We start from the raw sequence: 72,089 nt of genomic DNA on the forward strand, positions 1-72,089 counted from the left end.
GTGTGCGTGTGTGTGTGCGAGTGTGTGTGTGTGCGAGTGTGTGTGTGTGCGAGTGTGTGTGTGCGTGTGTGTGTGTGCGTGTGTGTGCGAGTGTGTAGGTGGCTGTGTGTGCGCGAGTGTGTGTGTGTGCGTGTGTGTGTGCGAGTGTGTGTGTGTGCGAGTGTGTGTGTGTGCGAGTGTGTGTGTGCGTGTGTGTGTGTGCGTGTGTGTGCGAGTGTGTAGGTGGCTGTGTGTGTGCGAGTTTGTGTGTAAGTGTGTGTGAGTGTGTGTGTGCGTGCGAGCGGTGGCGCAGCGGTTAGCGCGCTGTGCTATGAACCCAGCAACCCGGGTTCCATTCCCGCTCGGGGCCAACACCAGTGACGATTATCTGAACCGGTCCGCGGCTTCCCCTAGGTCGACTGAGCCTTAAACGAGTACCTGTTGCGGTGTGAAAACATCGCCACTGGGGAGACAAAGGCGGCCGGGTTTAGTGCTGGCCACCCACCCCATCGTGTGCCGTGCCGGCCTTCATTAAGTGTGCTACTCGCTAACAGCACTTGCCCCGACATCTTGTTAAGGCTATACGGGGGATCTTTGTCTTTGTGGCGTCTGGGTTCGTGTCCCGAGCACGCTGCTGCCTCAGCATCCGGTGCCAGAGTGAGAGGAGAGATCACAGAAGAGGAATATGTAGCCACGTTCCTTACGGGGAAGCGAATTCGGTTGAACGGAAGAGAGTCATCATCGTCGTCGTCATTGTCATCATCATTGTTTACGATCAATATCTCATTCAATAAGAGCGGGGGGTGGGCTCAAAGATCAGAACATTGTCGTCTGTGCTTTTCTATGTAAGTCTATGGGTCTCTATGCAAGTCTATGGGTGCCAATGTAAGTCTATGGGTCTCTATGCAAGTCTATAGGTCTCTATGTAAGTCTATGGGTCCCTATGTAAGACTGTGGATTCTCTATGCAAGTTTATGGGTATCTTTGTGAGTCTATGGGTCTCCGTGTGAAATCCATGGGTGTCTTTGTCAGTCTATGGGTCTCTGTGTGAGTCCATGGGTCTCCGTGTGAAATCCATGGGTGTATTTGTCAGTCTATGGGTCTCTGTGTGAGTCCATGGGTCTCCGTGTGAAATCCATGGGTGTCTGTGTCAGTCTATGGGTCTCTGTGTGAGTCCATGGGTCCAGTCATAGACAGAGGTCTGGAGCCTGGATTTGAATTGGGGGACGGGGTTTTCCAGACTGTGGGAGCAGCAGAGAAGAATGAGCGACCCCTTTCTTTGAAGAGCATGACAAAAACTCATCATCATCATCAGCAGCAGCCACGATCAATCCACTGCTGGATGAAGGACTTACACAAGACAATATCGCCATCTCTCACCATGCTGCTGATGTTGTCATTTTAACTTTTTTTAAATAATAAAAAAAAATCAATCGACGAACATTGTGAGCGTGCACACTCACTACTCCGCCTTTGTACGCATGCTTGTCGAACTTCTTTCGCGCCGTACGCAGCCGACCGTGCTTTATCGGCGGCTCGCTAACCTTTGACGTGTCCGCCCGCCGCTGCAGGTCGCTTCCAATCTCCTCGCTCAAGTGACCGCTGCTGTGACCGGCGACTGCCGGACCGACGAGGGCGGTGGTGGTGGTGGTGGTGGTCGTGGTGGTGGTGGTCGTGGTGGTGGTCGTGGTGGTGGTGGTCGTGGTGGTGGTGTTGGCAGAGACGACGACGACGACGACGAGCGAAGGACGAGCCGATGCCGCCAACGGCCCGAGCATCGGCAACGCTCGGAGCATGAACGAGGACGTCTCCAACTTATCGGCGCGCCTCTCCCCCTCGGCCGCGATGATCATGGAGGGCTCCATCGACGGCAGCAACTCCTCCTCGTCCCTGGCCGCCGCCTCCGTGGTGCCCAGCTTCTCGTCGGTGAACCCCTGGGACGTGGCGCTGTGCGTCACGGGCTCGCTCATCGCGTGCGAGAACGCCGTGGTCGTGGCCGTGATCGTCCACTCGCCCGCGCTGCGTGAGCCGATGTTCCTGCTCATCGGCAGCCTCGCCACGGCCGATCTCCTCGCGGGCCTGGGTCTCATCTTCTACTTCGTGTTCCAGTACGTGTACCAGTCGGACGCGTCGAGCCTGGTGAGCGTCGGCCTCCTGGTCGCCTCCTTCTCCGCGTCCGTGTCCAGCCTGCTGTCCATCACCATCGACAGGTACCTGTCGCTCTACTACGCGCTCACCTACCACTCGGAGAGAACAATGTCGTGCACCTACATCATGCTCGCCACCACGTGGGGCGCGTCGATCGTGCTCGGCGCGTTGCCCTCGCTCGGCTGGAACTGCCTGCGCGACTTCGCCTCGTGCAGCATCATCCGGCCGCTCACCAAGAACCACGTGGTCTTCCTCTCCGTCACCTTCCTCTTCGTGTTCGCCATCATGCTGCAGCTGTACGCGCAGATCTGCAAGATCGTGTGCAGGCACGCGCAGCAGATCGCTGTGCAGCACCACTTCCTCGCCACGTCGCACTACGTGACCACCAAGAAGGGCGTTTCGACGCTTGCCATCATCCTGGGCACCTTCGCCGCGTGCTGGATGCCCTTCTCCATCTACAGCCTCATCGGCGATCTCAGCTTCCCCAGCGTCTACACGTACGCCACGCTGCTGCCCGCCACCTACAACTCGGTCATCAACCCCATCATCTACGCGTTCCGCAACCAGGACATCCAGAAGGCGCTGTGGATCTTGTGCTGCGGGTGCCTCTCCACCAACGTGCCTTTCCGCGCTAGGACACCCAGCGACGTTTGACCGCTGCCTGCCCTGCCCTGAGCCCGCGCGCGCCCCACCACCCGCCCCGTTGTGCGGGGTGGTGGTTGTGTTGGTAGTGGTGGTGGTGGCCACTTTGGTTGTCAAAGTGAGGAGTGGAGGTGGTGGTGGTGGTTGTGAGTCTGTCTGCCTCTCAACGTGTGATGGCTGCTGCTACTGCTGCTACTGGTGGTGGTGTAGTTGTGGGTGGTGGCCAGTTTGTTTCTCAACGTGAGAACGACTGCGTGGCTGTCAACGTGAGGACCCGTGGTGGTGGTGGCACTGCTGATACTGCCCCCGGTGACTCACATTCTCAGCGTGAGAGCTGCATGGTGGTGAGTCAAGTCGTCTCCCCCCCACGGGAACGCTGTGTGACACGTGTGCCCCACGGACGGACGGAAGGACACACGAGCGAGGAGAGAGAGAGAGAAGTGGAGTGATGGGCGGAGAGAGAGACGCGCGCACACACACACGACGCCACGGTCACTCTCTCAAACTCCTCGGTGGCGTCACGCTGCCAATGACTCACCCAGCGGATGATGGCGCAACAGATGCCCAGGCTGCTCCTTCACGACACTGAGGGGGGCGGTCGGAGGGGAGGGGGGGGGCCTCGGAGGTGCAACCTTGAGCGTGGCGTCGTCGTGGTCGATGTTTTTATTTTTTAAAGAGTCGTCCTGCTCCAAAAACAAAACACAAAACGAGCGCGCCCATCGGATGGACACAAACATATCAAGAAATGTAACGAAACGAAACGCGCCGATTTCAAGAGCAGTGCGAGCGAAACAATCTCGGAGTGCAGCTGCGCTCACCTCTCGCCGTGGAATATTTATTTATATAATGTCATTGCATATTTATTTATTTATTTGCTTACCCAATTGGGTAGACCGCGGACTCCCTCTCTTGAAGTGGCGGTGAACACGCGGATTCACCCACGTGCACTCCACGGGCTCCACGTACTGTCACGTGCACTGCGCGCTCCACGTGTGTTCCACGTGCGTCCCACGTGTACCACGTGCTCCACGTGTACCACGTGCTCCACATGGTCCGTGCGCTCTATGTGCACTGGATGGGTGAGGGGGGGGGGACGTGGCTTTGTTGTTGAGTGGTCGCTGCTGTCTCTCCCAGTCCCGCGTCTCGAGTGAAAATCCGCAGACACGATTTCGCATGTTTGTTGTTGTTGTTGTGGTGGTGGTGGTGGCGTTGTTAGCAAACAAACAAAAAAAAAGCAGGGCATGATTGTGATACTGCAGCCTGTGTCTGTGAAGTTGTGGATCTTGGGGAGGGGGGGGGGTGAAACTAGTATCGGACAAAAACAAGTCCGGACGTTTCTATATTTTTTATTTTTCTGGACGATGAACGGTGCTGGTTGCGAGGCGGGTTTTCCATACATCGCGCGGAGTCAGTGCCGATAATTTATTTTTATTTCAATCATCTCGAGCCTCCTGTAAATCACGTGACTGATGTGTGGCCACCCCCCACTCCTAACCCCTCCCCTAGGAGTGGAGGGTGCGGGGGGGGGGTTGACCATACTTCACCACGCTGCTGATTAGTGGGGGGTAGATGCATGCCGAGGTGGAACACATACGATGTGCAGAGCATAGCAGAGCAGTACAACAAACGTGGCGTTCGGCCGCAAGGACTGCTCTCCGCTGATTCCACAGAACTTAGCCCCTCCCCCCTCGGCAGCCTATAACACCTGGTATTGCCACGCGGTGTTGGGTGTTAATGGGGACCACGAGAGCAATTAAAATGTAACAGGAACACTCGCGGAGCCACTGAAACCTTTCTTTTTTGCGTGACCACGCAGGGGAGAGACCACAGCACGAAACCGGCCACCACCCAGACCTCCTGCCTCGTGATGCGTGTCTCAAGGTCAAGGGGTCACAGTTGACTTACACGAAAACTATGTGGTCCATACTCTTTGGTTGTTTCGGTAAAGTCACGTAGGTAAAAAAATAAAATAAATGAAAATAACTGATGACGGACGCTTGTGTTGCGCCCGAAACCGTCGTGATGTAATTTAGTTGTTTTCATTTATTTTATTACATTTTTTACCTACGTGACTTTACCGAAAAAAGCAAAGAGTATGAATCGTTGCAGTCACGAAAGCTTCAAATCTGGAAACGATACGGTCTAGTTTGTATGGTACCAGGTTAAGGCCACATTTGAGCTACGTGGCGATTTTTTTGGGGGGGTATTTTCTTTTCATTCAGAAGCCGTCGCAAATGATCGCCCAGCGAAAGTGGATTATCGCCACCGACACTTTGATTCGTGGTCGCGATTCGAGCTCAGGAGGTCCCCGTGGTGGAGACGCGGTCTCTACGCGTCCCGGTAGATTTTCGCCTGTTTTTTTTTAAGTGTCTCTCATGTTAGTCATGTAGTTCACATTACGGGAGTGTGGAGTGGTGGCGCAATGGTTAGCGCACTGTACAGGGTGCTTCAAAAAATGTGAACACTTCTGAGAATTTGCAACAACGCCGAAATAAATGTACCGCCTCCGGGCTCTGGAGAGAACCTGGAGAGGATCCCAGGCACGCGTTGACAACGGTGGCGAACAAGTGGAGACTCTCTTTGACTTTCTAAAGCTGTGAACATTACATGTGTTATCATGTTACAGTGCATTATCCGTTCTTTTCCAATAACGATAGTCCCATGTAAGTGTTTACATTTTGATTTAAATCTTTCGTGACTGCAGGGATCCATATTCTTGGTTCTTTCGGTAAAGTCACGTAGAAGGGAAATAAAATATAAAAAAAATAAAAATTCTCACGACGTTTCGACTGCAACACAATCAATCATCGTCAGGTGTGAAATCCACAGCAAGAACATTTTATTATTTCCCTTGTACGTGACTTTACCGAAAGAACCAAGAATATGTTTACATTTTGTTGAAGCACTCTGTGCTATTAACCTTACGGGTCTGAGTTCGATTGCCTGCCACGGCTAACATCATTGGCGAGCAATACCTGAACTAGTACTGGATGTCAACCCGCACTTGACCAGCGTGGTGAAGTATGGTCAAACAAACATCACCCGGAGCCATCAGCGGATTGACAGAAGTGGCCGTGTGCATTCAAAACAACAGACCAATGAGACGTCAACACGGCAGGGCTCTCTCGCTCTCTCTCTGCAATTGCGTGCAAGAGTTAGGCCACATAACCCTCTAACGGAGACCCTTCTTGTAGCGGTGCCGTGCGCAAGCAATTGCAGGGCTGCGCCTTGACCTTTTACATAGGCGATTAGGTCGGGCACCACGGTGGCTAGGAGATGTTAACTACCTCGCCTGGTATGCAGGAGGTCGTAGGTTCGATCCCGACCCTGACGCCTGCTGCTGTATGTTTGGAGTCTGCGGTGTCTCTCTCTCGCTCCCCGTGGTCACGTGGATTTTTTTCTCCGGGTCCTCCGGGTTTTCCCCTACGCATTTAAAAAATCAACAGCACTGCTGTAGGTGTCCACGTGACGATAAGACAATTTGGTTGTGATCGCCAAGGATCGCTACTGAAAAAAATGCTTATAGAGCTCAAGTCGGCCTTACCTGGTAAATTATTATAATAATAAATATCTTGATTTGAAGTTTTCGTGACTGCAGGAATCCATACTCGTTGGTTCTTTCGGTAAAGCCACGTAGGTAGAAAAATAATGAAATAAAACAAAAAATTATATTTCACGACGTTTCGATCGCAACACAAGCGGTAAAAAAATAATATGGCAGTGGAACTGCTGAACCAGCGAGTAAATAAATAAATAGTTAAAGTATTCAGTTGCTTTAAAGTGTTGCGAGCAACATTTAATCGACTGTGGAACGCCATCGCCGCTGCTCTCGTTTGGGGCAAAAAAAAAAATACGAAAAAAAAGCCTCGTGGCGAACCCGCCCACGCATCTGGCGACGTCACCCGAGTGACGTCACAACAGCGAATCTATGAATAAATTAAAGTCGATTCCACGTGGTCGCTAGGCAGAGCACGACGCGCCTCTGCCCGGTCAATTGTGTATACGCGCGCGCGCGTGTACGTGTGAGTGCGTGCGCGTGTACGTGTGAGTGCGTGCGCGTGTACGTGTGAGTGCGTGCGCGTGTACGTGTGAGTGCGTGCGCGTGTACGTGTGAGTGCGTGCGCGTGTGGGAGCGGTGGTGCAGCGGTTAGCGCGCTGCCCTAGGAACCCGGCGATCCGAGTTCGATTCCCGCTCACGGCCAACACCAGTCACGTTTATTTGAACCGGTCCTGGGCCTCCCCTAGGTGGACTCAGCCTCAAATAAGTACTTTGTGCGATGTGTAAGCATCGCTGCTGGGGAGACAAAGGCGGCCGGGCGTGGTGCTGCCCGCCCACCCCCTTCGTGTGCCGTTCCGGCCTTCATAGGTGCTCGCTAACAGCACTTGCCCCAACAGTCTGTTAAGGCTATACTGGGGAGGGGATCTTTGTCTTTGTACAGAGCGTGTATAAAATGTATATCTCAGATCTATTCATATCACGAGGCGAGACATTTCAGGTTCACGGCGGTCTAAGTAGTGTTTTTCACGGTCGGGCTTTTTGCAGTTTTATTTTGTCGTGGCTGGGAGCGGAGTGGCTCTCTCCTCGTCATCGCGTGGGGCGCAACCGCAACGCGTCATCGACATCCCCCCCCCCACTACCCCCCCCCACCACCAGAATATATACATTCTTGTTCGTGACAATACGGGCTTAATTCAATTGTCATCCTTCCCTTGGACCTCCAATTAGCACGGTTGGCTACGTACGATGCGAAAGAAGTTCAACATACACACACGTACGGTCCCGGGACCCTTCCCCGTTATTTCCATGAGCAGGATCACATTTCTATTTACAGCGTCCTGAAGAGATCGATAATAATGCTTCTTTGTAAGTTATACAACAACAACAACATCAACAATCACAGGAATGTAGAATGCCAATTGATGGAACGCACAATCGATAGCAGCTGGTGTGCTTCGTGCAGGACTCAGCTGAGATGGCGCGCCCCGGTAGCTTTCCTGCGGAAGCGGCAGCAGTAGCAGCAGCTACAGCAGTAGCAGCAGCTGCAGTAGTAGCAGCAGCTGCAGCAGTAGCAGCAGCTACAGCAGTAGCAGCTTCAGCAGTTTCAGCAGCAGCGTCAGCAGCAGTAACAGCAGCTACAGCAGCAATAGCAGCAGCTGCAGCACCTACATAAGCAGAAGCAGCAGCAGCAGTAGCAGCAATAGCAGCAGCTGCATCAGCTTCCGCAGCAACTGCAGCAGTCGCAGCAGCAGCAGTAGCAGCAGCAGCAGACCACAAGGGGAAGTCAACATTTGCTTTAGCACGGCTGTTTGGATTCCACGTGCTGAGCTCGTGACAGTCTCGCGTTAAAAACACGCGTATATTGACTTACAATGTCGTCACAGGTCGACACATTGTCAAAATCACCGCCCGTTGCATGGGGTGGTAGCAATCTGCGTAGGCACAATTCTGGGTTCTCCCCTCCGACTCCTGCTTGTCCTACCGTCAGCTGGGGACGTGCAGGCCACACTCCAACTGCTCCCACGCAATCTCGAGGAGACCAATTCTCGCGTTCTTGAAACCGCTTCTCCGTCTTGTCAGTGAACCATATTTCATTATATTTGTTTGTTTGTTAATACCGTCATCATCATCAAACAGCATCAACAACAACAACAACAACCGACAGGCGACGACAACAACTAACGACACAACAAAAAGTGACCTTAAGAAAACCTCAACAACAACGACAACGATCCCGTCACGAACGACCCTTGAATTATTTTGTTCCCTTTGTAAAAACGTCGCCGCTTTGAGATCGTGAACGCTGTAAGCCCCCCACCCCCCCCCCCCATGTGCTTGCGTGGGGTAGTAATCAGATTTCACTCATTGGCCGCTATTCATGAGACGCGCTGGGGACACGCGTTTAGTGGTGCGAGCTTAATTGAGTCTCGGTCCTTCGCGGGGAAGAGATCGCATTACTGCCTCGCGTGATGTGATTTTACTTCGCTCCCGTTCCTCTCTCTGTCTCTTTCTCTGTGTGTGTCTCTCTCTCTGTGTGTCACTCTTTCTGTGTGTATTCTCTCTCTATGTGTGTGTGTCTCTGTGTGCGTGTCTCTGTGTGTGTGTCTCTCTCTCTCTCTCTGTGTCTCTCTCTTTGTGTGTGTCTGTCTCTCTCTCTGTCTCTTCCTCTGTGTGTGTGTCTCTCTCTGTGTGTGTCTCTGTGTGTGTGTGTCTCTCTCTGTGTGTCTCTCTCTATGTGTGTGTGTCTATCTCTCTGTGTGTGTCTCTCTCTCTCTCTATGTATGTGTCTCTCTCTGTCCCTCTCTCTCTGTGCGTCTGTCTCTCTGTGTGTCTCTCTGTCTCTCTCTCTCTATGTCTCTCTTTCTCTCTCTGTGTCTCTCTCTCTGTGTGTCTCTCTCTCTCTCTGTGTCTCTCTCTCTCTGTGTGTGTGTCTCTCTTTCTGCGTGCAAAGACACGCACCGGCGAACGATGCACAGACAAAGATACACACACACACCTCCCCGCGCCTCCGAATAGCGCGGTTGGCCACGTACGGTGCGAACGAGGTTCAACACGCATGGCACAGAAACAGATGCACTGCAGAGACACACAGACAGAGAATGCAAGGACTAAGATCCCCCCTACAGACTTTGACAGACGTGTTGGCGCTGTTAGACAGCACGCGGATACACACGCACACACACGTATACACTTACAGACACACAGGCACGCATAGACACAGGACATATACGGTACACAAATACCAGAGACACACGGACACAGCACATACAGCAACAGAGGCCAACGCATGCATACAAACACCCACAAAGACAAAGGTCCCTCGTGTAATCTGCACAGACTGTTGGGGCAAGTGCTGTTAGCGAGCACCCACAGACAGCCACCGAATGCGCACACAGACGCGCGCACTGACCATCGTGGTGAAGTATGGTTCAGCAATCATCCCCCCGACCACCACCACCACCATCACCCATGGCTATAAACTGCGTGGGTTGACCTTCATCCAGCAGTGGATTGACAAAGGGCTGTAAACGTCTCATGGTGATTGTGTTTGTGTATATATATAATGGTTGTCGCGTGACCTCTATAGCAGCCAACCAGATGTGACCGCTGCTTTATCCACAGCTGTTTTAATCGTTGTGGTTGTGTGGGTGGGGGGCCGTGACTGGCAGGGGGGGGGGTAAATGGAACGTCTAATCCATGCTACAGGTTGTTGTTTATTTGGGGGTTAGATCACGTGAATATGTAACTGTGTCGTTAAACCCGCCACCACCCGACACAGCCAACTAGTACGGCTTGTAACGTCAACAGAACGTGCCCAAATCGTGTGTTGGAGAGCCAAGCCACGACATCTACGATCTGAGCACGACGTTTCGCCAGTAATCCACAACCAGCTTCATCAGTCGACAACCAGATTTGCGCCTAATATCAAATTTCGATTTAAAGCTTTCGTGACTGCAGGGATTCATCTTCTTGGTTCTTTCGGTAAAGTCACGTAGAATGGAAATAATAAAATGAAAAAATAAAACACAAAATAAAGGAATATATAATTATTTAAATATGTTTTCATTTTAATACTTTATTATTAATATATAATAATATATAATTATTGTATTATGCTTTTATTTTTTAATTTTTTTATTTCTATTCTACGTGACTTTACCGAAAGAACCAAGAAGATAATATCAAATTGTTAGGGTGTCCACTCGTACCACTGCGTCATCACCAATCAACCCCCCACCACCTCCCCCATAACCGCTCGCTGCTGCATTGCCAACGAGCTGCTGGCATTTTGACGTCGTGTAGAGACGTTGAGGGTGATATTCGCGGGTTAGTTCGGGGGAGCGTGTGGTGGGTGGGCTGGAGCCTAATTGCCACGTGGAGTGTGCGTCTGGCTGCGAGGAGCGGTGGCGGAGCGGTTAGGGGAGGCCCAGACGACCCCGCTCACGGCCAACACCGGTGACGATTTTCTGATTTTCTGAACCGGTCCTGGGCCTCCCCTAGGTCGACTCGGACTCAAATGAGTGCGTCGTACGATGTGTCAACATCGCCACTGGGGAGACAAAGGCGGCCGGGCGTGGTGCTCGCCACCAACCCCCTCGTGTGCCGTGCCCGGCCTTCTTAGGTGCTCGCTAACAGCACTTGCCCCAACCGCCTGTTCATGCTATACGGGGGATCTTTGTCTTTGTGCGTGTGTTGGGGGAATGGTGACGCAGCAATTAGTGCACTGCGCATGCGAACCCCAGCCGCTCGAGTTCGATTCCAGGCCCCGGCTAACTCGAACTAACGAACCAATATCAGCCGACGGGAAGCAATCATCTCAATCGGTCCTTGTCACCCGCCACCACCACCCCTAGATCGACTCAGCCTTTAAATGAATGAGGTGTGTAGGAAGGAAAAGCCCATCATCATCACCATCATCACCATCATCAGCACCGGAGAAATCCACCGCCACTCACGAGCCGTGCCGGTCTTCACAGGTGCTCGCTGACAGCACTTGCCCCAACAGCCTGTGCAGGCTACACGGGGGATCTTTGGCTCTGCTGCCGGCTGGGTCTCATTGGTATTCAGCTCGCTGCCTGCGACTCGTTAACATTCAGGGCACACGGCAAGGCTCTGCGTCTTTCACGGAGACCGAGTCGTACACGAAGACAAAGATCCCCCGTACAGCCTCAACGGACATCTTGGGGCAAGTGCTGTTAGCCGGCACGATATCCACACGATGGAGTGGGTGGTCAGCATCACGCCCGGCCGCCTTTGTCTCTCCAGTGGCGATGCTTACACATCGCACCGGATGCTAATTTTAGACTCACTCGACCTAGGGGAGACCCAGAATGGCTTCAGATAATCGTCACCGGGGTTGGCCGCGAGCGGGAATCGAACTCGGGTCGTCCCCAGGTTCGTGGCCGCAGTGCGCTAACCGCTGCACCACCGCTCTCCACAGTCGGACACGGACACACAGTGAGACGCAATCGCATCTCGTGCACATATTGATAGGCACACACACAATCACACACACGTACACGCTGACATACACAATCATACGCTCACGGAGTCATCACCCATTGACACACACACAATCACACGTGACGTCGTTTGTAAGAATTGGCCATTGTGTACCGGCATCACGGTTCCAAAATGTATTAATTGTGACGGATTTTGCCTCCTGTATCCCAGGCGAGGTAGTTAACATCTCATAGCCACCGTGGTGAGGATGAGAGAGATACGCAAACTCCAAATACACAGCAGCAGGCGTCAGAGTCTGAATCGAACCCACGACCTCCTGTATACCAGGCGAGGTAGTTAACATCTCTCAAGCACCGTGGCGCACTTCGGCTCAGAAGCTCCATTGAAAACGGTGATGTCCATTATGAACCAAGGCCTGGCTTCAGCCTGGTCCTCAGCCTGGTCCTTAGCCTGGTCCTTAGCCCAGTTACTCGCTCCCCTGGTTGGCAGAGGGGGGTGGTGGGAGGGGGAGATGTGGTGGTGGTGGTGATGATGGTGGTGATGGTGATGATGGTGGTGGTGATGGTGATGATGGTGTTTGTGCTATCGAGTATGGCGGTGTCTCGAGAATGGATTCGGTTAGCGGTTTTTGTGAACGCTCTGCCGAGTTGATGTTGTTGTTGGTTGTTGGTGTTCACCACAACGGGAAGTGGTGGTGGTGGTGGTGACGTGAGGCGCTCACCAAAACCCACAACCTTTATACCAGGGCCGGGCGAGCCTGCTCCTTGCTGAGGGTCCAATTTGACCTTCATGTCACTTTAGCGGGCACCCATCCACCCACCCCACACCCGATTATAAGACGCACTTCTCTCACTCGCCGCTGGAGGCGTCTTTCGATGGCAGCTGCCGCTGAGAGCGGCCCTGACATTTGAATTCACGCGTCGAAGTTTCCACGGGGGGGGGAGGGCGGGGACATTCCACCCCATCCCCTCCAGTGCCCGATTAGTGCGGCTAAGATGCTCGCAGTGACGGGTAAATAGCGATTGCGGGCCGTTTCGAAGCGGCGAGCCTCACGTGACAAAGTCACGTGATTCGCGGGGCCCTGCGATACGAAGTCTCGGGCCGTGTGTAGCCCACGTGGCGTAGATTCCTCCCACACTTCCCCGGCCCAGACCTCTGTGCTCGAGGTCCCATCATCGGGTTTCAATAACCAACGTGATTGTTTGGTCATAAAGCACTTGCTCGGCGTGTTTTTATTTTACATTAACCATCATCATTCCTCGTGATGAAAATAATGCTGATGATGATTGTGGTGGTGATGATGATGATGATTTTTTGGGGGTGGGTTTGGAATCGTTTCTCTCCGCCAATGGCTGTCCATTCCATTTTTGAACAAAAAAAAAATTCTCAGCGATGAAGATTTAATTTTGGTTCTTTTTTTCGCCTTTGTTTTTTCAAAGAAAATATATTTAGTGATTGCGACTTGAAGCACTGTACAGAGCGGGTTTTGATAGACGCACTTTAGTTCTGCCTTTTATGAAGCGATACCCCGTGCGTGCGAGAGTGCGCGTGTGTGTCTGGGGAGCGGTGGCGCAGTGGTTAGCGCGCAGCGCTACGAACCCGGCGACCCAACATTCGAGACCCGCACCCGACCAATAACAGTGGCGGTTATCTGAACCGGTCCTGGGCCTCCCCCTCGCTTCCCCTTAGACGACTCGGTCGTAAACATTACTAACTGGTGCGGTGTGTTAACATCAGCACTGGGGAGACAAAGGCGGCCGGGTGTGGTATTGGCCACCCACCGCCTTCCTGTGATGTTCCGGCATTCATAGCTGCTCGCTAACAGCACTTGCCCCAAATAGTCTGTTAAAGGCTTTACGGGGGATCTTTGTCTTTGTGTGCGTGTACGCGTCTGCGTGAGTGCGCGCGCGGGTGTATATCCATTGCATATCTTTACTGTACAGAAATCTATTGAAAGACAAAAACAAAACGACAATCTGAATTTTAAAGGCAAAGGTGCACAATCGTCTGAAACAAAAAAAAAACTAAAGCAAAAAAAATATGATGTTCAAGTTGACAATAAAAATGCATAACATTTCCATTCGCTAAAAAAAAACCCCGCGCTGTGTCGAGACTCTTATTTCCCCGCGTGGCTGCACCGCTCTTTCTCCCGTGATGCGCACCCTCCCCCACCCCAGCCCCCCTTCACAAGCGAGGTTGTTCGACGGCTGCCACCAAAAACCCGGATCGGAGCGACGGATTTGCAACGGAGATCCTGGATCAGGATTGTAACGAGCGGATAAAGATCCACGCGGTTACGGGAGGCGCGCGGGCGATCTCCAATCAACTGCCGTGACAGTGTCCTGCCATCTGCTCTTAAACTCACACAGAGACCAATAGACTCAAACAGAGATCCATAGACTCACACCGAGACCCATAGACTCAAACAAAGACCAATAGACTCACACAAAAACCCATAGACGCAAACAGAGATCCTTAGACTCACACAGAGACACATAGACTCAAACAGAGACACATAGACTCACACAGAGACCCATAGACTCACACAGAGACCCATAGACTCACACCGAGACCCATAGACTCAAATAGAGATTCATAGACTCACACAGAGACACATAGACTCACACAGAGACCCATAGACTCACACAGATATCCATAGACTCAAACAGAGACCCATAGACTCACACAGAGACCCATCGACTCAAACAGAGATCCATAGACTCACACAGAGACCCATAGACGCAAACAGAGACCCATCGACTCACACAGAGACCCATAGACTCAAACAGAGACCCATAGACTCACACAGAGACCCATCGACTCAAACAGAGATCCATAGACTCACACAGAGACCCATAGACGCAAACAGAGACACATAGACTCACACAGAGACCCATAGACTCAAACAGAGACCCATCGACTCACACAGAGACCCATAGACTCACGCAGAAAAGCATAGGCTCAAACAGGGACCCATAGACTCACACAGAGACCCATAGACTCACACAGAAAAGCATATACTCAAACAGGGACCCATAGACTCGTACGAAGACCATTCGGCTCACATTGAGACCCGTAGAATCACAGATACCTATTCAGAAGCACAGAAACTCACAGAGATTCATAGGATCATAGGAAGACGCATATACACCCATAGACTCACACAGAAACCCAAAAACTCACATAGAGACCCGTAGTATCACACAGAGACCCATAGACTCACACAGAAACCCAAAGACTCACATAGAGACCCACATCAAATTTAAACTTGTACAGTAATACAGAGACACGCAGCAATCCGTAGACTCACACGGAGAGACCCATAGACTCCACAGACCCAGATAGTCACCCATAGACCCTTAGACTCATGTAGACACCCATAGATCTGCCCTAACAGCCTGCCACTCTTTGGCCTTAGGCCTTTTCTTCCCCCGTCGTCGTCGTATTTGTGGAGGCCAATGCCGCACACGCGCGTTCCGCTTTGCGGAACCGTTTTATTTTATCTCGTTCCGAATGATGATTACAGGTGGACATTGAACCCAGCAGACAAGAGGAGAGGTATGAGTGTAAGCAGGGCACAACTAATGGGGGTTTCCCCTTATTTCTGGCAACAAAACTGACACATTTTGCAATGAATCATGTTTACATTAACCACAATACTTGCAGTCAAATGCAAACAAGCTTTTCTTAGAGCCTAGTCTCATACGATGTTCGACCAGATGACGCCAACAGGCGCACAGTTCAAAGACAACGCACTATCAGAGTAATGAGAGCTCGGGGTAAGCATCTACATCATGAGGCCTAGGGGAAAAAACAAACATATGAGTATATTTTGGTACCGGCAAAGTAGGCCTCATGATGCAGGGCACAACTATTGAAGGGCCATGCGACGTCTAGGAAGAGAGTTTTCGATCGGTGCGTTCAACCTGCTGTGCCACGCGGTGCAGAAGATGACGAGAACGCGAATAACAAACAGCGTGGAGCCAAACGTGAAAAGTGAACGGAGGGGCGCACGCGCTGACAACTACACGGCAGAGGTCGCAAACGGGTTTTGATTCCTTACCCGTACCCGTACCCGGCCGCACCAGGGTCGCAAATGGGTACCCGTACCCCGCCGGGTACGGGTTCCCGTTCCCTACCCGTACCCTACCCGAAATGAGTGACAAACGGTTACTCATCAGTGACTCACGGCCTACCCGTACCCGTACCCGGCCGCACCAGGGTCGCAAACGGGTACTCGTACCCGTACCCAGCCAGGTACGGGTAGCCAGGTATCGGGTAGGGTACGGGTATCGGGTACCCGGTTGGGACCTCTGCTACACGGAGAGACAGAACGAGGAGCACGTGGGTTAGGGAGCTCACCCAGGGCAGGTTAACAACATCGTACTAACTCTTAGTACGGGGCTCGGCAAGCAACATAACAGGAAGTTCTAGATTTGAAGCTTTCGTGACTGCAAGGATTCATACTGTTAGGTTTTTTCGGTAAAGTCACGTAGGTAGGTTTTTTTTAATTAATAGAAGTAATAAGATAAATTATTTTATTTGTATTATTACCTCTATTAATTTCAATTTAAATTTTTTACCTACGTGACTTTACCGAAAAAACCTAACAGTATAATAGAAAGTGCTTTTGTAAAAAAGAAAATCGAATTCGGTAAAAAAAATGCATACAAACGCCCAACTTTTTCTGTGATGAATATGATGAACTCTTAGGTTTTTTTCCGGTAAAGTCACGTAGGTAAAAAATAAAATTAATAGAAACAAAATAAAATAATAAATCACGACGTTTCGGAGGCAACACAAGTCTCCGTCATCAGGTGGGACCGTCACAGCTAGATACAGTAAATAGATACGGTAAATCTGGCTGTGACGGTCCCACCTGATGACGGACACTTGTGTTGCCTCCGAAACGTCGTGATTTATTATTTTATTTTGTTTCTATTAATTTTATTTTTTACCTACGTGACTTTACCGAAAAAACCTAAGAGTATGAATCCTTGCAGTCACGAAAGCTTCAAATCTAGAATTAATATGAACGCTGCATTTCTCGTCGTTGTCATGCAGGGGGCGCTGCAAAGCTATGCGCCCCTGCATGGACGACGGAGGCGCAGGGACAGACGTTCGATTACGTTGGGATCGATCGGCAGACGGCCGTCTTCTCGCACGGCCAGCAGCTCTGTGTCGCCTTATCTCGATCCCGCAATCCCAAACAGGTGACAGTGCGCATCGAACCGAACCCCCAGCAAGGACATCTCCTTAACGACGAGAGAAAATTCACACGAAATGACGTTTTCAATGAAGTCCTCCAGATGCTAAATTATATTTATATACAAACAACTTTCTCTATCTCTCTGTGATGAATATGATGAACGCTTGAGAGAGAGAGAGAACTAGAAGGGCTGCGTGCAGAACGAGAGAGAGCGAGCGAGAGAGTGAGCGAGAGGTGGGGGTTTACATAAAGCAAAGTTTAAAAAAAAAAATTACGAAATGATGAACGAAGCAAAGTGCCGACTACACCGAGCATCTTCTTGTTTCCACTGATCGTAGAAAGAAAAAAGGATAGAGCGCGTCGAAACGATCAGAATCGGAACATGCATTGATAGTGGAGCAATCTGATGAGCCACCACTCCTGGCCATCTGTGGACGGAGAGATTTTTCAAGGCAGGAGCGAGTGAAGTTGACGGCGTGGGGAGGAGGTCTTCATCCAGCAGTGGCTAGACAATGCCCGCTGCTGCTGCTGCTGATTATGATGGTTAAAGGTAAAGATGATGAAACGAGGCGATTCGGTGTTGATTCCCAGAATCGACTTGCCCTTCACCGACACGACTTTGCCATTTGTTTTGCAATGACGACGATGACGACAATTTCCCATTCTTCCCGCATACACTATCACAATCAACAAGTCCATAATCAACGTTTTTGGGTTTAGATCGCGTTATTTATAAATGTGTCGTAACCCTCCACCACCCGACACGGCCAATCAGTAAAAAAGTGTCACGTTGACAAAATACACATATTTCGATTTAAAGCTTTCGTGACTGCAGGGATTAATCTTCTTGGTTCTTTCGGTAAAGTCACGTAGAAGGGAAATAATAAAATAATAAAAATTAAACATAATAAAATCATTCTCACGACGTTTCGGCCACAACGCAAGCAGCCGTCCTCAGGCGAAGAACAGGTCTGTCGAGAAGACAGAGTCTGAATGACTGTCTTCTCGACAGACCTGTTATTTTATTATGTTTTATTTTTATTATTTTATTATTTCCATTCTACGTGACTTTACCGAAAGAACCAAGAAGAAGAAAAAAGACAAATAGTTCACTGCTTTAACCCACCGGTGTGTTGAAGCGTGAGACCACAACATTTACTAATTTTTTTCGTGGTTTCACGTTGATTATGACTACTATTGGTCGCCACAGCCTACGTGTTAAACTAATCAACAAGTCGCAAGCGCACAACTTTATCTTTCTATGATGAATACGAGGTTGTTGGGGGGGGGGGGGGCAACGCAGGCGCCCCCCCCCCCCCCCAACAACCTAGTCAATCAATATTTCAAGAGCCGCAATGCTCTGTGTGACGCACGCGAGACGGCGGCTCCTTTATAAACGACGTCACGAAGCAATCCCTTGAAGAGCCATCGGAGTGGAGGCCAAGGAACGGAACGTGGGAGACGGCTGATGATGACGATCAAGGGTCGTGCGAGATTGAGACGGCCTTCAGCAAGCAAAGAGATGTTGGCCGTGGCTGATTATAATGATTATGATGATTGTATTTCGAAAAATATACAACGCGCTCAGATGACCTTGGTTGCTCGGCGTAGATTCATATCCGTCTCATGTAATACAAATCACAAGCGAGCCGGCTGCTTGTAAAACCGGGCTCGGCTAAGTTTTTGCTGGATCTGGATCGCGCCGCATGCTCCAGGCGTATTCCCGCAGTCCAATCCGTTTGATCCACTCCGTGTTTCCACTGCGGGCACCGCGCGTGCGTGCGTGTTGGGGGAGCGGTGGTGTCGCGGTTAGCGCGCTGCGCTATGAACCCAGCGACCCGGGTTCGATTCCCGCTCACGGCCAACACCAGTGGCGATTATCTGAACCGGTCATGGGCTTCCTCTAGGTCGACTCGGCCTCAAATGAGTACCTGGTGCGGTGTGTAAACGTCGCCACTGGGGAGACAAAGGCGGTCGGGCGTGGTGCTGGCCACCCACCCTCTCGTGTGCCGTGCCGGCCTTCAGAGGTGCTCGCTAAAAGCACTTGCCCCTACAGCCTGTTAAGGCTATACGGGGGGTCTTTGTCTTTCCCTCATCCGGCAGCGGTTATTGAGCCGCGCTACGAAGCCGGCGACCCGAGTTCGATTCCCGCTCGCGGCCAACACCAGCGACGATCAACTGAACCGGTTATGGGCATCCCCCTAGGTCGACTCAGCCTCAAATAAACTACCTGCTTCTGTGTGCAAACATCGCCACTGCTGGTCAACGCAACCCTTTCGTGTGCCGTGCTGGCCTTCAAAGGCGCTCGCAAAACAGCACTTGCCCCTCAACAGGACGTAGAGCTACACGCGGGGGGGGGGGGGGGTCGTTGTCTCTCCTCCCACGTTGCCCGCGGTAGTTCCCCGCGTGTCCAGGCCGAGTTGCACGCGCAGTGGAACATTGCACACTGACGGGAACACGCGCGGCGCCCGTTGTGTTCCAAGGCGGCGTAGTAATAACAATGCAATTAATGGTAATTAACTGTGGCTTTGCAACAATTGATTACGTGTTTTAAATTGATTCATCCAGGATTACAGCCACGCTGAGTCGAACGGCATGTGTCTCTTTTTAGGAGGGTCCTGCTGCCGACACAGTTGTTTTTTTTTATTTGAAGATGTTCGGCCAATTAATGACGATGAGTTGCGTTTATAATTATTAATTATGAAAATTATCCAGGTGGGATCGAGGACGCCAGAGCTCGCAGAGTGAATCCCCACGGCTTGCGCGAGAGGTCACGTGGTTGGTAACGCGAGAGGTCACGTGGTTGGTAACGCGAGAGGGCACGTGGTTGGTAACTTGAGAGGTCACGTGGTGGTAACGCGAGAGGCCACGTGGTTGGTAACGCGAGAGGTCACGTGGTGGTAACGCGAGAGGGCACGTGGTTGGTAACGCGAGAGGTCACGTGGTTGGTAACGCGAGAGGTCACGTGGTGGTAACGCGAGAGGTCACGTGGCGGTAGCGCGAGAGGTCACGTGGTTGGTAACGCGAGAGGTCACGTGGTGGTAACGCGAGAGGTCACGTGGCGGTAGCGCGAGAGGTCACGTGGTGGTAACGCGAGAGGTCACGTGGTGGTAACGCGAGAGGTCACGTGGTGGTAACGCGAGAGGTCACGTGGCGGTAGCGCGAGAGGTCACGTGGTGGGGTAACGCGAGAGGTCACGTGGTAGTAGCGCGAGAGGTCACGTGGTTGGTAACGCGAGAGGTCACGTGGTGGTAACGCGAGAGGTCACGTGGTAGTAGCGCGAGAGGTCACGTGGTTGGTAACGCGAGAGGTCACGTGGTGGGGTAACGCGAGAGGTAACTTGGTGGGTAAGGCGAGAGGTCACGTGGTGGTAGCGCGAGAGGGCACGTGGTTGGTAGCGCGAGAGGTAACTTGGTGGGTAAGGCGAGAGGGCACGTGGTTGGTAACGCGAGAGGTCACGTGGTTGGTAACGCGAGAGGTCACGTGGTTGGTAACGCGAGAGGTCACGTGGTTGGTAACGCGAGAGGTCACGTGGTTGGTAACGCGAGAGGTCACGTGGTGGGGTAACGCGAGAGGTAACTTGGTGGGTAAGGCGAGAGGTCACGTGGCGGTAACGCGAGAGGTCACGTGGTGGTAACGCGAGAAGTCTCGTGGTTGGTAGCGCGAGAGGTCACGTGGCGGTAACGCGAGAGGTCACGTGGTGGGGTAACGCATTGCCTCGCGTGGCTGTTACCCAGTCGACGCGGAACGTTGGGGACCAACGTTGGCCCAACGTTGGGCCCTGGGGGCCTGTGCTGAGCAACTGTGTTAACAAAACAACAGCAACAACAGCAACAGCCCTAAGAGACACTGTGTCTATGTGGCGATACGAATTCGATTTCTACTCAGGGCCAACACAAGTGACCATTATTTGAACCGGTACTGGGCCTCCCCTAGGTCGACTCAGCATCAAAGTGAGTAACTGGTGCGGTGTGTAAAACATCCCCCGCACCTCCGATTACGACGGTTGGCAAAGTACGGTGCGGAAGAAGTTTAACATATGATAATTGTTTTTTTACCCTTTTATCTGGCAACAAAACTGGCACCTTTTTAACAAGGTTTCATGTTTACATTGACCACAATACCTGCGGTCGGAATGCAAGCAAAAAACACAACTCTGATAATATATGCACTTTAACACGTAGGCTTTCGCGACCAATATTGTTCATAATCAACGATTTTTGGGTTTAGATCGCGTTATTTATAAATGTGTCGTAACCCTCCACCACCCGACACGGCCAATCAGTAAAAAAGTGTCACGTTGACAAAAGACAAATAGTTCACTGCTTTAGCCCACCGGTGTGTTGAAGCGTGAAACCACAACATTTACAGTTTGAGTTGTACGACGTTTCGCTGGTAATTGCATCCAGCATCATCGGGCAATTCGCCAGAATGGGCAATTCTCGCGAATTGCCCGATGATGCTGGATGCAATTACCAGCGAAACGTCGTGCTACTCAAACTGTAAATGTTGTGGTTTCACGCTTCAACACACCGGTGGGCTAAAGCAGTGAACTATTTGTCTTTTGTCAACGTGACACTTTTTTACTGATTGGCCGTGTCGGGTGGTGGAGGGTTACGACACATTTATAAATAACGCGATCTAAACCCAAAAATCGTTGATTATGAACAATATATGCACTATCCTTGAAATTGATTGCCCACACCCGAGACAGCTTGTAAAAAATTAACCCGTAAAAACAAAGTTTTTCACTATAAATCCTTTATATGCGTGGCGGCTAGAGTCCTTTTGTCCTCTGGCTTGAGATGGCTGCCACCTATGGGTCAGATGATTGTCTGCCACCATTAAGCAATTGGTAAATCAATATTTAAATTTTTTTCCCTAAACAGTGTAAAATTTTGGAAAAAAAATTTCACCAAAATTAATTGTCACGCACAACGAGTCTGTGTGCAAAATATCAGCTCGATTGGATCACGGGAAGTGGGTTAAAAAACGACCGACAGATTTGCACGGTCGTAAGCAAGCAAGCAAGCACGCAAGCACGCAAGCAAGCAAGCGAACTTAATATAAAAGATTTAAAAAGGTGTCAGTTTTGTTGCCAGATAAAAGGGTAAAAACTATTATCATATTTTGCTACTGGCAAAGGAGGTTCCAATGAAGTTTTACATAGATGCATCGCCAGGAAGCAGATAAAGGCGGCTGAGCGTGGTTCGGTCTACCCACCCCAATCGTGTGCCGTGCCGGCCTTCATATGTGCTTCCTAACAGCACTTGCCCCTACAATTTGTTAAGTCCGTACGGGGAATCTTTGTCTTTGCAGAGGGAGCGGCAGTGCAGTGTTTTGAGCGACCCGAGTTCGATTCCCGATCACAATCAATTACGAGGGCGAATATTGGAACCGGCCCTGGGTCTCCTCCGCCGGTCGACTCCACCTTGAATCGGTACCTGGTGCGATGTGCAAACAGTAGCACTGGGGGAGGCAAAGGCGGCCGGGCATGCGTGCTGCTCGCCTAACAGCACTTGCCCCAACAGCGTGTCAGAGGCTACACGGGGGAACTTTGTCTTTGTATTACGTGACGTCACTTTCGGATTGTTGATTCAAACTTGGATAGAAATCTTTACGTCACGTGACAGTGGAGCAGAAACCGTTTTTTTTAGGTTCAAAACGTTCTCAGGCGATTGCTTTTGATGCCGCTGCAGCGTTGGGTCGTGATGCACAAGGGCAATTAACAAGAACACTGGCAGAGCCAGTGGGGGGTAGCACGCGCCACCCCCCCCCCCCCAATGATCCGATCGAAATCCCTAATTTCGATAGGATAATTGGGGTTTTTTGCGACCCCCACTGCCACTGTGTAACATATTATTAGGTGCCAGGGACGCTATGAGATGATAGGACAATAGTCTGAGTGTGGCCGGGTACGGGTAGACGGGTAGGCCGTGAGTCACTGGTGAGTAACCGTTTGTCACTCATTTCCCAACGTCTTGTCTCTTCTCACAATTCAAGTTCCTAGAATCAACCCACCCGCGCCTGCAACATGGCTTCATCCCAGAGGTCGCAATCGGATACCCGATACCCTACCCGTACCCGTACCCGGCCCGGTACGGGTAGGGTACGGGTACGGCCGGGTACGGGTATCCGTTTGCGACCCTGGTGTCAAGGCACCCTTCCCCCCCTTCCAACCCAGCTTAAATATACGCTCCAAGCGTGGTGGTGTTTCATTCAGACGCTGTCTCCCCGACAGACCTGGTCTTCACCTGAGGACGGCTGCTTGCGTTGTGGCCGAAACGTCGCGAGAATTATTTTATTATGTTTTATTTTTATTATTTTATTACTTCCCTTCTCCGTGACTTTACCGAAAGAACCAAGAAGATGAATCAAAACCCGTTTGCGACCTCTGGGGAGCGGTAGGGAGGCGAGGAAGGGGAGGGGGGGACGGGGGATTATGAAGGGGCGGGAGAGAGGGGGGGGGGGGCTGACCGGCTCGTGACGGTCAGCTGCTCACCAGGGGGTGAGAGCGATGTTGTGAGATGGAGCTTGGAGTGGGGGTGGGGGTGTTACTGTGTTGGGTGTGCGCGTGATTGACCCCCTCCAGCACTGCCGATAGTCGAGAGGGGGCGGGGCGGGGTGGGGGGAGGTCAAGCAATGGGGGGGGGGGGGGGGGGCTGCGTCCTTCTACGAGGATGTCCGGGTTGAAGGCCGTGAGTGGAAGGCCGTGCTTGCATGGGGCACTCTTGATACAGTAAATCTGGCTGTGACGGTCCCACCTGATGACGGAGGCTTGTGTTGCCTCCGAAACGTCGTGATTTATTATTTTATTTTATTTATATTACTGTATTACTTTTATTGATTTCAATTGTATTTTTTACCTACGTGACTTTACCGAAAAAAACCTAAGAGTATGAATCCTTGCAGTCACGAACGCTTCAAATCTAGAATCTAAACTCAAACTTTTTATCTTCTTGGTTCTTTCGGTAAAGTAACGTAGAAGGGAAATAATAAAAAAAATAAAACATGATAAAATAATTCTCACGACGTTTCGGCCACAACGCAAGCAGCCGTCCTCAGGTGAAGAACAGGTCATTCAGACTCTGTCTCCCCGACAGACCTGGTCTTCACCTGAGGACGGCTGCTTGCGTTGTGGCCGAAACGTCGTGAGAATTATTTTATTATGTTTTATTTTTATTTTTTTACTATTTCCCTTCTACGTGACTTTACCGAAAGAACCAAGAAGATGAATCCCTGCAGTCACGAAAGCTTTCAATCGAAATCAAACTTTTTATTTTAGTTTACCAGCTCAGGCCCATTGAACAGTTCCGTATCTCTTTCTTCAGAAGCGACCTGGCTCTCACGAATGATCGCTCAACGAAGTGGGCTCATCACACGGACATTTATAGCAGCCAAATACTCTAAACCGGTAATTCTTAACCTTTACTGGAGCCTTGCACCCCTTTGGGGCCGTCCGGAAATGACGTCACGCACCTGGGGGGGGGGGGGGGGCAGACATTTGTGACGATGTGTGACGAGGGGGGTGGGGGGGGGGTTTGAGAAATGTGACGTCACAACAAAATGCGCAACTTTAAATAAATATAGAATTGTTATAACAACACTAATTGTTATAACAGCACTCCTACAACATCAGAGTGCAGCGCCAGATTAAACACGCACCACAATGACAATAGTTTAAAGCGATTTGAAGCATGTTTTATTTTCACAATGGAAATATGGTTTTGGGGGATAGGGGGGCACAGCTTTGTGACGTCATATTTGAGGGGGGGGGGTCTGACTTTTTGTGACGCCGTGTGACGAGGCGGGGCGGGGGGGGGTGGGTCAAAAATCTTCCAAAATCGCGTGACGTCATTTATGGACGGCCCCTTTGATTCTCAATTCTAAAAAAAATAGAAAACATGTATGATGTTAATAAACACGTAGGTTTGATGAAACAAAGTAGTTGTGTCTTGAGTTGAAGCTTTCGTGACTGCAGGAATCCATAATCTTTGGTTCTTTCGGTAAAGTCACGTGGGTAGAAAATAAAATAAATCACGACGTTTCGGGCGCAGACTGTTTTGAAAAGGTGACGGACGCTTGTGTTGCGCCCGAAACGTCGTGATTTGTTTTATTTCATACCTACGTGACCTTTTCAAACAGTCTGCGCCCGAAACGTGATTTATTTTATTTTCTACCCACGTGACTTTACCGAAAGAATGAAAGATTATGGATTCCTGCAGTCACGAAAGCGGCCGTCCATAAATGACGTCACGCGATTTTTGACGATTTTTGACCCCCCCCCCCCCTTGGTCACGCGGCGTCACAAAAAGTCAGACCCCCCATCAAATATGACGTCACAAAGCTCTGCCCCTCCCCCCCCAAAACCATATTTCCATTTTGAAAATAAAACATGCTTCAAATCGCTTTAAACTATTGTCATTGTAGTGTGTATTTAATGTGGCGCTGCACTCTGATGTTGTAGGAGAAAACATTTATTAAAAAGTCTATTTAATTAAGTAGAACGTGTCGTCTGTATCTATTTAAAGTACTTGTGCTTAATTCGTGTTTACCTTCTAAAACAATCTGGCCAACGTCTGGAACTCCCAGAGGGTGCAGCGTGCACCCCAAGTGAAGAAGAACCACTGCACTCAACGCGTTGGATGTTGATTCGAAATGTGGAGGGAGGACCCGGAGAAAAACCCACGCGGCCACGTTAATGGAGACACGCACGCTCCAAATATCGAGTCGGTATCAGGGTCGGGATTGAACCCGCGACCTCCTGTAAACCAGGCGAGGTAGTTAACATCTCATAGCCACCGTGATGATGATGGTGATGAGAAACACACAAACTCCAAATATACAGCAGCAGGCGTCAGGGTCGTGATCGAACCCGCTACCTCCTGTATACCAGGCGAGGTAGTTAACATCTCCTAGCCACCGTGATGATGATGATGGGAGAGAGACACACACAAACTCCAAATATACAGCAGCAGGCGTCAGGGTCGTGATCGAACCCACGACCTCCTGTATACCAGGCGAGGTAGTTAACATCTCCTAGCCACCGTGATGATGATAGTGATGAGAGAGAGAGACACACACAAACTCCAAATATACAGCAGCAGGCGTCAGGGTCGTGATCGAACCCACGACCTCCTGTATACCAGGCGAGGTAGTTAGCATCTCATAGCCACCGTGATGATGATGGTGATGAGAGAGAGACACACACACAAACTCCAAATATACAGCAGCAGGCGTCAGGGTCGTGATCGAACCCACGACCTCCTGTATACCAGGCGAGGTAGTTAACATCTCCTAGCCACCGTGATGATGATAGTGATGAGAGAGAGAGACACACACAAACTCCAAATATACAGCAGCAGGCGTCAGGGTCGTGATCGAACCCACGACCTCCTGTATACCAGGCGAGGTAGTTAACATATTCTAGCCACCGTGATGATGATGGTGATGAGAGAGAGACACACACACAAACTCCAAATATACAGCAGGCGTCAGGGTCGTGATCGAACCCACGACCTCCTGTATACCAGGCGAGGAAGTTAACATCTCCTAGCCACCGTGATGATGGTGATGAGAGAGAGACACACACACAAACTCCAAATATACAGCAGCAGGCGTCAGGGTCGTGATCGAACCCACGACCTCCTGTATACCAGGCGAGGTAGTTAACATCTCCTAGCCCCCGTGGCGTGCTCATCACAAGTAGACTCATTCGCCAATCACACAGCCATAAAAAGGGACCGACATTAATAGGTGACGTTACGGGCAATGACCCTTTTATAGGATCAGAGTATTAATCTATATTGGATGAGCAATAAAGCTCATTTTCACGCATGCCCAGTCGATATCTGTCATTGAAGGACGGTGTTTGTGAGGATTTAGTCACGTGTTGTTGTTGTTGTTTGTGATAATGCGTCACTGCCGACGCAGCAGGACTCAATCGCACGTTCGATCCACAGCGAAAAATCCTCGGGACACATGACAGACGAGTTCTTGATTATTTATTCACGTCAATAACGATGATGATGCTGATGCTGATGATAGAGAAATCTACCCAGCGACATTTTGACAGAATCTACGATCAGAATCAATTTCTGCTTCGAACCGTCGCATCGGGAAACGAACTCGGGTCACCAGGTTCATAGCGCAGCGCGCTAACCGCTACACTACCGCTTCCCCAAAACACACACACATACCTAAACACACGTACACACACACACACGTATACACACACATACCTAAACACACGTACACACACACGTATACGCACACACCGTATACACATACACACGTACACACACACAAATACATATAATGGTACCCTTGCCCCGCGCGTCCGTACAATTCCTACGGCACCACCGAACACAAAGATCCCCCGTATAGCCACCACCATCACCACCACCACCACCATCACCACCACCATCACCACCATCACCACCACCACCACCGTTACCACCACCACCACCATCACCACCACCACCATCACCACCATCACCATCACCACCACCATCACCACCACCATCACCACCACCAGAAGCAGCAACATCCTGCTGATGGCCCGTGCCCCCTGCCCATGTCTGCCCTACAACTCTTACACCCCCACGATGATCATCATCACCACCACCATCACCACCATCACCACCACCATCACTACCATCACCACCATCACCACCACCATCACCACCAGAAGCAGCAGCAGCAGCAACATCCTGCTCATGGCCCCGTGCCCCCTGCCCATGTCTGCCCTACAACTCTTACACCACCACCATGATCATCATCACCATCACCAACACGACCACCACCACTCCCACCAGCAACATCCTACTCATGACCCCGTGCCCCCTGTCCATGTCTGCCCTAAAACTCTTACACCCCCACCACCATGACCACCATAACCACCACCACCACCACCACCACCAGGAGCACCACCGCTAGAACGTCGTCTGGAACGAGCCGGGCACCCCGTTGGGCTCGACGTCATCCAGCAACCTACGGGTCTCCTCCCCCTCCTTGCCCTGGGCGCCCTCCCAGGCGAGAAAGCCGCGGCGCTGTCGCCTCTGGCGGGACTCCACCCCGAGGCGGCACGCGCGCCACGCGCCCAGCCCCAGCAGGGAGGCGAGCAGGGCGCCCAGCAGCAGGGCGCCCACCACCCACGGCCACAGCTCCTGCAGCTGCGCTTGGAAGCGCGTAAACCAGGAGCCCTCGCCGCCTGCGGTGGGGCAAGTGTGTGGTGGGGGGGGGGGGGCAAGTGGGTGGGGTAGGGGGGGCAAGTGGGGGGGGGCAAGTGGGGATGGGGCAAGTGTGAGGGGGGGGGGGCAAGTGGGTGGGGTAGGGGGGGAAAGTGGGGGGGGGGCAAGTGGGGATGGGGCAAGTGTGAGGGGGGGGGGGGCAAGTGGGTGGGGTAGGGGGGGAAAGTGGGGGGGGGGGGGCAAGTGGGGATGGGGCAAGTGTGGGGGGGGGGGAAGTGTGTGGGGGGGGGGGAGTGTGGGCGGGGGGGGGACAAGAATGGGGATGTGGAGGGATGGGGCAAGTGTGGGGGGGGTTGGGGCAAAAATGGGGGAGGGGGGTGGGGGGATGGGGCAAGTGTGGGGGGGGGGGCAAGAATTGGGGGGGGTGTGGGATGGGGCAAGTGTGGGGGGGGGGTGGGGGGATGGGGCAAGTGTGGGGGGGGGGCAAGAATGGGGGGGGGGTGGGGGGTTGGGGCAAGAATGGGGGGGGGGAAGAGGATGATGAATGTGTGAGTTGTTGTTGTTGTTGATGAAGGTGTGAGTTGTTGTTGTTTACGAGAAGAGATTGTGCACCACCACCACCACTGCCACCACGTGCTCGTCTTACCACGTGGGTTATCGCTCGCTGCAGACAAGTCACGCTGACTCTTTCTTGTCACGTGGGTTACTGTTGCTGCTGATACATTTTGGTTGCTACTCCCACTTCATGACGAGTCGTGGTTTTTGCACATCATTGTTATTCCGCGTGGGAGGAGGAATCCCACGCCTTGCGCTAGGGGACAACAACGACAACAACGACAACAACAACAACGCTCCATCCCCGTACGGAGATTCGTCCACACACTTCGCTGCACCGCCTTCTCGTGGCGAGCCAGGGGGCTACGGTACCTCCTCGACTCCCACGGGTAGAAGAAGCGAGTTCCACAACATTCGTGTGGTGGTCCACCAACCCCTCGCTGCTGCTGCTGCTTCGGCAGTGCTGGGGGGTCACGGGCAGTCACGTGCAGCGTAGCCACCACCACCACCACCACGGCCAGGCCAGACGTGTGCAGGTGGTGTCATTAATGCACAGTGGGCGATTTAAAATAGATTACGTGGGGAGCGGTGGTGCAGTGGTTAGCGCACGCTGCGCTTCGAACCCGGCGACTCCAGTTCACGACCGCCACCAGTGACGATAACCTGAACCGGTAATGGGCCTCCCCAAGGTCGACTCAGCCTCAAATGAGTGCAGCGTGCAAACATCGCCACGAGGTAGACAGAGGAGTGGTGAAGGCTCACGCGCCCCCTCGTGTGCCGTGCCGGCTTCGCTCGCAGCACTTGCCCGAAACAGTCTGCCGAGGCTATACGGGGGAACTTTGTCTTTGTACTACATCGCCGCGAGGGCGGCGTGGCAGGCCGCGGTGTTGGCCCACAAAATCGACCGCTCCGTCGTGCCGTGCAGCGCACTGCCCTCGACGCTCGCTAACAGAACACGATGACGCTCACTAACAGAACACGAAGAGGCTCACTAACAGAACACGAGGGAGCTCGCTAACAGAACACGATGACGCTCACTAACAGAACACGATGACGCTCACTAACAGAACACGATGACGCTCACTAACAGAACACGAGGACGCTCACTAACAGAACACGATGACGCTCGCTAACAGAACACGATGACGCTCACTAACAGAACATGATGACGCTCGCTAACAGAACAGGATGACGCTCACTAACAGAACACGATGACGCTCACTAACAGAACACGATGACGCTCACTAACGGAACACGATGACACTAGCTAACAGAACACGATGACGCTCACTAACAGAACACGATGACACTCACTAACAGAACACGATGACGCTCACTAACGGAACACGATGACACTCACTAACAGAACATGATGAAGCTCGCTAACGGAACACGATGACACTCGCTAACAGAACACGATGACGCTCACTAACAGAACACGATGACGCTCACTAACAGAACATGATGACGCTCGCTAACAGAACAGGATGACGCTCTCTAACAGAACACAATGACGCTCACTAACAGAACACGATGACGCTCACTAACAGAACACGATGACGCTCACTAACAGAACACGATGACGCTCACTAACAGAACACGATGACGCTCACTAACAGAACACAATGACGCTCGCTAACAGAACAGGATGACGCTCTCTAACAGAAGACGAAGACGCTCACTAACAGAACACGATGACGCTCACAAACAGAACACAATGACGCTCGCTAACAGAACAGGATGACGCTCTCTAACAGAAGACGAAGACGCTCACTAACAGAACATGATGACGCTCACTAACAGAACACGATGACGCTCACTAACAGAACACGATGACGCTCTCTAACAGAAGACGAAGACGCTCACTAACAGAACATGATGACGCTTTCTAACAGAAGACGAAGACGCTCACTAACAGAACATGATGACGCTCACTAACAGAACAGGATGACGCTCGCTAACAGAACACGATGACGCTCACTAACAGAACACGATGACGCTCACTAACAGAACACGATGACGCTCACTAACAGAACACAATGACGCTCGCTAACAGAACAGGATGACGCTCTCTAACAGAAGACGAAGACGCTCACTAACAGAACATGATGACGCTCACTAACAGAACAGGATGACGCTCGCTAACAGAACACGATGACGATCACTAACAGAACACGATGACGCTCACTAACAGAACACGATGACGCTCACTAACAGAACACGAGGACGCTCGCTAACAGAACACGATGACGCTCACTAACAGAACACGATGACGCTCACTAACAGAACACGAGGACGCTCACTAACAGAACACGATGACGCTCACTAACAGAACACGATGACGCTCAATAACAGAACACGAAGACGCTCGCTAACAGAACACGATGACGCTCACTAACAGAACACGATGACGCTCGCTAACAGAACACGATGACGCTCACTAACAGAACACGACGACGCTCACTAACAGAACACGAAGACGCTCACTAACAGAACACGAAGACGCTCGCTAACAGAACACGAAGACGCTCGCTAACAGAACACGAAGACGCTCGCTAACAGAACACGAGGACGCTCGCTAACAGAACACGATGATGCTCGCTAACAGAACACGATGACGCTCGCTAACAGAACACGATGACGCTCACTAACAGAACACGAAGACGCTCGCTAACAGAACACGATGATGCTCACTAACAGAACACGAAGACGCTCGCTAACAGAACACGATGATGCTCACTAACAGAACACGAAGGCGCTCGCTAACAGAACACGATGATGCTCACTAACAGAACACGAAGACGCTCGCTAACAGAACACGATGACGCTCACTAACAGAACACGATGATGCTCGCTAACAGAACACGATGATGCTCACTAACAGCACACGATGATGCTCGCTAACAGAACACGATGATGCTCGCTAACAGAACACGAAGACGCTCACTAACAGAACACGATGATGCTCGCTAACAGAACACGATGATGCTCACTAACAGAACACGAAGACGCTCGCTAACAGAACACGATGACGCTCACTAAGAGAACACGATGATGCTCGCTAACAGAACACGATGATGCTCACTAACAGAACACGATGATGCTCGCTAACAGAACACGATGATGCTCATAACAGAACACGAAGACGCTCGCTAACAGAACACGATGATGCTCGCTAACAGAACACGATGACGCTCACTAACAGAACACGATGATGCTCGCTAACAGAACACGAAGACGCTCACTAACAGAACACGATGATGCTCACTAACAGAACACGAAGACGCTCACTAACAGAACACGATGATGCTCGCTAACAGAACACGATGACGCTCACTAACAGAACACGATGACGCTCACTAACAGAACACGATGACGCTCACTAACAGAACACAAAGACGCTCACTAACAGAACACGATGACGCTCGCTAACAGAACACGATGACGCTCACTAACAAAACATGATGACGCTCACTAACAGAACACGAGGACGCTCGCTAACAGAACACGAAAACACTCACTAACGGAACACGAGGACGCTCACTAACAGAACACGATGACACTCACTAACGGAACACGAAGACACTCACTAACGGAACACGATGACGCTCACTAACAGAACACGATGACGCTCACTAACAGAACACGAGGACGCTCGCTAACAGAACACGATGACGCTCACTAACAGAACACGATGACGCTCGCTAACAGAACACGAGGACGCTCACTAACAGAACACGATGACGCTCACTAACAGAACACGATGACGCTCAATAACAGAACACGAAGACGCTCGCTAACAGAACACGATGACGCTCACTAACAGAACACGATGACGCTCGCTAACAGAACACGATGACGCTCACTAACAGAACACGACGACGCTCACTAACAGAACACGAAGACGCTCACTAACAGAACACGAAGACGCTCGCTAACAGAACACGAAGACGCTCGCTAACAGAACACGAAGACGCTCGCTAACAGAACACGAGGACGCTCGCTAACAGAACACGATGATGCTCGCTAACAGAACACGATGACGCTCGCTAACAGAACACGATGACGCTCACTAACAGAACACGAAGACGCTCGCTAACAGAACACGATGATGCTCACTAACAGAACACGAAGACGCTCGCTAACAGAACACGATGATGCTCACTAACAGAACACGAAGGCGCTCGCTAACAGAACACGATGATGCTCACTAACAGAACACGAAGACGCTCGCTAACAGAACACGATGACGCTCACTAACAGAACACGATGATGCTCGCTAACAGAACACGATGATGCTCACTAACAGCACACGATGATGCTCGCTAACAGAACACGATGATGCTCGCTAACAGAACACGAAGACGCTCACTAACAGAACACGATGATGCTCGCTAACAGAACACGATGATGCTCACTAACAGAACACGAAGACGCTCGCTAACAGAACACGATGACGCTCACTAAGAGAACACGATGATGCTCGCTAACAGAACACGATGATGCTCACTAACAGAACACGATGATGCTCGCTAACAGAACACGATGATGCTCATAACAGAACACGAAGACGCTCGCTAACAGAACACGATGATGCTCGCTAACAGAACACGATGACGCTCACTAACAGAACACGATGATGCTCGCTAACAGAACACGAAGACGCTCACTAACAGAACACGATGATGCTCACTAACAGAACACGAAGACGCTCACTAACAGAACACGATGATGCTCGCTAACAGAACACGATGACGCTCACTAACAGAACACGATGACGCTCACTAACAGAACACGATGACGCTCACTAACAGAACACAAAGACGCTCACTAACAGAACACGATGACGCTCGCTAACAGAACACGATGACGCTCACTAACAAAACATGATGACGCTCACTAACAGAACACGAGGACGCTCGCTAACAGAACACGAAAACACTCACTAACGGAACACGAGGACGCTCACTAACAGAACACGATGACACTCACTAACGGAACACGAAGACACTCACTAACGGAACACGAGGACGCTCACTAACGGAACACGAAGACACTCACTAACAGAACACGATGACACTCACTAACGGAACACGAGGACGCTCACTAACAGAACACGATGACGCTCACTAACAGAACACGATGACACTCACTAACGGAACACGAAAACACTCACTAACGGAACACGAGGACGCTCACTAACAGAACACGATGACACTCACTAACGGAACACGAAGACACTCACTAACGGAACACGATGACGCTCACTAACGGAACACGAGGACGCTCACTAACAGAACACGAGGACGCTCCCTAACAGAACACGATGACGCTCGCTAACAGAACACGATGACGCTCTCTAACAGAACACGAAGACGCTCGCTAACAGAACACGATGACGCTCTCTAACAGAACACGATGCCGCTCACTAACAGAACACGATGCCGCTCACTAACAGAACACGATGATGCTCACTAACAGAACACGAAGACGCTCACTAACAGAACACGATGATGCTCGCTAACAGAACACGATGACGCTCACTAACAGAACACGAAGACGCTCACTAACAGAACACGATGATGCTCGCTAACAGAACACGATGACGCTCACTAACAGAACATGATGACGCTCACTAACAGAACACGATGACGCTCGCTAACAGAACATGATGACGCTCGCTAACGGAACACGATGACGCTCACTAACAGAACACGATGACGCTCACTAACAGAACACGAGGACGCTCCCTAACAGAACACGATGACGCTCACTAACAGAACACGATGACGCTCACTAACAGAACACGATGACGCTCACTAACAGAACACGATGACGCTCACTAACAGAACACGATGACGCTCACTAACAGAACACGATGACGCTCACTAACAGAACACGATGACGCTCACTAACAGAACACGATGATGCTCACTAACAGAACACGATGACGCTCACTAACAGAACACGATGACGCTCACTAACAGAACACGATGACGCTCACTAACAGAACACGATGACGCTCACTAACAGAACACGATGACGCTCACTAACAGAACACGATGATGCTCGCTAACAGAACACGATGACGCTCTCTAACAGAACACAAAGACGCTCGCTAACAGAACACGATGACGCTCACTAACAGAACACGATGACGCTCACTAACAGAACACGATGACGCTCGCTAACAGAACACGATGACGCTCACTAACAGAACACGAAGACGCTCGCTAACAGAACACGATGACGCTCGCTAACAGAACACGAAGACGCTCGCTAACAGAACACGATGACGCTCGCTAACAGAACACGATGACGCTCACTAACAGAACATGAAGACGCTCGCTAACAGAACACGATGACGCTCGCTAACAGAACACGATGACGCTCGCTAACAGAACACGATGACGCTCGCTAACAGAACACGATGACGCTCACTAACAGAACATGAAGACGCTCGCTAACAGAACACGAAGACGCTCGCTAACAGAACACGATGACGCTCGCTAACAGAACACGATGACGCTCGCTAACAGAACACGAAGACGCTCGCTAACAGAACACGATGACGCTCACTAACAGAACACGAATACGCTCGCTAACAGAACACGATGACGCTCACTAACAGAACACGATGACGTTCACTAACAGAACACGAAGACGCTCACTAACAAAACATGATGACACTCACTAACAGAACACGAGGACGCTCACTAACAGAACACGAAAACACTCACTAACGGAACACGAGGACGCTCACTAACAGAACACGATGACACTCACTAACGGAACACGAAGACACTCACTAACGGAACACGAGGACGCTCACTAACAGAACACGATGACACTCACTAACGGAACACGAGGACGCTCACTAACAGAACACGAAGACACTCACTAACAGAACACGATGACACTCACTAACGGAACACGAGGACGCTCACTAACGGAACACGAAGACACTCACTAACGGAACACGAGGACGCTCACTAACGGAACACGAGGACGCTCACTAACGGAACACGAGGACGCTCACTAACGGAACACGAAGACGCCCGCTAACGAAACACGAGGATGCTCACTAACAGAACACGAAGACACTCACTAACGGAACACGAGGACGCTCACTAACGGAACACGAAGACACTCACTAACAGAACACGAGGACGCTCACTAACAGAACACGATGACGCTCGCTAACAGAACACGATGACGCTCACTAACAGAACACGATGACGCTCTCTAACAGAACACGAAGACGCTCGCTAACAGAACACGATGACGCTCGCTAACAGAACACGATGCCGCTCACTAACAGAACACGAAGACGCTCGCTAACAGAACACGATGACGCTCACTAACAGAACACGATGATGCTCGCTAACAGAACACGATGACGCTCACTAACAGAACACGATGATGCTCGCTAACAGAACACGATGACGCTCACTAACAGAACACGATGACGCTCACTAACAGAACACGATGACGCTCACTAACAGAACACGAAGACGCTCACTAACAGAACACGAAGACGCTCGCTAACAGAACACGAAGACGCTCGCTAACAGAACACGATGACGCTCACTAACAGAACACGATGATGCTCGCTAACAGAACACGATGACGCTCACTAACAGAACATGAAGACACTCGCTAACAGAACACGATGACGCTCACTAACAGAACACGAACACGATGATGCTCGCTAACAGAACACGATGACGCTCACTAACAGAACACGATGACGCTCGCTAACAGAACACGATGACGCTCACTAACAGAACACGAAGACGCTCGCATAACAGAACAAGATGACGCTCACTAACAGAACACGAATACGCTCACTAACAGAACACGATGACGCTCACTAACAGAACACGATGATGCTCGCTAACAGAACACGATGACGCTCACTAACAGAACACGATGACGCTCGCTAACAGAACACGATGACGCTCACTAACAGAACACGAAGACGCTCGCTAACAGAACACGATGACGCTCACTAACAGAACACGAAGACGCTCACTATCAGAACACGAAGATGCTCACTAACAGAACACGATGACGCTCACTAACAGAACACGAGGACGCTCACTAACAGAACACGAAGATGCTCACTAACGGAACACGAAGACACTCACTAACGGAACACGATGACGCTCACTAACGGAACACGAAGACGCCCGCTAACGAAACACGAGGACGCTCACTAACGGAACACGAAAACACTCACTAACGGAACACGAGGACGCTCACTAACAGAACACGATGACGCTCACTAACAGAACACGATGACACTCACTAACGGAACACGAAGACACTCACTAACGGAACACGAGGACGCTCACTAACAGAACACGATGACACTCACTAACGGAACACGAAGACACTCACTAACGGAACACGAGGACGCTCACTAACGGAACACGAAGACACTCACTAACGGAACACGAGGACGCTCACTAACAGAACACGATGACGCTCACTAACGGAACACGAAGACGTTCGCTAACGGAACACGAAGACACTCACTAACGGAACACGAAGACACTCACTAACGGAACACGAAGACACTCACTAACGGAACATGAGGACGCTCACTAACGGAACACGAGGACGCTCACTAACAGAACACGATCACGCTCACTAACGGAACACGAAGACGCTCACTAACAGAACACGATGACGCTCACTAACGGAACACGAAGACGTTCGCTAACGGAACACGAAGACACTCACTAACGGAACACGAAGACACTCACTAACGGAACATGAGGACGCTCACTAACGGAACACGAGGACGCTCACTAACAGAACACGAAGACGCTCGCTAACGGAACACGAAGACGCTCACTAACGGAACACGAAGACGCTCGCTAACGGAACATGAAGACGCCCGCTAACAAAACACGAGGACGCTCACTAACGGAACACGAAAACACTCACTAACGGAACACGAGGACGCTCACTAACAGAACACGATGACACTCACTAACGGAACACGAAGACACTCACAAACGGAACACGAGGACGCTCACTAACGGAACACGAAGACGCTCACTAACGGAACACGAAGACACTCACTAACGGAACACGAAGACACTCACTAACGGAACACGAAGACACTCACTAACGGAACACGAAGACACTCACAAACGGAACACGAGGACGCTCACTAACGGAACACGAAGACACTCACTAACGGAACACGAGGACGCTCACTAACAGAACACGATGACGCTCACTAACGGAACACGAAGACGTTCGCTAACGGAACACGAAGACACTCACTAACGGAACACGAAGACACTCACTAACGGAACACGAAGACACTCACTAACGGAACACGAAGACGTTCGCTAACGGAACACGAAGACACTCACTAACGGAACATGAGGACGCTCACTAACGGAACACGAAGACACTCACTAACGGAACACGAAGACACTCACTAACGGAACATGAGGACGCTCACTAACGGAACACGAGGACGCTCACTAACAGAACACGATCACGCTCACTAACGGAACACGAAGACGCTCGCTAACGGAACATGAAGACACTCACTAATGGAACACGATGACACTCACTAACGGAACACGAAGACACTCACTAACGGAACACGAGGACGCTCACTAACGGAACACGAGGACGCTCATTAACAGAACACGATGACGCTCACTAACGGAACACGAAGACGCTCGCTAACGGAACACGAAGACGCTCACTAACGGAACACGAAGACACTCACTAACGGAACACGAAGACACTCACTAACGGAACATGAAGACGCTCGCTAACGGAACACGAAGACGCTCACTAACGGAACACGAAGACACTCACTAACGGAACACAATGACGCTCACTAACGGAACACGAAGACACTCACTAACGGAACACGATGACACTCACTAACGGAACACGATGACGCTCACTAACGGAACACGAAGACGCTCACTAACGGAACACGAAGACACTCACTAACGGAACACGATGACACTCACTAACGGAACATGAAGACGCTCGCTAACGGAACACGAAGACGCTCACTAACGGAACACGATGACGCTCACTAACGGAACATGAAGACGCTCGCTAACGGAACACGAAGACACTCACTAACGGAACACGAAGACACTCACTAACGGAACACGATGACGCTCACTAACGGAACATGAAGACGCTCGCTAACGGAACACGAAGACACTCACTAACGGAACACGAAGACACTCACTAACGGAACACGAAGACACTCACTAGCGGAACACGAGGACGCTTACTAACGGAACACGAAGACGCTCGCTAATGGAACACGAGGGCGCTCGCCAACGCATGGGTAGGGCGTGCGCCGCCGCTCACGCGGAGCGTACCTGGCTGCAAGTACTCATACTCGTATCCCAGCTCCCTCGAGGGCACGAAGGCGGCCACGTTGGTGACGAGCGGCAGGAAGGGCACCATGAAGTCCCCGCCGTTCTGGCCGATGGGCGAGCCGCGTGCCGGGTAGGCGGAGGCGTTCGCGCCGTGAGCCCGCAGCCACCGCTCGTACAAACTGCGCGCGGGGTGAGAGATTATATCAATTTGCCCCATGATGATGTCACATTGCCCCATGATGAAATCACCTTGCCCCATGATGATATCACATTTCCCCGTTATGATATCACATTGCCCCATGATGACATCACATTGCCCCATGATGACATCACATTGCCCCATGATGATATCACATTGACCCGTTATGATATCACTTTGCCCCATGATGACATCACATTGCCCCATGATGACATCACATTGCCCCATGATGACATTACATTGCCCCGTGATGACTTCACATTGCCCCATGATGACATCACATTTCCCCATGATTAAATCACCTAGCACCATGATGACATCACATTGCCCCATGATGACATCACATTTTCCCATGATGACATCACATTGCCCCATGATGACATCACATTGCCCATGATGACATCACCACCTCGCCCCAGCTACCGTCCGTCCCATCCTTCACCTGTCCACGAAGGTGTGGTGCACCGTGAAGATGGGGTCGTTGGCGGAGCCCTGCACCGAGGACATGGAGCCGTTCATGAAGATGTGCAGGGAGTTGTGCATGCTGCGGCGCGAGGGGGTCACCATGCCGGTCAGCGGGTCAGCGAAGCCTGGGGGAAGGGGGGGGGGGAGTCGTGCGGGTGCCGGACATTGTCAACGAGAGAGAGAGTGTGCGTGTGTGCATGTGTGTGTGTGTGCGTGTGTGTGCGTGTGCGTGTGTGCGTGTGTGCGTGTGTGCGTGTGTGCGTGTGTGCGTGTGGTGTAGCGGTTAGCGCGCTGCGCTATGAACCAGGCGACCCGGGTTCGATTCCTGCTCACGGCCAACACCAGGGACGATTATCTGAACCGGTACTTGGCCTCCCCTAGGTCGACTCAGCCTCAAATGAGTACCTGGTGCGGTGTGTAGTAAACATCTCCCGCACCTCGGATTCGCACGGTCGGCTACGCACGGTGCGAAAGAAGTTCAACCTGTACATACAAACATCGCCACTCAGGAGACGGGTGTGGTGCTGGCCACCTCGAGTGCCGTGCCGGCCTTCATAGCTGCTGCTACTCGCTCACAGCACTTGCCCCTACAGTCCGTTAAGGCTACACGGTGCATCTTTGTCTTTGTGGACACAACGTCCTGTGCTCGTGTGCGCTCCGAACCTGGCGAATCCCGGGTTCGATTCCCGCTCACTGCCCACCAACACCGGTGACGATTGATCTGAACCGGTCCTGGGCCTCCCCACGGTTGACCATAGCCGTGTTTATTTTATACCTACGTGACTTTACTGAAAGAACCAAAGAGCAAGTCCGTTAAAGGCTCCCACGAGGAGTGGCAGCCGGCCGGGCGGGCTGCGAATCTTCGCCGTGGGCGCGGCAAAAGAAGCGACCGTGGCAAGCTCGACGCGGACCTTCCAGCGTGTTCCTGAAGCTCCGGTTCGCGTCGCGGTCGAGGGGAGCGGTGTCGAAGTCGACGAGGCCGAGGCACGACTCCACGTGGACGCTCGTGGGCAGCGAGGCGATGCGCGCCGGGTCGTGGCGCCCCGGGTTTCGCAGCACGGGGCCCTCGGGCGAGCCGTCACAGAGCACGCCCCGGCGGTTGTAGTCGTCCGGCCGGGTGCAGATCACCTGTAAGGGGGTGGGGAGACGTGTGTTGTATGTCTGCTGAGCTTTTTTTCGCACCGTACGTGGCCAATGTTGATAATTAAATAATCGGAGCAATGTATGTACGTTCGAGTTTTTTCGCACCGTACGTGGCCAATGTTGATCATCGGAGGAATGTATGTAAGTTCGACTTTTTTCGCACCGTACCTGGCCAACCATTTCGATTCAGAGGCATGTATATTGAACTTCTTTCGCACCGTACGTGGCCAATGTTGATAACACTGGTCAACACACTTTTTCTGGCATAAGGTATTCCAACGGTTTCAAGGTAATCTTGGGGTGCTGATTCCAAATCTGGTATCAGTTTTTGTCTATCACATCAGGTTTTTGAGATATCAAATATTGCATTTTCAATAAAAACTGCAGAAGAAAAATATTAAATAAATGTGGATATCTTCATAAAATGATATTATAAACACACTTTCCTAAACATACAGCACCATATTTTAACACTAAAGCAGTCACTGACTCGCAACAACTTGCAATCGTAAGTGACGGAGTTAATTTCGGGTAAAATCAATGAAAATGGGGTATGCCGATAGCATAAAAATGAGATGTGATAGAGCAAATCTGAGATCAGATTTGGAATCGGCACCCTGAAATTAGTCTAGAACAGCTGCAAAAGTCCAGGCCAGAAAAAAATGTGTTTTTGTTGTTGACCAGTGTAATCGGAGGAATGTATGTAAGTTCGACTTTTTTCGCACCGTACGTAGCCAACTGTGCCCATCGGAGGTACGCACATTGAAATTCTTTCACACCGTACGTGGTATTTGGCTGCTAAACATCTCTACATGATAAGCCACTTCGTTAAGCTTTCATTTGGGGCCGATGTCGCCTCTGAAACAAGAGCTACATTGCTCAGTAGGCCTTTCCTGGTAAAAACTAACTTAATATTTTTTTCGTTTAGTTTCGTGTAGTCTAAGGTCAAGGCATAGGCGCAGCTCCTGCAATGGCTTGCGTCACTGCTGGTGGGAGAAGCCCCGCTAAAGGGCAGCTCTGGAGAGCCCCCCTCTCTCTCTCGAGGTCCCTGCGCTCTCTCTCTCTGTGTTTCCAGTGTTCAGAGGCCTGCTTAAGGCACGGCTCCGGCAGGTGCACTCGTACCACACACATGCCGGTGATGTGCGGAGCGTCGTCTTCGAACGCCGGGGAGCCGGAAAAGCCCCTCTCTGTACCAGCGTGGACGGCACCCTCGTGGTGTTCACCTTCTGAAGCGCTCGCTCGTCACCGTGGCGTGCGCGATGACCACCACAACCACCATCACAACCACGTGACTTTTCATTTGTGTTGTGCGCGGTGCTTTTAGCGCCACAGCGCGTGGATTTGTAGCGTTTATTTTAATTTGTGTTGCTGGTGACTTTGTGTATATCATATCGAAATCGCCTCTAGTGCTTTTGCTGCTGGCGGCAATAAAAGTTGTTTAAAAGTCAAAAAGTCTCTCTCTCTCTCTCTCGGATCGGCAACCTTTCAAAGAAGAAGACGAAGACTAAGAATAAGAACACGAGCCACCTCGTGCACACACAACGCAGACGCCAGCCGTTCGGCATGTCGCGTGGCCCGAGGGTTAAACCGTGGCCACTTACCGCCTCGTTCCAAGACACCCGCACCGGAGTAGGAGAGCAGATTTAGACTTGAAACTTTCGTGACTGCAGGAATTCACATTCTATGGTTTTTTCGGTAAAGTCACGTAGATAGAAAATAAAAATAATAAAAATAATAAAAGTAATCAAAACATAAAAAAATACAAAATAATAAACGAAAATACTCACCACGTTTCGATCGCGACACAAGCGACGCGATTGGAACTTCGTGAGTTTTTAAAAATATTTTTAATATTTTTATTATTTTTATTATTTTCATTATTTTTATTTTCTATCTACGTGACTTTACCGAAATAACCACAGAATGGAAGATCGGATGACAGCGCACATTCCGACTTAAATAAACAACAAAGAGGTGATGGAATAAACTGCGCCTGTTAAGTTTTTTTCCTCCCTCTTAGTTATTCTTTACCAATGCAGTTTGACTGTTGTACATTTTCTCGTTTCGTAGTTACACATATCCCCCTGCCATGTTCAGTATATAATTTTTTTGTACTTGAAATTATGTTTAAGATTTTTTTTTTATTCATTTTCAAACGGCTGCCCGTAAGGGGGCAGCCAAAGAGTCGTGAAGGGAGCAGCCACATTGTTCCACCCGTGCTGCCGATTCCACCCGTGTCACCCGTGGCACCCGTGTCACCCGTGGCACCCGTTCCTTTTATTCCACACCTTCCACCCGTGCCACTCGTGCCATGAGTGTCACAAGTACCACCAGCACCGTCTATTCCACCCGTGCCATGAATGCCACCCGGCCCACCCGTGCCGTATTTCATATCCGTGCCACCCGCGGCACCCATGCCACATTATGCCACCCGTGCCACCCATGGGCACCCGTGCCTTTAATTCCACACCTCCCACCCATTCAACCCGTGCCACCCGTGCCATGTATTCCCCTCCCGCTCCCGCGCCGTGCCACGACGCGTTCCTTCGTTTTTTTTAGTTTTTCCCCACGTTGCCGAACCGATCGGCCCACTCGCCTGCCACGCGGAGAAGACGGACGCGGGGCTGAGCCGGTCCGCGACGCTCGGATGCCGCCCCCCGAAGAAGTCGTCCGTGCAGACCTCGCAGTCCTGCGCGTCCCTCCAGTCCCAGTAGGGGATCGTGAAGTCCTCGTCTCCCGTCAGCTTGCGGATCTCCCTCTCCCACATGAGCAGGAAGACGCGGTGCCACGGCGCGAACCCCGGCCCCTCGTGTGCAAAGTCCACGCCGGGCCACGCCACGGGGCCCACGGGACCCACGAGGAGCGCGTCACGCGACGCGTAGTAGTGCATCCACACGAAGAGATCGAAGACGCTGACGTCCCTGAACGCCGGCCGCGTCCCGTTGCCCATCTGCTCGAGGGTGGCGGCGGCGATCTGGAACTCCGGGTGGACGCTCACCTTGGCCAGGTTGATGTACGAGAAGAATTTGCGTCGCTCGCCGGCGCTCAGCAGCATCAGGTTGCGTCTCAGGCTCGGCTCGCTCGGCCGCTCGGTGCACGCGGGGCCGCGCCAGCCGAAGCTGCACTCGCCGCAATCGTGGCCCCAGTAGTTGGCCCGGCAGCGACACATCCGCGAGTAGAAGGCCGTGGGCCACAGCTCGCGGTCGTCAACGCCCGCGAAGGGGAAGCCCGGCCCGTGCGGCTCCGTGGACGGCACCACGAGCTCGCAGGAGCCGCGCGCCGTCGCCTCCCCGCACGGAGAGCCGTCGCCGGGCCACGGAGGGCAGCAGATCTTGGCCACCAAGTTCGCCGACGAGGTGCACGCTCTGGGGAACTGCGCCGAGCACGGCGGCGGCGTGGCCAGCGTGACCAGGCAGACGGCCAACGCGAGGAGGAGATGGTGACGGTGCCGCTGATGGTGATGGTGGTGATGGGCTGGTGAAGGTGACATCTTGCGGATGGGGTCGGTCACGGTGGCTGGAGACGCGCTCGAGGAATCGCAAGGGGTTCCGAAGGGAAACTTCTCACGCGCGCGCTCGCGAATTGCGCTGCCGCCGAGGCTGGCTCGGGCTTGTGTTAAAGCGGAGGATTGTGGGGGTCTTTTTTGTTGTTGCTGTTGAGATCTGGCCGTCACGTGTTACGGGATTAGCCCCCCCCCCACCCCCTAGACGCGACGTGCCCACTGCCAGGGACGAAGAGATGCGTGTGTGTGTGAATGTGTGTGACCTCCTGCCAGCGGGCGTTCGACACTTCACGTGACCTCAAGGTGCACATAGCCTGGCACAAGCGTCGTGGTGACGTCACCGATACTTCGTGGCGAATAGCGGTTGTTGTTGTTGTGTGGGGAGCGGTGGTGTAGCGGTTAGCACGCTGCGCTATGAACCCGGCGACCTGGGTACGATTCCCGTTCACGGCCAACACCGGTGACGATTATCTGAACCGGTCCTGGGCCTCAGCCTCAAATGAGTACCTGGTGCGGTGTGTAAACATCGCCACTGGGGAGACAAAGGCGGTCGGGCGTGGTGCTGGCCACCCACCCCCTCGTGTGCCGTGCCGGCCTTCATAGTTACTCGCTCGCTCGCTAACAGCACTTGCCCCAACAGTATGTTAAGGCTATACGGGGGACCTTTGCCTTTGTATGTTTTTTGAGTGCGTTGTGTGTGCTAACGCGCAGAACGAGGAACCTTCATACTTAGCTGTATTTGTGTTCACGTAAAATATCGTGGATGAGTCCCTGGTGTCAATGTTTGTAAACATGAGCAAAACACGTCGGCTAGGTACGGCACGAAAGAAGTTCAACGTATATTTTCACCCACAGGTGCTACTCGCTAACAGCACTTGGGGCGCCGCTGTGGTGGTGAAGAGACGCCATCTCCCTCGCCTGCTAAGCGGGACGCGTGGGTTCGATCCCCGACCCTGGCGATGCCTGTTGTTGTTTATGTGGAGTCCGCGTGTTCTCTCTCTCTCTCTCCCCGTGGTGGTCCCAGCGTGGGTTCCTCTCCGGGTTCCTCCTGCGGTGTTGCAATCCTCCCCCTCCTCCTCCTCCTCCCCTCCACCTCCTCCCCCTCCTCCTCATCACCCTCCCCCTCCTCCTCTTCTCTGTCCACTTCCTCCCCCTCCTCTTTCTCCCCCCAATGCTCTGGTTTCTCTTCAAAGCGAATAAATCTCTCCCCCCCCTCCCCCTCCTCCTCCCCCCCTCCCCCTCCTCCTCCCCCTCCTCCTCTCCTCCCCCTCCTCCCCCTCCTCCTCCCCTCCTCCTCTTTCCTCCCTCACCCCATCCTCCTCCTAACCCTCCTCCTCCTCCCCATCCTCCTCTCCCCCTCCTCCTACTCCCCCCCAATCCCCCCCTCCTCCCCCTCCTCAGCTTCCCCTCCTCCCCCTCTTCTTCCTCCTCCATCTCCTCCTCCCCTCCTCCACATTTAGACTCAACTCGCACCAACATGATTTGGCTGCTGCTATGAATTCCTTATATAGAGGCGTAGATGTCATCTTCTTGGTTCTTTCGTGACTTTACCGAAAGAACCAAGAAGATGAATCCCTGCAGTCACGAAAGCTTTAAATCGAGACGTAGATGTGTTGATGTGGTCACCACATCTACGTCTCTATATAAACAGGTGGACTTCTCCACAAATCTGGCTGTCGCCTGATGAAGCTAGTTGTAATTACTGGCGAAACGTCGTACTCAGATTGTAAATGTTGTGGCTTGGCTCTCCAACACACCGGTTAGTGCTGTACTAGTATACTACACTATACACTACATTATACACTATACACTACACTATACACTGCACACTAGTGCTGTACTAGTGACGAATTGGCACGTTCTGTTCACGTAACAACCCTCACTAGTTGGCTGTGTCGGCTGTTGGCGGGTTTAACGACACATTTATATAATCACGCGATCTCACCCAAAAACCTCTATTATGGATGATTTTGATCGCGAAAGCCTCATACGTGTGATATAGTTAATTTAGTTTTTAGTTTGTAGTAAAATCCTCTCCGGGGTGAGTGGGGGTGTACATTTGTCTATGTGCGTACTCACAGCACCTCGAGGCTAGACGCGACTGATCTTCGTGCCACTGTGGCTGTGTTGATGGTGGGTGGGTTAGTGGGGGGGGGGGAGATGGAGTAAGAGCGGTGGGGAGGGAGGGGGGTCATCGCCTCGTGTGGTATCCACGTGCTCGACATGACGACAGCGCACGCGCTTCCTCACGTCACACACCACGTGGGGGGGGGGGGGGCTCCAGTGAGGACGCACCACGTGGGCTCCAGCAGCATCCGTGCGGGGCTGCTCTCCCCTCGACGTTCTTCCTCCTCCTCCTCTTCTTCTCTCCGCATGGCCGATGCGGACGCGGGGCGACAGCCACAACGACTTTCGCAGTGCGGCGAACGCCCCGCTCGGTTGTCGAGGTGAGACATCGCGACTCCGTTGACCCATTCGACGGGGGGCGACCGAACGTCGAACATCGATCTGCCCGGTCTCCAGAGACGCAGCAGCAGCAACAACAACAACAGCAACAACAACAACAGCAACAACGACAACAACAACAACAACGCAAGCCACGCCAGCGGATCTGCTCAGCAGAGGTCGCGAACGGGTTTTGATTCCTTACCCGTACCCGGCCGCACCAGGTTGGAAAAAGGGTACCCGTACCCGGCCGTACCCGTACCCTACCCGTACCCGGCCGGGTACGGGTAGGATACGGGTATCGGGTACCTGATTCTGACCTCTGGGATGAAGCCATGTTGCAGGCGCGGGTGGGTTGATTCTAGGAACTTGAATTGTGAGAAGAGACAAGACGTTGGGAAATGAGTGACAAACAGTTACTCACCAGTGACTCACGGTCTACCCGTAGCCGGCCGCACCAGGGTCGCAAACGGGTACCGGCCGGGTACGGGTAGCCGGGTAATCGGGTACCCGGTTGCGACCTCTGCTGCTCAGGGTCAAACGAACGGGCGCGCCGAAGAGGCCCCGAGATTGGGGAGTGCCACCGACTGGACCCTCAAGATTTGAAGTTTTCGTGACTGCAGAAAATCCACACTCTATGATTCTTTCGGTAAAGTCACGTTGGTAGAAATATAATAAAAACAAATCACGACGTTTGGAACGCAACACAGGCGCACGTCTTCGGGTGAAAATCGCGAGAGCCCTTTTTCTCAAAACTTATATAAACTAGATTTTGAAGCTTTCGTGACTGCAAGGATTCAAACTCTTCGGTTTTTTCGGTAAAGTCACGTAGGTACAACCACAGCTGCAACTCAGTTTGTAGGACACAGCAGCAGATGTGAGTGTGAAAGCGATGGGTATTACCCTTGTTATCGCGGCATCTCTTGAGGAAGGCCAGCGTCTCGAGAAGATGTGACTTCTTGTCTCGTTGTCTGTTAAAAGCTCTAACAGATAGGTGGAATTCTTCCCCGTAGAGGGCATTAATTATAGATTTGAAGCTTTTATATAAACTCTTGCTGGTAACAGCTTCTCTTCGCAAGGCAGCAGACATCGTTGCTGCGCGCAGCAGACATCGCACCCGCCGCGATTTTCACCTGAAGATGGGTGCTCGCGTTGCGTTCGAAACGTCGTGATTCGTTTTTATTTTCTTGGTTCTTTCGGTAAAGTCACGCAGAATGGAAATAATAAAATAATAAAAATAAAACATAATACAAATAATTCTCACGACGTTTCGGGTCACAACGCAAGCAGCCGTCCTCAGGTGGAGAGCAGGTCTGTCGAGTAGACAAAGTCTGAACGACAGACCTGTTCTCCACCTGAGGACGGCTCTGTCTACTCGACAGACCTGCTCTTCACCTGAGGACGGTTGCTTGCGTTGTGGCCGAAACGTCGTGAGAATTATTTTATTATGTTTTATTTTTATTATTTTATTATTTCCCTTCTACGTGACTTTACCGAAAGAACCAAAGTGCTAACTACTACTGGCTCGGACAAATGCCCTTACATCGACACGGCGTGGGAAGGCCTTCATCCAGCAGTGGATTGAGGGGGGGGGGACTACACACACACGAGTAAACGCGCACAACGCTGCAATGATTTGCCGATGCTGCTGCTGCTGTTTCGTTGTCACCATCACGGTGACGTCACCACGGCCCCTTGTGCCAGGCTGGGTGCACGTTTAAGTTGAGTCGCGTCAACAGCACGACCCGGACGAGTCCGCCATGAACACTGTGGCCACGAAAAGGAAGGGGGGGAGGGACCCCTTTGAGAGAATAAACGACGTTTTGGGCGATGATCCTTTTTCGACGGCCTTAAATAGGTGCCTGTTCACAGCACGAGTGTGGATGTGTGTATTCGTGTGTGTGTGTTCGTGTGTGTATTCGGGTGTTTCGTGTGTGTGCGGGGTGAGCGGTGGTGCAGCGGTTAGCGCGCTGCACACTGAACCCGGCGACCCGAGTTCGATTCCCGCTAACAGCCAAAGCCAGTGACGATTATTTGAACCGGTCACGGGCCTCCCCTAGGTCGACTCAGCTTCACAAATGAGTGTGTAAACATCACCACATCAGTACTTGGGAGACAAAGGCGGCCGAGAGTGGTGCTGGCCATCCACCCTCTCGTGTGCCGTGCCGGCCTTCATTGGTGCTACTCGCTAACAGCACTTGCTAACAGCACTTGCCACAACAGTCTGTTACAAGGCTACACGGGGGAGCTTTGTTGTCTTCGTGTGAGTGTGCGCTCGTGTGAGTTGTATTGGCTACACAGCCCTCACGGCTATCATGTACTTTGAAGAAGGGTCATTGCCCGAAACGTTGCCTATCCTCTTATATATATAGAACATATTTTTCAGACCACGCCATGTTATTAAGGAATCTGTAGATTTTTTTCAATACTACTATTATTACTACTACTACTACGAGATTTGACGACAAGTCCAATTGGGCTGATGGGGCTTTTTAAATTAAATTAAATGTGCGTGCTTTGTGCGCTGTTTTAGTCCGGGGGGGGGGAGCGGTGGCACAGTGGTTAGCGCACTGCGCTGCGCCACGTGATCCCGCCACGTGACGTCTGCCCAGAGGCCCGTACTGCGTTGTTGTGGACGTGTGATGAAAGGGGAGACCCCACCCCCCCGGAGACAGCCCACGCCTGCGAGGTAGAAAGGGATTGCTACGGATATTATATTATTAATCAGCCACACCAGTTGGCGATGATGGTGATGGTGATGCTGCTGCCTTGACAGTCAGTAAGTGTACGATCAACAACAAAATACCCGCGTGCGTCTCCTTAAAAAAAAACAGAAAACAATACATTTCATCGGCGACGTTTCGGACAACGGCCCTCCTTCATAGCACATCAACTTGAACTTGAATCACAGGGCACGGCTACACCGCACACACGAATCAGCTCCGTGTGTGTCGAGCGAGCGAGCGTGCTGGCCGGATCGTTTTTGCAGCGCATGCGGCTTGAGGGAGGACATCATCCAGCAGTGGATTGACCATGGCTGCTGCTGCTGCTGTTGAGGACAGACAGGGTTATGAGATATCCACGCCCTTCCTCCCCTTCCTCTTCGACTTCTTTCAACTCGGCGAGGATGGAATCCGAAAGCTTCCCCCCCCCCCCCGCCAGAGTCACAGGACCCGTCACGAGAATCATCCACCACCCCCCCACCTCGTGGCATCCTCCACCTTCATCCACCACCCACCCCACCACCCCCCAGTCTCCCCCCCACCACTAACGCCACCCCCTCCCCTCCTGTTCCAGTCAGCTGGTCAGCGTTGGCAAAGTGGAGAATTCGTTTTGCTTGATTTTAAATGGGTGCACATTAAAACATTCATGTATTGTACGACGTCGTCCGGATGAATACGTCCTGAATCTAGCACGATTGTGATGCTGCTGATGATGCTGCTGCTGCTACTACCAAATCGGACATTGTCATTTAAATGATTTATATTTAGTGACCTGCTTACTATTTTCCCCTTGCTCTTGTAGCTTGCTGACTCGCCCAAGATGGGCATCTGTGAAAAGAGCTTCATAGCTCATCGGATTTATCCTGCGGTCTAGATAAAGATTCTTATGATGATGCTGATGACGGCAGTGCTGCTGCTGATGCTGCTGCTGCTGATGCAAATAATGATCATTACTGCTGCTAAAGTGACTTTGAAAATCGCTGCTGTTTCCGCTGATCATTTCGCCGCTGCTGATGTGTGTAACAATGCTGACGATTTCTTCATGCGATCATGCTGATCGCTACTGCTGCTGTTGATGATGATTATTATCGTTGCGTTGCTGATTGTGATAATCACGACCGCTGCAGCTACTGCTGCAGTTTGCTGATGGCGGTGTTGAGTTTTTTGTTCGACTGATTTGTTTAATTCTAGATTTGAAGCTTTCGTGACTGCAAGGATTCATATTCCTAGTTATTTTCGGTAAAGTCACGTAGGTAAAACATTAAAACCATCATATATAGGGAGTGGTATCTCTTGTAATCTCTCATTTACTTGATGCAGTAATCGTGCTGTGACGGTTTCACCTGAAGACGGAAGCTTGTGTTGCCTCCGAAACGTCGTGATTTTTATTTTTTATTTTATTTTAATTTTACTTTTATTTATTTTTATTTTAATGTTTTACCTACGTGACTTTACCGAAAAAACCTAATAATGTGATTTGTTTACTTTTACTGTACTTTGCACTCGTATCGTGTTTTCTTTTGCATTGTTTGCTGTTGGAACGTCCTGGCCGGCCCCCGACTGGACATCTGTGTAAAAGAGCTTTATAGCTTACCGGGTTTCTTCCTGTATAAAATACACATTCTGACTCTGACTGTTGCTGATATCTGCTGCTGTGGGCTGATGATAATAACGATGGCCGCTGCTGCTGTAGCTGCCACTGCTGTCGCTGATTATGACGACGACGACGATGATGATGATGATGACGATGATGATGGTAACTAAAAAAAAACGCCACGGAGTGAAGCAGGCGAGGGATCCTCAACACGAGCTTCGCCCTCCCCCCTCTATCCCCCTCCTCCTCCTTCCCCCTCCTCCTCCTCATCCCCCCTCCTCCTCCTCCCCCCTCCTCCCCTCTCCCCTCCTCCCCTCTCCCCTCCTCCTCCTCCCCCCTCCTCCTCCTTCCCCCTCCTCCTCCTCATCCCCCCTCCTCCTCCCCCCTCCTCCTCTTCCCCCCTCCTCCTCCTCCCCCCTCCTCCCCTCTCCCCTCCTCCCTCTCCCCTCCTCCCCTCTCCCCTCCTCCTCCCCCTCCCCTCTCCCTTCCTCCCCCCCCTCCTCCTCCTCCCCCCTCCTCCTCCCCCCTCCTCCTCCTTCCCCCCTCCTCCTCCTCCCCCCTCCTCCCCTCTCCCCTCCTCCCCTCTCCCCTCCTCCTCCCCCTCCCCTCTTCCTTCCTTCCTCCCCCCCCTCCTCCTCCTCCCCCCTCCCCCTGCCCTCCCACCCCCCCAACTCTCATGGGCGCCAACTGCCTCGTCCGTCACGTGTAGCGCCGCGCACGCGGTGGTTGTTGTGGTGGTGGTTGTGGTGGTAATGTTGTGGTGGTGGTTGTTGTTGTGGTGGTAGTTATTGTGGTTGTGGTGGCAATGTTGTGGTGATGGTGGTTGTGGTGGTAACGTTGTGGTGATGGTGGTTGTGGTGGTAATGTTGTGGTGATGGTGGTTGTGGTGGTAATATTGTGGTGGTGGTTGTTGTTGTGGTTGTTGTTGTTGTGGTAGTTATTGTGGTTGTGGTGGAAATGTTGTGGTGATGGTGGTTGTGGTGGTATTGTTGTGGTGGTGATAATGTTGATGTTGGTATTTATTGGGTGGTTGGTGGTAATGTTGCGGTGATGGTGGTTGTGGTGATAATGTTGTGGTGGTAGTGGTAATGTTGTGGTGGTGGTACCGTTGTAGTGGTAGTTGTTGTGGTTGTTGTGGTAATGTTGCAGTGATGGTGGTTGTGGTGGTAATGTTGCGGTGATGGTGGTTGTGGTGGTAATGTTGTGGTGGTGGTGGTAATGTTGTGGTGGTGGTGGTAATGTTGTGGTGGTGGTTGTGGTTGCTTAGGAGGAGGAAGGGGCTGACGCAGAGTTATGTAAGAAAGCGCCAATGCCAAGTCCAGGAGGGCGATGAGAGTGGGAGGAGGAATGTGGGTGGTGGTGGTGGTTGTGGTTGGGCAAGGGTAGAAATGGTAGTGGTGGTGCACTGACAATGAGAGTAATGAGGTTGCTGATGATGACGGATGATGATTGGAGGGAGAGACCCTCACATATCGATGTGTGAACCACGACAATTTTTATAAATCATCCAATCTGTTACGTCACCCCGCGCCAGATTAACAACGCAGTGGCCGCGTGTGGTGGTTGGAAGGCGGCCGATCGTCTTAAACTCTTAGACTCTTAGACTCTAGACTGTTAGACTCTCCACGAACAAAGTCATGAGTAAAAAAACGATTGCAGGCTACACTGGTCAACACACTTCTTTTGGCATAAGGTATTCCAACGGTATTAATGTAATTGTGGGGTGCTGATTCCAAATCTGGCATCAGTTTTTGTCTATCACATCAGGTTTTTGAGATATAAATATTGCATTTTCAATAAAAACTGCAGAAGAAAAATATTAAATAAATATTATAAACACACTATCCTAAAAATACAGCACCATATTTTAACACTAAAGCAGTCACTGACTCGCAACAACTTGCAATCATAAGTGACAGAGTTAATTTCGGGTAAAATCATTGAAAACGGGGTATGCCGGTAGCATAAAAATGAGATGTGATAGAGCAAATCTGAGATCAGATTTGGAATCGGCACCCTGAAATTAGTCTAAAACAGCTGCAAAAGTCCAGTGAAATGGACTAGCGCAACAATAGATGCCCCTTTTATTAAGCCATGTGAGCCGCAAAACAAAATAACTTGGGGATATTTGATCGGTAACTTTATAATAGACGTTCTCTCGCGTGTCGGAGGAAACTGGGGGGGGGGGGGGGGGGGTGATATCCAGTGGAACCACGTGTCAACGTTGTGTCAACGTCAGAGGTGACGTTTCGGGGAATGGCCCTTCTTAGTGTGCATGCTTTCAAAAAGAAACGTGACGGGTGAGGTCGCATTAATCGAGAGATCGATCGATCACCACCTCTCCGCAGGAATTATCCACCCAACGATTTAGGATGATAATCTTTATTTTAGACTGCATGAGGAATCCGATGAGCTATGAAGCTCTTCTTCAAAGATGTCCAGTAGGGGCACGTGGTCAGAAAATCCCCACAGCTACCACGGCACATGATCTCGTCCCGTCGCTCCATCCCCCAGTCCGTCTCGAGTCTCCACCCTCGGACCACGACTACCATCACTACCACCATCACGACCACCATCACGACCACCATCACTACCACCACCACGACCACCCCCACGACCACCACCACCACGACCACCACCACGACCGCCATCACCACCACCACCACGACCACAACCACGACCACCACCACGACCACCACCACGACCACCACCACGACCACCCCCACGACCACCACGACCACCATCACGACCACCACCACGACCACCCCCACGACCACCACGACCACCACCACGACCGCCATCACCACCACCACCACGACCACCACCACGACCACCACCACGACCACCATAACGATAGATACATCAGAGATATGTAAGAACTTCTAAACAACTCACAAACATCAGCTTGTTGTGAAAGAGCAAAGGCAGAAGATCCCTCTGGCTTGATCTTTCACGAAGCTCGTGGTCCACCCTAAACCACATGGCACCGCACCAGCCATGCCAGCAGTAGATGCGCACACCCTGATGCACAAATGGGAAATTAAAAACTCTCCAGTAGTATGTTCTTGGTTCTTTAGGTAAAGTCACGTAGAATGGAAATAAGGGAAATAATAAAATAATGAAAATAATATTATGTTTTATTTTTTTAATTTTATTATTTCCCTTCTACGTGACTTTACCGAAAGAACCAAGAAGATGAATCCCTGCAGTCACGAAAGCGTTAAATCGAAAAAATATCCTGTAGTAGTGTGCCGTTACCGTGGGTCATCCAGAACAGAGACTGTAGTGCAACGCGTAACGACGCAATGCCATCGGTCCACAAACTACGAAGAAGGAGACATCGTAACGACACGCGACTCCGCTTGCTGCTCCTGCTGCTGCTGAAGCGTTTGTCTGGGTTTTATCGACCCTGAGTGTGACAATGCAGTCGGCGCTCTGCCTCTACATCAGCAGCCATACGGCAGAAGAAGCTGAAGAAGTCAGAAAGATAGGGTGGACAATAAGAGATGGAGACCGCAGAACATGACGAGTCGTTTGTATTCACATCTTTATTTGATCAACAGTTCAAACATCGTCACGTGAATGGAATAGCACGGTCGGCTGCGTACGGTGCGAAAGAAGGTCAACATAGATACGTAAACTATAATAAAATGTGTTGAATCGGTTACGAATACATTCGGGACGGGCGCCGCGGGAGCTAGGAGATGTTAACTACCTCGCCTGGTATGCAGGAGGTCGTGGGTTCGATCCCAGCCCTGACGCCTGCTGCTGTATATTTGGAGTTTGCGCGTCTCTCTCTCATCATCATCATGGTGGCTAGGAGATGTTAACTACCTCGCCTGGTATACAGGAGGATCGTGGGTTCGATCCCGACCCTGACGCCTGCTGCTGTATATTTGGAGTTTGCGTGTCTCTCTCTCTCATCATCACGGTGGCTATGAGATGTTAACTACCTCGCCTGGTATGAAGGAGGTCGTGGGTTCGATCCCAGCCCTGACGCCTGCTGCTGTATATTTGGAGTTTTCGTGTCTCTCATCATCATCATGGTGGCTAGGAGATGCTAACTACCTCGCCTGGTATACAGGAGGAACGTGGGTTCGATCCCAGCCCTGACGCCTGCTGCTGTATATTTGGAGTTTGCGCGTCTCTCTCTCATCATCATCATGGTGGCTAGGAGATGCTAACTACCTCGCCTGGTATACAGGAGGATCGTGGGTTCGATCCCAGCCCTGACGCCTGCTGCTGTATATTTGGAGTTTGCGTGTCTCTCTCTCTCATCATCACGGTGGCTAGGAGATGTTAACTACCTGACGCCTGCTGGATATTTGGAGTTGGCGTCTCTCTCTCTCTCACCGTGGTGACTGCGTGGATTTTTCTCCGGGTCCTCCGTTTCCCCCCCTCCACATTTAGACTCAACATCACGCGTTTAGAGTGTTTGGCTGGTATAAATGTCCACACGACAAGACACTTTTGTTGAGCTATCATTTGTGGCCAGGTCGCTTCTGAAAAAGAGCTACATAGCTTAGTGGGCCTTACGTGGTCAAATAAAATAAATAGTTGACGTAGTTTATTTGGAGCTTTCGTGACTGCAGGAATTATTCTTTGGTTCTTTCGGTAAAGTCACGTATAAAGATAAAATAATAAATTAAATACTAGCATACGACGTTTCGATTGCAACACAAGCAATCATCATCAGGTATAAATGAAATAGAAACACAAATCTAGTATACTTAGAAATGTAATGTAATACAACAGAGAGTCGGATAACATAACAGTCAACACCCTACCTGGTTGATTACGTTCTTCCTGAGAATGCTAAATTTGAGAGAGAGATCAAACACAGAACCAGAGACATATAGACAGACATATAAGCAGACAGATATCACAGAGATACATAGAGAGAGACACATACATAGGCATGTGCCTATGTGTGTGTTTCTATGTCATTTATACCTGATGATGATTGCTTGTGTTGTAATCTAAACGTCGTATGCTAGTATTTAATTTATTAATTTATCTTTATACGTGACTTTACCGAAAGAACCAAAGAATAAGTTGACGTAGTTTTAGTTTCTACTCTCGCGGTGTGGAGCGACCCGCAGCGTGGCAACAGCGCCGTGCAGCGGCCACGACACGAGATTCCAGCATCAGAATCTTACAATCTGAGTGGCGTTGCTCTCCAACACACCGCCTGTCTGTTGGAGTGCAACGCTGCAACGTATTCTCGGTTATTTCGGTAAAGTCACGCAGATAGAAAATACAAATAAAATACAATATAAATTAAAAAAAAATACCACGACGTTTCGATCGCAACACAAGCGGTCATCAGGCAGAGAGAGAGAGGGAAGAGTCGAATTCCTGCAGTCACGAAAGTTTAAAGTCAAAATTTTAAGCCACAACATTTACAATCTGAGTACGACGTTTAGCCAGTAATGAAATAAAAATTAATGGTTGATGGTTTTTCGATTTAAAGCTTTCGTGACTGCAGGGATTCATCTTCTTGGTTCTTTCGGTAAAGTCACGTAGAAAGGAAATAATAAAATAATAAAAATAAAACAATAAAATAATTCTCACGACGTTTCGGCCACAACGCAAGCAGCCGTCCTCAGGTGAAGAACAGGTCTGTTGGGAAGACAGCTGCTTGCGTTGTGGCCGAAACGTCGTGAGAATTATTTTATTATGTTTTATTTTTAATATTTTATTATTTTATTATTTCCCTTCTACGTGAGTTTACCGAAAGAACCAAGAAGATGGTTGATATTTGTATAGTCCAGGCGTCCCCAACCCCCGGGCTGCAGACCGCTACGGGTTCGTGTCCTGTTAGGAACCGGGCCTCCCAGCAGCAGGAGGTGAGAGCGGTGGGCGAGCGAGCGAAGCTTCATCATCTGTATTGACAGATGATGAAGCTTCATTGTCTGTATTGACAGATGATGAAGTTTCAGATGATGAAGCTTCATCGTCTGTATTGACAGATGATGAAGCTTCATCGTCTGTATTGACAGATGATGAAGTTTCAGATGATGAAGCTTCATCGTCTGTATTGACAGATGATGAAGCTTCATCGTCTGTATTGACAGATGATGAAGCTTCATCATCTGTATTGACAGATGATGAAGCTTCAGATGATGAAGCTTCATCGTCTGTATTGACAGATGATGAAGCTTCATCGTCTGTATTGACAGATGATGAAGCTTCATCATCTGTATTGACAGATGATGAAGCTTCAGATGATGCAGCTTCATCATCTGTATTGACAGATGATGAAGCTCCATCATCTGTATTGACAGATGATGAAGCTTCATCGTCTGTATTGACAGATGATGAAGCTTCATCATCTGTATTGACAGAGGATGAAGCTTCATCATCTGTATTGACAGATGATGAAGCTTCAGATGATGCAGCTTCATCATCTGTATTGACAGATGATGCAGCTTCATCATCTGTATTGACAGATGATGAAGCTTCATCGTCTGTATTGACAGATGATGAAGCTTCAGATGATGCAGCTTCATCATCTGTATTGACAGATGATGAAGCTTCATCATCTGTATTGACAGAGGATGAAACTTCATCATCTGTATTGACAGATGATGAAGCTTCATCATCTGTATTGACAGATGATGAAGCTCCATCATCTGTATTGACAGATGATGAAGCTTCATCATCTGTATTGACAGATGATGCAGCTTCATCATCTGTATTGACAGATGATGAAGCTTCATCATCTGTATTGACAGATGATGAAGCTCCATCATCTGTATTGACAGATGATGAAGCTTCATCATCTGTATTGACAGAGGATGAAGCTTCATCATCTGTATTGACAGATGATGAAGCTTCATCATCTGTATTGACAGATGATGAAGCTTCATCATCTGTATTGACAGATGATGAAGCTTCAGATGATGAAGCTTCATTGTCTGTATTGACAGATGATGAAGCTTCAGATGATGAAGCTTCATCATCTGTATTGACAGATGATGAAGCTTCATCATCTGTATTGACAGAGGATGAAGCTTCATCGTCTGTATTGACAGATGATGCAGCTTCATCATCTGTATTGACAGATGATGAAGCTCCATCATCTGTATTGACAGATGATGAAGCTTCATCATCTGTATTGACAGAGGATGAAGCTTCATCATCTGTATTGACAGAGGATGAAGCTTCATCGTCTGTATTGACAGATGATGCAGCTTCATCATCTGTATTGACAGATGATGAAGCTCCATCATCTGTATTGACAGATGATGAAGCTCCATCATCTGTATTGACAGATGATGAAGCTTCATCATCTGTATTGACAGATGATGCAGCTTCATCATCTGTATTGACAGATGATGCAGCTTCATCATCTGTATTGACAGATGATGAAGCTCCATCATCTGTATTGACAGATGATGAAGCTTCATCATCTGTATTGACAGATGATGAAGCTTCATCATCTGTATTGACAGATGATGAAGCTTCAGATGATGAAGCTTCATTGTCTGTATTGACAGATGATGAAGCTTCATCATCTGTATTGACAGATGATGAAGCTCCATCATCTGTATTGACAGATGATGAAGCTTCATCATCTGTATTGACAGATGATGAAGCTTCATCATCTGTATTGACAGATGATGAAGCTCCATCATCTGTATTGACAGATGATGAAGCTCCATCATCTGTATTGACAGAGGATGAAGCTTCATCATCTGTATTGACAGATGATGAAGCTCCATCATCTGTATTGACAGATGATGAAGCTCCATCATCTGTATTGACAGAGGATGAAGCTTCATCATCTGTATTGACAGATGATGAAGCTTCATCATCTGTATTGACAGATGATGAAGCTTCATCATCTGTATTGACAGATGATGAAGCTTCAGATGATGCAGCTTCATCATCTGTATTGACAGATGATGAAGCTCCATCATCTGTATTGACAGAGGATGAAGCTCCATCATCTGTATTGACAGATGATGAAGCTTCATCATCTGTATTGACAGATGATGAAGCTTCAGATGATGCAGCTTCATCATCTGTATTGACAGATGATGAAGCTCCATCATCTGTATTGACAGAGGATGAAGCTTCATCATCTGTATTGACAGGTGATGAAGCTTCATCATCTGTATTGACAGATGATGCAGCTTCATCATCTGTATTGACAGATGATGCAGCTTCATCATCTGTATTGACAGATGATGAAGCTTCATCATCTGTATTGACAGATGATGAAGCTTCATCATCTGTATTGACAGATGATGAAGCTCCATCATCTGTATTGACAGATGATGAAGCTCCATCATCTGTATTGACAGAGGATGAAGCTTCATCATCTGTATTGACAGATGATGAAGCTCCATCATCTGTATTGACAGATGATGAAGCTCCATCATCTGTATTGACAGAGGATGAAGCTTCATCATCTGTATTGACAGATGATGAAGCTTCATCATCTGTATTGACAGATGATGAAGCTTCATCATCTGTATTGACAGATGATGAAGCTTCAGATGATGCAGCTTCATCATCTGTATTGACAGATGATGAAGCTCCATCATCTGTATTGACAGAGGATGAAGCTCCATCATCTGTATTGACAGATGATGAAGCTTCATCATCTGTATTGACAGATGATGAAGCTTCAGATGATGCAGCTTCATCATCTGTATTGACAGATGATGAAGCTCCATCATCTGTATTGACAGAGGATGAAGCTTCATCATCTGTATTGACAGGTGATGAAGCTTCAGATGATGCAGCTTCATCATCTGTATTGACAGATGATGAAGCTTCATCATCTGTATTGACAGATGATGAAGCTCCATCATCTGTATTGACAGAGGATGAAGCTTCATCATCTGTATTGACAGATGATGAAGCTTCAGATGATGCAGCTTCATCATCTGTATTGACAGATGATGAAGCTTCATCATCTGTATTGACAGATGATGAAGCTCCATCATCTGTATTGACAGATGATGAAGCTTCAGATGATGCAGCTTCATCATCTGTATTGACAGAGGATGAAGCTTCATCATCTGTATTGACAGCCGCTCCCATCGCTCGCATCGCCGTCTGAGCTCCGCCTCTTGTCAAATCAGCGGCGGCATTCTATTGTCACAGGAGCGCGAACCCGACTGTGTCAACTGCGCATTCGAGGGGTCTACGTTGCGCGCTCCTTATGAGTAGTCAGAATCCGACACTTATCTTTGTCTGCGCGTGGAACCCGCCCCCAAGATTTTATTATTCACCACTTCCGTCCGCGCCTCTTTCCCGCACTGCGCACTTATCTCAGCCGCAGTTTTGGTGTAAGCCCACAAGCTGCTAACCCCTAGCCACAATGAGTCAAAAAACAAACGTTTGCCGGAGAGCTTCTTTGAAAGAGGGGGGGAAAGACCCAATGATGACACCCATCCTCCACCCCGGTCCGTGAAAAAAAATGTCTTCCACGAAACCGGCTCCTGGTGCCAAAATGTTGGGGACCGCTGCAGTCGAATACTGCAATATTTTGCTGTCTTTTCTTGGATTTTCTGTTTGCACTCAGTCACATATTCACTTTAAGATGTTTTTTGTTCATGTTTTTGTTTTTTGCTTGTTGCGGTTGCACCCGATTCAAGAGCCGAATGGCTCACAGGGCTACACCTAATAAATTAACTTGAACTTGAAACTTGAATCTTGATTTGAAGTTTTCGTGACTGCAGGCATCCATACTCTTTGGTCCTTTCGGTAGAGTCACGTGGGTAGAGAATAAAATAAACTAAATCACGACGTCTCGGGCGCAACACACAAGCGTCCGTCATCAGGTGGGAGGACAACCACATCAAGAAACAATTGCTGAAGTGGGCAAAAGGGCTGCTTGTCATGCTAATGTATTTTATTTTATACCTATGTAGAGGAGTAAAATGGGGACGTGACGTCAGGTGTGCCTATACTCTTAGTTCTTTCGGTAACGTCACGTAGGTAAAAAATGAAATTAAAATTAATTAAAGTACAATAAAAATCACGACGTTTCGGAGGCAACACAAGTCTCCGTCATCAGGTGGGACCGTCACAGCCAGATTTGCGGCATCAAGTGCAGCAAATCATCAAGTGCATCAAGTGCAGCAAATCTTGATGCAGCAAATCTGGCTGTGACGGTCCCACCTGATGACGGAGACTTCTGTTGCCTCCGAAACGTCGTGATTTTTATTTTATTTTAATTAATTTTAATTTCATTTTTTACCTACGTGACTTTACCGAAAGAACTAAGAGTATGAATCCTTGCAGTCAAGAGCTTCAAATCTAGAGTCAGGTGTGCCGTTCAGTGCGATGACTTCACGTCTCCTAGGGTACTTAAGGGATACCCCGTGACGTAAGCGGGGTCACTGTGGGAACGGGTAGAGTAAGCAGGGTGAAGAGGGAACCAGGGGTAGAGAGAGGGATCGAGTGGTGAGTCTGGGGAGAAGCCGGTGGTAGCCGTAGAGGCGCTTCTCTCTCCGCTCGGTGGAGTCGGCAGAGTCCACGATCCGACACGAGAGAGAGAGAGATCGGAGCTAGCCGGCAGGGACCCGGATTTAGAGTAGGACCCCTAGCCCCTGGGAGTTGTGTACCCTGCTGTGTATTATTGTAACAGCTTTAATAAACCCTGGCGAAAGCCCTTAACTTACCTCCGAGTACGTCCGTCGGAACTTCTCTACACACACGTGACTTTACCGAAAGAACCAAAGATAATGGACCGCTGGTTTCGTTTACGTTCGGGACAATCCCCCGCCACCCCACCCCCCGCATCACCGTAGACGCGACAACAACGACACCACCCCGATGGCGAATTAGACCGCGTTCATAATTCATCGGCGACGTCATTGGAGTGAACTCCCAGGACCCATAGAATAAATAATAAATAATAAATAAATTCCCTGGCTCGGACCTCGGGGGACCCCATCGGCGGCGACGGACACGGGGCGAGGGGAGAGGCGAATCCGAGTGAAGCTTTTCGTGTCGCTCTCCCCTGCAGGGTGACCTTGTTTTAAATAGGAGGGGGGTGCAGGAGAGGCGGGGGGTGGAGGGCAGGTGACACAAAGGATGAGTCTTCACTCCAGCTCCCTGCCACCCCCCAAGCTTACGATGACCCTCGTGGTAAAGCATGGGCGAAACGGTGCGCGCTGGTTCCTGCACAGAGCGAGTGGTTCTAAGTTAAAAAGGAACGTCTCTACAGCATTGGTTCACCAGGGCACACTCATTTGAGGCCGAGTCGACCTAGGGGAGGCCCTGGTGGCCTTTAGTGCGGCCCCTAGACGATACGCGACGAGTGACAACACCCCCCATCATCATCGTGCTGCTGTCAAACCCAGAATGGTTTCAAATGAGTGGCGCCACTCACACTGATGATGTCTTATCGGCGAAAGTGTTTTATTTTATTTTACTTATATTAATTTTAATTTTTTACCTACGTGACTTTACCGATAAAAAAAATAACCTAAGAATATGTCCCCCCCCAACCCCCTTCTGAACATTCGTGATGACCGCTACCGAGTCTTGAGATGCCGGGTGCGTGAAGATGCACCAGCCGCGGCATTGTTGTTACTGTCCAGGGTAGAAGGCCCACGGAGTCTCAAGGCTCTTCTTCAAGAGGGTCCTGCCAAGTTTTCGCAGGAGGGCGGCGAATGCTGCTGCAGCTGCTGCGTGATCACCAATTGAGCGGTGGAGTCGCGGTTCGAACCCGGCCACCCGAGTTCGATTCCCGCTCACGGCCACCAACACGGGTGACGATTATCTGAACAAGTCCTCGGCCTCCCCTAGGTCGACTCGGCCTCAAATGAGTACCTAGTGCGGTGTGTACACTTTGCCACTCGGGAGACAAAGGCGGCCCTTGCTATGAAGCAACATCGTTGTGAGGGCCGAAAGACATTTGCTTCATAGCAGCCCTTGCCCCAACAGTCCGGTGAGGCTATACGGGGGATCTTTATCTTGGTGTTTGTATTTATTTGACACCAGTCACCAACGCGCCCGAACGGGTCTGGGCAACGGCTTAGTGACCTCCAACCACATCCCCCGCGAAGACCCCCACCCCCCTCAAATCGCCCCTCCCCTCTCAAATCGACATAATCAGTGGTGTAGTAACTATATTATCAGTGACGTAGTAACTACATTATCAGTGGTGTAGTGACTACATTATCAGTGACGTAGTAACTACATTATCAGTGGTGTAGTGACTACATTATCAGTGGTGTAGTAACTACATTATCAGTGGTGTAGTAACTACATTATCAGTGGTGTAGTCACTACATTATCAGTGGTGTAGTAACTACAATATCAGTGGTGTAGTCACTACATTATCAGTGGTGTAGTCACTACAATATCAGTGGTGTAGTCACTACATAATCAGTGGTGTAGTGACTACATTATCAGTGGTGTAGTAGCTACATTATCAGTGGTGTAGTCACTACATTATCAGTGGTGTAGTAACTACATTATCAGTGGTGTAGTGACTACATTATCAGTGGTGTAGTCACTACATTATCAGTGGTGTAGTAACTACATTATCAGTGGTGTAGTAACTACATTATCAGTGGCGTAGTAACTACATTATCAGTGGTGTAGTGACTACATTATTAGTGGTGTAGTAACTACATAATCAGTGACGTAGTAACTACATTATCAGTGGCGTAGTAACTGCATTATCAGTGGTGTAGTCACTACATTATTAGTGGTGTAGTAACTACATTATCAGTGGTGTAGTGACTACATTATCAGTGGTGTAGTAACTACATTATCAGTGGTGTAGTGACTACATTATTAGTGGTGTAGTAACTACATTATCAGTGGTGTAGTAACTACATTATCAGTGGTGTAGTGACTACATTATTAGTGGTGTAGTAACTACATAATCAGTGACGTAGTAACTACATTATCAGTGGCGTAGTAACTGCATTATCAGTGGTGTAGTCACTACATTATTAGTGGTGTAGTAACTACATTATCAGTGGTGTAGTGACTACATTATCAGTGGTGTAGTAACTACATTATCAGTGGTGTAGTAACTACATTATCAGTGGTGTAGTAACTACATTATTAGTGGTGTAGTAACTACATAATCAGTGACGTAGTAACTACATTATCAGTGGCGTAGTAACTACATTATCAGTGGTGTAGTCACTACATTATTAGTGGTGTAGTAACTACATTATCAGTGGTGTAGTGACTACATTATCAGTGGTGTAGTAACTACATTATCAGTGGTGTAGTAACTACATTATCAGTGGTGTAGTCACTACATTATTAGTGGTGTAGTAACTACATTATCAGTGGTGTAGTAACTACATTATCAGTGCTGTAGTGACTACATTATCAGTGGTGTAGTCACTACATTATTAGTGGTGTAGTAACTACATTATCAGTGGTGTAGTAACTACATAATCAGTGGTGTAGTAACTACATTATCAGTGGTGTAGTGACTACATAATCAGTGGTGTAGTAACTACATTATTAGTGGTGTAGTAACTACATAATCAGTGGTGTAGTCACTACATTATTAGTGGTGTAGTAACTACATAATCAGTGGTGTAGTAACTACATTATCAGTGGTGTAGTGACTACAATATCAGTGGCGTAGTAACTACATTATCAGTGGCGTAGTACAGTAACTACATTATCAGTGGCGTAGAAACTACATTATCAGTGGCGTAGTAACTATATTATTAGTGGTGTAGTAACTACATTATCAGTGGTGTAGTGACTACATTATCAGTGGCGTAGTAACTACATAATCAGTGGTGTAGTGACTACAATATCAGTGGCGTAGTAACTACATTATTAGTGGCGTAGTACAGTAACTACATTATCAGTGGCATAGTAACTACATTATCAGTGGTGTAGTGACTACATTATCAGTGGCGTAGTAACTACATTATCAGTGGCGTAGTACAGTAACTACATTATCAGTGGCGTAGAAACTACATTATCAGTGGCGTAGTAACTACATTATTAGTGGCGTAGTAACTACATTATCAGTGGCGTAGTACAGTAACTACATTATCAGTGGTGTAGAAACTACATTATCAGTGGCGTAGTAACTATATTATTAGTGGTGTAGTAACTACATTATCAGTGGCGTAGTAACTACATTATCAGTGGTGTAGTAACTCCATTATCAGTGGTGTAGTCACTACATTAACACATTCCTGCGGAGGGAGCTGGTAGGAACGTTTGGTTGCTCGGTCAATGGCCAGGGTCAACGGCGGCGTGGTGTATTCCGCAAATATGCCCGACTGTGAGGGCGGGCACAAGCCGGCGTGAGTAGGTTAAACGTTGAGTATTATAAGGGCACCACGGGGTGACCAGCCCCTCCCCACCCAGCCCCTCCCCACCCAGCCCCTCCCCACCGTCCCCACCCAGCCCCTCCCCACCCTCCCCTTTCCACCCAGCCCCACCCCTCCCATTTTTGGATGCACGACGGACGGACGGACGGACACAATAATCCCCTGTGGGCTTGTGTAACCAGGAGGTTCCTACCAATATAATTGACGCGTATCTAATGAAATCAATATCACAGAAACGGAGTTCCATGCCCGATGTATTTTTTTTCTCAAGTTACCGTCTTTCAAAGCAAATGACGTTTCGTTACGTTCACATTACGTTTCTATTACTTCCAATACTAAACATTTGAATCGTCACACAACAGCCTGGAATAAAGGCTCTGCTTGTCTACCTGGTTAAGCCGTGACGATGACGACAACGACAACGTAGAAACCTTGACTGAAAGCTTTCGTGACCCTTGGGCTACACCCATTTCAAACCTTTTTAAAACAGTCTGCATCAGCAGCAGACCATGCTTTCCCACCTGATGACGGACGCTTGTGTTGCGCCCGAAACGTCGTGTTTTATTTTATTTTCTACCTACGTGACTTTACCGAAAGAACCAAAGAGTATGGATTCCCGCAGTCACGAAAGCTTCAAATCAAGATGAAAGCTTTCGTGACTGCAGGAATTAATATTATTTGGCCTTTCGGTAAAGTCACGTAGAATGGTTAAAATAATAAAATAAAAAATAACAGAAAAAGTCGTACTTTTCTGTCGTAGTTTTCTGTTATTTTATTATTTTCTTTGAACCTATCTACGTGACTTTAAAGCTTTCGTGACTGCAGGGATTCATCTTCTTGGTTCTTTCGGTAAAGTCACGTAGAATGGAAATAATAAAATAATAAAAATAAAACATAATAAAATAATTATCACGACGTTTCGGCCACAACGCAAGCAGCCGTCTCTGTCTTCTCGACAGACCTGTTCTCCACCTGAGAACGGCTGCTTGCGTTGTGGCCGAAACGTCGTGAGAATTATTTTATTATGTTTTATTTTTATTATTTTATTATTTCCATTCTACGCGACTTTACCGAAAGAACCAAGAAGATGACTATCTACGTGACTTAACCGAAAGCCCCAAGAATAACGTAGAAACCAACATGCGTTGCGTTATTGGCGGAAGCCGTAACGTTACCGCTCTCATTACATTAAAACGAAACGTGGAACGCGTACCTGTCAACCCATACGGTTTACCTCGTATTCTTGTACGGGGAAATTGAGTTTTCAGGTCCATACGGCGTAACAGCTGTTTCAATACGGGCAACACATTTTTGGTCAATTTGTTTGTGTTTCTCCCTCGTGATGGGGACGTTGTAGGATGAACGTTGAGATGTGTAAGGGGCACGGGGTGACCAATACGGTCTAAATTGGTCTATAATAAGGTAGGGCACCGATAAGGGGTTGACAGGTATGAGAATGTAAATTAAGGCATTTTCACAAACACAACAAAAAACAAATCAAACCGCGTTTTTAATTAATTGCGTGCTCTTTAACACCACTGCTGTTGCAAATACATCTCACGGTGGTTGTCAAGGGGGGGGGGGGGCGACTCGTAGCTTTAACCACCGAGGGTGGGGGGGGGCAGGCACCCCTAGGCACCCCCTGTCTGAGAGTGAGCCCAGGCCAGCTACCTCCCTGCGTGTCCCATGCCCCGAAGCCGATCTCAAGAATTCTAGATTTGAAGCTTTCGTGACTGCAATGATTCATATTCTTAGGTTTTTTCCGTAAAGGTACGTAGGTAAAAAAGTTAAAATTAATAAAAGTAAAATAAAATAAAAATCACGACGTTTCGGAGGCAACACAAGCTTCCGTCTTCAGGTGGAACCGTCACAGCCACGACAGCTCTATCACGTAAATGAGAGATTACAAGAGCTACCACACCGTATATATAATGGTTGAAGAGGGGAAGGGCCAAGTACGGCACACTTTATTAATTTTAATTTTTTACCTACGTGACTTTACCGAAAAAACCTAAGAATACCGATCTCAATAACCCACGATGGGGGTCGCGTGATTTTCACAGCCAGCAACGATAAAATAATAAATTAAATAATAGCATACGACGTTTCGATTGCAACACAAGCAATCATCATCAGGTATAATGAAATAGCAACATAAAATCTAACCAGAAAACTATAGACAGACATATAATCAGACAGATATCACCAAGATACACAGAGAGAGAGAGAGTAACACAGGTACAGAGAGGGGGGATCGTCTCTGTGGGGTGGCCTTAAATAGACAGAGGGGGGCGGAGGCAGAGAGAGGGAGGGGTCAGAGAAAATGTTTTACATGTCAATGAGTGCGAAGAGACGCGTAGTAAAGTACGCAGGCTTGAACATTAGGAGAGAGGGAGAAAGAACAGACTAAATTAAATAACCTAGCAAAATATCGAAATGTTATGTAATACGACACAGAGAGTCGGTCAACACACAATTAACGCATAGCCTGGTCGATTACGTATTTCAAAGATTGCTAAGTTAGAATTTAAGTGTGAAAATAAATTCCAAAGAAAGACAAAACATAAAAACAAGGTGAACGGAGATACACAGACAGAGCAGAGCTGCGGCTCCCCGCAGATGGCGCTGCTGCTGCACGTTTCTCTGCCGCCACCTCGCCACTCTCGAAGGCTGTCGAGAGATTTGCGTCCATGGGGCCGTTCATAAATGACGTCACGCACCTAGGGGGGGGGGGGGAGGGGGTTAGATATTTGTGACGATGTGTGACGAGGCGGGGAGTGGGGGTTGTTTGATAAATGTGACGTCACGTAAAAATGCGCAACTTTAAATAAATATAGACAACACGTTCTACTTAATTAAATCGACTTTTTAATACAGGTTTTCTCCTACAACATCAGAGTGCAGCGCCACATTAAATAGCACTACAATGACAACAGTTTAAAGCGATTTGAAGCATGTTTTATTTGGGGGGGGGGAAGCTTTGTGATGTCATATTTGAGGGGGGGGGGGGTCTGACTTTTTGTGACGCCGTGTGACGAGGGGGGAGGGGGGGCGGTAAAAAATCGTCCAAAATCGCGTGACGTCATTTATGGACGGCCCCTTACGTCACAAACGATTAACTTCATTGGCTGTGGTCGGGTGGTGGCGGGTTTAACGAGACACTCACATTGACGCGATCTCACCGACACAAAAGGAAAGACATGCTCTTGACTTTACCGAAAGAACTAAGAGTATGAATCCTTGCAGTCACGAAAGCTTCAAATCTAAAAGCAAAAACCTCTGTTGTGTAACAAGCCAGGGCAAGTCGCCGTTCCCCACTGCACCGCGAGATGGCAACGCAGCTCAACAATTCATCACCACCACCACCCCCCCGCGCGGCCAATCGACACGCGCATCTCCGCCGACACCCCCCACCCCAGCCTCATCCTCCACCCACCCACCCACCACCCACCCTTCTCCTAACACATCGCGCTCACCCCCCCCTCCATTCACCCCCCCCACCCGCCCAACATCTCCCAGGCAAAGACCCCCACCCCCCTCCTGGGCGAGCCGACAGAGAACGTGTGCCGCCGAGCGCGAAGCATCACTGCGCGTTCACGCTGGTCACATTCCGTGTTAGATACACGAACGTGTCATCGGCCGATTAAGCCGTCGTCATTGTTAATATTATTGTTGTCACAATAATAGTTGTTGTTGGTGTTCGTTGTGCGTTGTTCGTTGTTGTTGTTGTTGTTGGCGAGAGAATTATCGATCATCGTCCATCTCGTCCCGTCTGTCATCGGAAAACACTGCTCCAGGTACCAGCAGCCGCGGCGAAACGAGCGATGATGATGTATGCGCGCGCGCGCGCGTGTGTGTGTGTGTCTCTTCACGAGCGAGTCACAACCCCCCCCTCCCCTAGATCGACTCAGCCTTAAACTAAAGCAGTATCTAGTGCGGTGCGCAAGCATCATCAGCACCGGGGGAGACAAAGGTGGCCGGGCGTGGTGCTAAACAACACCACCTTCCCCCACCCCCTCCCTCGTGCCGGGCTCAATAGGTTCTGCTCGCTGTTAGCACTTGCCCCAGCAGTCCGCAGGTTAGAGGCCGCGCGGGGGACCTTTGTTTTTTAGTTGGTGATGTCGCTGCCGGTTGAGAGAGTCGATTGCGAGAGTTCGCGTACGACGAAGGTGCAGGGGGGTTGTGCGCGCACGGCGATTTAGTCGGGGATGATGGTGATGGTTGAAGCGTAAAGTCACGTGGAGGATGGAGAGACGCTGAGAGGTCGGATGCGCGGAGGAAGCGTGGGGGACAGGCTTGAGTCTGGACTGGAACGGGGTAAAAGTGGGTTCAGCGGTTCAGTACCACGGACAGCGGAGAGACGGAGAGACAGGCGGGGAGACAGACGGGGAGACAGACAGGGAGACAAGCGGACAAAGAGACACACAAGCAGATAGACAGACAGACAAGGTAACAGGCATTGAGACGGATACACATACTGACATCGAGAAAGACAGACAGACAGGCAGACAGACAGACATACAATGTAACAGGAATACAGACAGCTACACATACTGACATCGAGACAGACAGACAGGCAGAAGGACAGACATACAATGTAACAGGAATACAGACAGCTACACATACTGACATCGAGACAGACAGACAGACAGGCAGACGGACAGACGAGATAACAGGCATACAGACAGCTACACATACTCACATCGAGACAGACAGACAGACGAGGTAACAGGCATACAGACAGCTACACATACTCACATCGAGACAGACAGACAGCCAGGCAGACGGACAGACAGACAGACAGACAATGTAACAGGAATACAGAAAGCTACACATACTGACATCGAGACAGACAGACAGACAGACGGAGAGATCGACAGAGAAGCGGAGAAGCAGAGGGAGCGACCTCCCGTCGAGAGGGGGCTCATGATGTCTCTGTTAGGGAGTCATCCGCACACAATTAGGGCCCCGCGATCGCGGCTGCACGCAATCACGGCGAGAAGGAGGAGGAGGGGAGAGAGAGAGAGCGAAGGAGAGCCGGGAGCGTTTCCTGCGTCTGGGGAGAGTGACTCAGCCAGTGTAGCTGCGTGTGTGTTTGTGTGCCGTGCGGCCTTCATAGGTGCTCGCTAACAGCACTTCCATCGGCATTCTATTGAGGCTATTACGGGGGATCTTTGTGGGTATTTTTTGTGCGTCATGCACTTTGGTAGACAGAAGGAGAGGCAGACATCGAGACACAGAGAGACAGACGGGCAGAGAGACGGGCAGGGGATCAGAGATGGACAGGGACGGAGAGTGACACATGTTGATGGAGTGACAGACGTACAGACGACGAGCCAGAGGCAGACACGTGGGGAGAGACACGAATACAGACGGAGACATGCGGACGGAAAGAGAGACGCACAGAGGGTGGGATGCATGAAGAGACAAGCAGAAGAAGAGACGGGCAGGCGGACAGGCAAGGGCAGACCCAGACGAGCAGAGAAGCAGATAGAGAAACAGGAGGAGGATTTCTCCACAAATTCTGGCTGTCGCCTGATGAAGCTAGCTGTAATTACTGGCGAAACGTCGTAATCAGATTGTAAATGTCGTGGCTTTGCTCTCCAACACACAACCGGTGTTGCTGTACTAGTAACGAATTGGCCACGTTCTGTTTACGTGACAAACCTTACTAATTGGTTGTGTCGGGTGGTGGCGGGTTTAACGACACATATTTACGCGATCTAACCCAAACAAACCTCTATATTATAGATATATATATAGACAATACGCAGACAGAGACACGCTGTCCTATCCCACGACACCGTGGAGACTTGCACCACGGTATATCGGAGACGTTCATCCAGCAGTGGATGGACAATGGCTGATGATGATGATGATGATCATAACGACGACGACGACGACGGGGATATTTGCTCGCTTTGTTGTCGTCGTCGCTGTTGTTGTAAATTTAAAGACAATTAAATAAACATCTGACGACGTCTGCCATAAATTCCAACAGGTGACCTGAATCACGGTCACTCGCACTGCCGGATCGCGTTACGATCGCAACGCAGCGACCGTAACGCGCGTCATGTCAGTCCACTGCTGGATGAAGGCTTCCCCCCCTTCTTCCACGCCGCGTCGCTCGAGGGATATTTGTTGAGCCATACTTCACCACGCTGGTCAGAAGACAAGGATCTTGGGTTCGGGCCGGGAGAGGCGGCCTTGGAGGGCGGCTGTGAGGCAGTTGCCAGGACTCGTGAGTTCTAGATTTGAAGCTTTCGTGACTGCAAGGATTCATACTCTTAGTTCTTTCGGTAAAGTCACGTAGGTAAAAAATGAAATTAAAATTATTTTTATTAATTTTAATCTTTCGATAAAGTCACGTAGGTAAATAATGAAATTAACATTATTTTTTATTAATTTTAATCTTTCGGTAAAGTCACGTAGGTAAAAAATGAAATTAAAATTATTTTTTATTAATTTTAATCTTTCGGTAAAGTCACGTAGGTAAAAAAATTAAATTTAAATTATTTTATTAATTTTAATCTTTCGGTAAAGTCACGTTGGTAAAAAATGAAATTAAAATGAATAAAAATAATTATAATTTCATTTTTGACCTACGTGACTTTACCGAGAGAACTAAGAGTAGGACTCGTGAAGACGTCTCTCGCCG

At 50.0% G+C, this 72,089-nt stretch overlaps 2 protein-coding genes across 2 annotated transcripts; one reads left to right on the plus strand and one right to left on the minus strand.

The window, feature by feature from the left end:
* The first annotated feature begins 1,773 nt into the window (after positions 1-1,773).
* On the plus strand, positions 1,774-7,418 carry LOC144947884 (G-protein coupled receptor 12-like). Its single transcript, XM_078877264.1, has one exon. It carries the CDS (start codon positions 1,774-1,776, stop codon positions 2,779-2,781), a length of 1,008 nt encoding a protein of 335 aa, XP_078733390.1. The 3' UTR covers positions 2,782-7,418.
* A 19,520-nt stretch (positions 7,419-26,938) lies between these two features.
* Positions 26,939-44,519, minus strand: TYR (tyrosinase). Its single transcript, XM_078877182.1, has 5 exons — positions 43,470-44,519; positions 40,642-40,858; positions 39,708-39,855; positions 39,067-39,245; positions 26,939-28,152 (listed from the first exon to the last, which is right to left on the minus strand). Exons 1-5 carry the CDS (start codon positions 44,361-44,363, stop codon positions 27,875-27,877), a joined length of 1,716 nt encoding a protein of 571 aa, XP_078733308.1. The 5' UTR covers positions 44,364-44,519; the 3' UTR covers positions 26,939-27,874.
* Between the last annotated feature and the right edge of the window lie 27,570 nt (positions 44,520-72,089).

This window comes from Lampetra fluviatilis, chromosome 47 (assembly GCF_964198595.1).
Source record: "Lampetra fluviatilis chromosome 47, kcLamFluv1.1, whole genome shotgun sequence".
NCBI lineage: Eukaryota > Metazoa > Chordata > Hyperoartia > Petromyzontiformes > Petromyzontidae > Lampetra > Lampetra fluviatilis.

What these genes read in the sequence shown, in the direction of transcription:
- LOC144947884 (XM_078877264.1), top strand. Translation starts at nt 1,774, where the DNA reads ATGAACGAGGACGTCTCCAACTTATCGGCGCGCCTCTCCCCCTCGGCC.
- TYR (XM_078877182.1), bottom strand. Translation starts at nt 44,363, where the DNA reads ATGTCACCTTCACCAGCCCATCACCACCATCACCATCAGCGGCACCGT. An exon ending in CACCACACCTTCGTGGACAG is followed by an intron (nt 39,246 to 39,707) that starts GTGAAGGATGGG and finishes CCCCGCGCGCAG; the next exon opens with TTTGTACGAGCGGTGGCTGC. An exon ending in GTATGAGTACTTGCAGCCAG is followed by an intron (nt 28,153 to 39,066) that starts GTACGCTCCGCG and finishes GCCCCACCGCAG; the next exon opens with GCGGCGAGGGCTCCTGGTTT.